Source organism: Dermochelys coriacea, chromosome 23 (assembly GCF_009764565.3).
Source record: "Dermochelys coriacea isolate rDerCor1 chromosome 23, rDerCor1.pri.v4, whole genome shotgun sequence".
In the NCBI taxonomy this organism is placed as follows: Eukaryota; Metazoa; Chordata; order Testudines; family Dermochelyidae; genus Dermochelys; species Dermochelys coriacea.
Window position 1 is genome coordinate 5,945,963 of NC_050090.1, and position 68,905 is coordinate 6,014,867.

At 59.3% G+C, this 68,905-nt stretch overlaps 2 protein-coding genes across 5 annotated transcripts; one reads left to right on the forward strand and one right to left on the reverse strand.

Moving 5' to 3' along the window:
* Positions 1–11,456: 11,456 nt before the first annotated feature.
* On the reverse strand, positions 11,457–18,999 carry PPM1N (protein phosphatase, Mg2+/Mn2+ dependent 1N (putative)). The gene is made up of 5 exons (XM_043501603.1): positions 15,463–18,999; positions 14,678–14,795; positions 14,275–14,386; positions 13,996–14,056; positions 11,457–12,924 (listed from the first exon to the last, which is right to left on the reverse strand). Exons 1-5 carry the CDS (start codon positions 16,366–16,368, stop codon positions 12,895–12,897), a joined length of 1,227 nt encoding a protein of 408 aa, XP_043357538.1. The 5' UTR covers positions 16,369–18,999; the 3' UTR covers positions 11,457–12,894.
* Positions 19,000–19,501: 502 nt separating this feature from the next.
* Positions 19,502–42,368, forward strand: RTN2 (reticulon 2). Of its 4 annotated transcripts, none has more exons than XM_043501493.1 (11): positions 19,502–19,698; positions 24,114–24,158; positions 26,318–26,806; positions 27,378–27,617; positions 30,344–30,400; positions 35,127–35,334; positions 36,312–36,450; positions 39,587–39,656; positions 39,823–39,869; positions 40,650–40,708; positions 41,489–42,235. In XM_043501493.1, exons 1-11 carry the CDS (start codon positions 19,668–19,670, stop codon positions 41,529–41,531), a joined length of 1,428 nt encoding a protein of 475 aa, XP_043357428.1. In that variant the 5' UTR covers positions 19,502–19,667; the 3' UTR covers positions 41,532–42,235. The 4 variants fall into 4 exon arrangements, with proteins under 4 accessions (XP_043357428.1, XP_043357427.1, XP_038237712.1 ...); XM_043501492.1 differs by lacking the exon at positions 30,344–30,400 and adding an exon at positions 29,166–29,261 and having other exon boundaries at positions 19,503–19,698; positions 27,381–27,617; positions 41,489–42,368; XM_038381784.2 differs by lacking the exon at positions 30,344–30,400 and having other exon boundaries at positions 19,503–19,698; positions 41,489–42,238.
* The last annotated feature ends 26,537 nt before the right edge of the window (positions 42,369–68,905 follow it).

Below are 68,905 nucleotides of genomic sequence, written 5' to 3' on the forward strand. Positions count from 1 at the left end.
TGAGCATGGTTGTTATAGTGATGTTATAGTAATTGTTACAGTAATGTTATAGTAATGGTATAGGTTATAATTTCATATATATATAGTTATGAGGCTGAAAATGTATCCTCATGGCCTAAAGCGAGCCCAGGCAAAACTCTCCAAGAGCAGAGGAGAAGTTCACACCTCATCAGGGCATGGATGGGACAAACCCAGCCCAGCCTCACAGGAACAATGGACAATGGCTTAGGCAGCAACAAAAGAATCTGTTAGATCCTCGAGGGAGTCACCCCCTTCCTTTGGGCAGTTTGGGACTGCGATGAGGTAATACTCACCTGACTCTGGGGGGGGGGGGGAGCAAAGCCAAGAAGAAAGAAAGGGCATGATAAAAGGGAGAGACATTTTGCCATGCTATCTCTTCCACCTACATCTACAGACACCATCACCACCACCAAGTGACGGAAGCGCTGATCAAAGGGGAGAGCCTGACTGAAGAGCAACCAGCCAGCCTGTGGTGAGAAGCATCTAAGTTTTTAAGGACATTGAAAGTGTTAAGATCAGCTTAGAATGCGTTTTGTTTTTATTTCATTTGACCAAATCTGACTTGTTATGCTTTCATAGATTCATAGATATTAAGGTCAGAAGGGATCATTATGATCATCTAGTCTGACCTCCTACACAACGCAGGCTACAGAATCTCACCCACCCACTCCTGCAATAAACCTCTCACCTATGTCCGAGCTATTGAAGTCCTTAAATCATGGTTTAAAGACGACAAGGTGCAGAGAATCCTCCAGCAAGTGACTCATGCCCCGTGCTACAGAGGAAGGCAAAAAAAACCCAGGGCCTCTTCCAATCTGCCCTGGAGGAAAATTCCTTCCTGACCCCAAATATGGCAATCAGCTGAACCCTGAGCATGTGGGCAAGATTCACCAGCCAGATACCCAGGAAAGAATTCTCTGCAGTAACTCAGATCCCACCCCATCTAACATCCCATCACAGGCCATTGGGCCTATTTACCATGAATAAAGATCAATTAATTGCCAAAAACGCTTTGATTCATAATCACTTAAAATCTACCTTCATAGTTAATAAATCCGTCTGTTTATTCTACCTGAAGCAGTGTGTTTGGTTTGCAGTGGGTCAGAGGCTCCCCTTGGGAGAACAGGCCTGGTACGTATCAATTTCTTTGCTAAACTGATGAACTTATATAAACTTCCAGCGGGCATAACTGGACCCGCAAGACAGAGGTTCCCAGGGTTGCGTCTGGGACCGGAGATATTGGCTAGTGTCATTCGGTTTCAAGTAGCTGGGAACAGCTCACATGCCAGAGGCTGTGTGTGAACAGCCCAGGAGCTGGGGTTCTCACAGCAGAGCAGGGTCAGGCTGGCTCCCAGAGTCAAAGACTGGAGTGACCTAGCAGATCACCAGGTCCAGATAACACCAGAAGGGAACGTCACAGCGGTGCAGCGAGCAGGGTGTATGTGTGGCTTGTTACTCCAAGTGAGTTCCCCTTTAAGCACTGATATTTTGACTTTAAGTGAATCTTAAGTACAGTGGCTAAGAGCAGTCAGGAGGAGGTCACTGGTTTGTTATTTTCTGTTTGTTTATTTCGGGAAGGGAAAGTAGGAAGAGAAAAGCAGGAAAATGACAACAAGTGAGGAAGCTACAAACCTAGAGCTGGCCAGATTGGAGGTAGAAGAGAAGGCAAAGGACCGGGAGTATCAAATGTGGCAGGCAGAAGCGAGGCTCAAAGAAGAAGAAACTGCACCCAAAAGGGCCATGGAAGAAAATGAGAGAGAGAGCGGGAAGAGAGAGAGAGAGAGAGAGAGTGAAAACCCCAACTGGACCAGCTAGAGAAGCAGAACCAGAACCCCCCGACCCCGACAACTCCCATCACTCCAAAAATCCACAAATGGGAACTCTTATGCCCCGCATAGAGTGAGGACGATGATATTGCTGAATGGGGGGCAGAGATTTGATGGGAGGGCCAGAGTCCAAGGGAACGTTGATGGGGGGAAAGTGGGTTGATAGGGGCCAGGCTTCTGGGGAACGTTGATGGGGGGTAGGGGGTTGATGGGGGACTGGGGTTCTGGGGAATGTTGATTGGGGGGCCAGGAATTGATGGGACAGGGTTCATGGGGATGTTGATTGGGGGGCAAGAGTTGATGGGGGGCTGGGGTTTATGGGAAAATTGATTGGGGAGCAGATGTTTGATGGGATTGGGGTTCAGGGTAACAATGTTTGGGGGGTTAGGAGTTGATGGGGCCCAGGGTTCAGGGGCACGTTGATTGGGGGGCAAGGAGTTGATAAGAGGCCGGGGCTCTGGGAATGTTGACTGGAGGGCAGGGAGTTGATGGGGGGCCAGGGTTTATGGGGACGTTGATTGGGGGGGTAGGGAGTTGATGGGAGGCCAGGGCTCAGGGGGACATTCATTGTGGGGCAGGGAGTTGATGGGGGGCAAGGTTCAGGGGGACATTGATTGAGGCACCCGAGCCCCTCCTGTGATGCCCCCCTCCCTGTGGCCCCCAGACTCTGCTGGCTCCGGGCCTGGCCTCCCTCAGCCCCCCCTAACCTGGCTGGTCCCTCCTGCTGATTTCTAACACGGGGGCAGTAGAGAGCAGCCATGGGCCGACCCCTGCCTACTGTCCCAGGCCCTTCTCCCCACCAGCTGCACCTGAGTCCCCTGCTCACCCTGGCTCTCTGGGGCATGAGGAACAGCCTCCACCCTTCATCTACCTTTTGGGGGCCCCCACCCTGATTCTCACCCTTCCTAGAAGGCAGCTCCTAGGGTCCCCCAGGCCCCACGACCACTTGGCCCCACAGCTGTGACTGGGGCTTCCTCCCCCCCACCCCCGAATCCAAGAGGGTCCTGCCACTTTGGGCTGGGGCATTAGGTGGGATGTCTGCATCCTCGCTGCTTCCCAATTCCTTAGTGGAGTCAGTGCTGGGACATTGGTTACCCTGACCACCCACCCTCTGCTCTGGGGCCATGTGGGTCACTGGCTGACCCCCCCCCCCGCAGGCCCCACACTCACCCCCCAGCTCCCCACAACCCTCACCACCCAAATCAGGGGAGATGGGGGTGTGGAAGGCTGGGGGGAGGGATAGCTCAGTGGTTTGAGGGTTGGCCTGCTAAACCCAGGGTCGTGAGTTCAATCCTTGAGGGGGCCATTTAGGGATCTGGGGCAAAAATTGGGGGTTGTTCCTGCTTTGAGCAGGGGGTTGGACTAGATACCTCCTGGGGTCCCTTCCAACCCTGATCTTCAATGACTCTATGACTCCTCACAGCAGGGGGGGCAGGGCAGATGGGTGAAGAGGATGGTGCCCAGCAGGAGGTGGATGAAGGTCCCTATTGGTTCCCCACCCCCCACCCCCGAGACGGAGTTCTGTCCTGCAAAAGCCAGCCTGACCTTCCCCCTCATTCCTGCTCTGCTTGTGGGGTCCTGCGGCACCTGGCCCAGGGGCACCTGCTCCAGCCACACTCTGGCCTGGGTCAGAGGGGGCTGAATCCAGCACCCCCAGGCCCCAGCACAGGGCTTGGCCTAGGGATGTGGCCAGCAGAGTGCCCCTCCCCAGACACGGCTCTGCCGATGCCCTTTACTCTCGACCCGCAGCCCCCTGCCAACCCAGCCCTGGGCTCCCCTTCTCCAGCTCTGCCGGTGCCCCTCACTCCCGACCCGCAGCCCCCTGCCAGCTCAGCCCTGGGCTCCCCTCCTCCAGCTCTGCCGGTGCCCCTCACTCCCGACCCGCAGCCCCCTGCCAGCTCAGCCCTGGGCTCCCCTTCTCCAGTCTGTCGGTGCCCCTCACTCCCGACCCGCAGCCCCCTGCCAGCTCAGCCCTGGGCTCCCCTTCTCCAGTCTGTCGGTGCCCCTCACTCCCGACCCACAGCCCCCTGCCAGCTCAGCCCTGGGTTCCCCTCCTCCAGCTCTGCCGGTGCCCCTCACTCCCGACCTGCAGCCCCCTGCCAGCTCAGCCCTGGGCTCCCCTCCTCCAGCTCTGCCGGTGCCCCTGTGACAAAGTGGATTTTTCCTCCTTATTATGTTGTATGGGAGCCTATGTGAATCTTACTGTTTTGCATGAATACTGTGGGTGCCTCAGTTTCCCTGTGTGCTGCACCAAGGCCACGGTGGTGGGAATAAGTGTGGGTGACTTTTGCTAAGACCCTGGGGGCCAGGCGAAGAGGCTCCAGCTGGGGCTGGCTGTTATGGCGCCACAGCGGCCTCTGGTGGGCAAAGGCGGTTTCCCCATGCGCTGCGTGTGTCATGAGGTGGTGGCGGAGGGTTTGCTGTTGCAGGGGACCAGGTGTGACCTCGCCTGGCAGCTGGGACCCCGGACAAACGGCCTGGAGACTGGGGATCCCAGCAACAGGTGACTGGGAGGCCCAGTCCAGACTTGCTTGGGAGCCAGCCGGTTCTGGCCCGTAGGAGGACAAAGGGCTGAGGAGAGAGGACCCCGGTGACCGACCAGCCAGTTCCAGCCAGAAAGGAACAAAGGACAGAAGAGAGAGGGCCCCAGAGACCTGTTTACCTGGGACGGAGGACAAAGGACAGGGGAGGAGCTGTTGGGGGAGATCATATAGGGTGGTCGGCTGGAGGAGGGGGCTGCCAGACTGGGGAGAGACCAGCCAGAGACCCCTGGATGCTGGACAGACCTGGTGCTGAGGGAGGCCCTGAAAGTTTCCTGTGCTGGGTTCAGATGCTCAATAAACCCTCCTGTTTTACGCTGGCTGAGAGTCTCTCCGGTCTAGAGATCAGGGGGGCATTATTCCCTCTGGGCGTGGAAGCCCCAGGGGTCCAGAGCAAGTGGACTCCCTGAGGGGGCCCACGGCGAGAGACAGGCTTGCTAAGGCTCAGAGAGGTGCAGCTCCAGAAGCCGGAGGGGCTTAACCCCCGAGGGAGAGTGGACCCCCGAGAAGGGCTGTCACACTGAAGGGGTTTCCCCCCAGGGACCGCACGAATCTGAGAGAGCATGAGACAGCCAGTTCATCAAAGGAAAGTGGCCATGCACCCACCTTTGTAATCTGAGCTGAGATTCCCCAAGCACTTCAACCGAAAGCACACTGTTCTAGGTAAAATATAAAACAGCTTTATTAACTCCAGAAAAACAGATTTTAAATGATTATAGGTAGCAAGTGAGAGATCCAAGTTGGTTACGTAAGAAAAAACTAATTTGCAGTGTAAATTCTACAGACTAAGCAAGATTTGAGTTAAGCAGTGTCTTGCCCTCATAGATGTTAAAGGCAGCTCACAGGTCTCAATACACAGGCTGGGTTCCCTGCCAGCCTGGGACCAATCTCCCCAGTTCAAAGCCTCTGTCTTCCAGGTGTTGAGATGGGGGAGGAGAGAGGCCAAGTGGTGATGTCATCAATCCTAACACCAGCTCTGGGTCTCCACCAGTTGATGATCCACGGGCTCCCAGCACCTTCACAAAACTGTCTCTCCAACGGACACCCCGAAGCTGGTCCAATTCCTAGAGTTGAACATGCCTTGAATATCGCTGCAGATATAGGTTCCCTGTCCTGGTGCTGAATCACACCCTTTGGGGAAGGCCCTTTGATGCAGTGCCGAGCCGGAGTACGCGCCCCAGGTGTGCACCCCAAAACTTTAGAATGGGCAGAACATATCGACCCTCCTTTTTTCCTGTTACTTTGTCTCTGGCCCCCTGGCTCAAATGGACCCCAATTTGCCCCACTAACCCTCCCCTTGGCCCTGGTGCGGCCCAGCAATTTGCAAAACTGTCTGCATTAGCGTGTGATGTTAGAGCACCATGAAGCATGGGTTCATACCCTAAGGGCTGGTGCAGTGAGGGCCAGCCCACAATTTCTCTGCTCAGGTACCCCAGGGAGCTCAAGGTCAGTTGGTTCACCGGGACACCTCCCCCCTCCACCCACACTTCCAGAGTCGCTACTCCTGAGGAAGTGATCCCCATCCCGGCCGCGTGACCGACAGCCCCGGTGCCTAGACGTGACCTGGCGTTTGGCAGTGAAAACGCAGGTTGGCCCCATGGGATGCCATTGTTTACTACCCCGGCTACTGTGGCATCTGCAGCTTTCCCCAGCCACACGTTGATATTTTCCTCCTGATCATTGATAAAGACACTGGCATGCGTCAGGCTGACACCCAATCCCCTAGTAGACGTGCCCCACAGGGGACAATTCCCCCTTTCCAGTGTCTTTTTGAGTGCTAGCCAACATATAATCTGGGCTCTGTGGATCCCGGAGAGTGGAAATTTTCCATCATACGGAGTCAAGTGCCTGACACAGGCTGACCCTCTTCTGCCAACACAGTCACTTTTAGCTACAACATTTATAAGCTCATCAAAAAGCCATAGAAGTGTTTGCCAAGCCCTATGTCCCATGTGCTCCGTGTTAATTACACTGACGCCCTTCAGTGCAGTACTGATCGTTTCCTGGATCAGCTTTCGCAGGATTTTGCCCAGGATCAATGTCCCGCTAACCGGCCCATTAGGCAAATCATCCCAGTTATAACTGTGGCATTTCCCCAGATCATTGGACCTTCCCCAAAAGGTCAAAGATCTGTTAGAAAACCCCACTAATGGTTCTGAGACCTCCTCAGCCAATTCTTTCAATACTCTTGCGTGCCAAATTATCTGGTCCTGCCAATTGAAATAGATGTTTGACTTCAGTTCCCGATGGAATAGGATGGTCTCCTCATCACTGTAAGATAGGGAAGCCCCATCCTGATTCGTCCCAAACCACAAAATATGTACAAAACACATCTGTTTTTCTGTGTCAGGGCTGAGAATGTCAGTCCCCAGGACCCCTTCGGTTCTAGGTCTAAGCTGCCGGATGGAGCAGAAATCCACCCACTCCCTGCCCCCAGACAGGCAAAGTCCCAGAGCCCCCACCCCAGCCCCCATGGCATGTCCCCATCTCTCTCCAGTCTTGTAGCCATCCCACAGACCCCTGGTGCCCCAAGTCCCCTGTCTATTGCACTGTGGGGAGCTTTGGGCTGGGTGATAGACACCCCCCATGGCTGGGAACTCTGGGTTGGTGCGTCAGGAGCCATGGAGCCAGTGCCCAAGTCCAAACAGGTCCTGTACCCCATGCCCCAGCACCAGCTGCGTGGCCCAGCTGCCCAGACCTTCCCCTCTCACAGGGCAGGGAAAGGACCCACCACCCTGGGCTGCTGCCAGCTGGCCTGGACCCTCCTAGGAGACAACGCTGGCCCCTGGCAAAGGGAAGGGTACGTGGGATGGCTGAGCCAGGTGAGCTCAGCCCTGTGGCCCCAGGGCTCCACCCCATGGCCTCCTGAGGCCATGAGGTGGGTGGGTGGGTGACCCAGCATATGCTCCGGAGCACAGGCCTATATGTTAGAACTCCCCCATCACACAGCCCCCCTACCATGCACACATGCCCAGCCCCCCCATGCACACGCTGGCCCCCATGGCCCCATACACACACAGGTCCAATCCCTCCCATGCACGTGCGGCCCCCCACAGCCCCATACACACACCATCCCCCCCATGCACGCGCTGCCCCCCACGGCCCCATACACACACACACACACACACACACGTCCAGCCCCCCCATGCACGTGCTGCCCCCCACAGCTCTCCACTCACACCCAGCCCCCCCACATGCACGCGCTGCCCCCTACGGCCCCCATACACACACACAGCCCCCCTGTGCAGGCACTGTCCCGCATGGCTCCCATACACACACACAGCGCCCCCCATGCACATGCTGCCCCCTATAACCCCATACACACACACACCCAGGCCCCCCCATACATGCGCTGCCACCCACGGCCCCCATACACACATACACACACACAGCCCCCCCATGAATGTGCTGGCCCCCATGGTCCCCATACACACACACACACACACCCAGTCCCCAGCATGCACACCCTACTTCCATGCTACCCCCCGCACACTCATCCAACCCTCCCATGCACACCCTACCCCCATTACCCCGTACACATGCATATCCAATCTCCACGTGTACACTCTGCCCCCCACCACAGGCCTCCCCACACAGACACCCAATCATGCCCCCCCACATGCTCAGACATGCTCCCCCACAGGCACCCGCCCCCAGTGATACTGACGTCCCTCAGTGGGTCATACCACACCTCGCGCTCGGCTGTCCTGAGTGTTACTCAAAGGGCAGCAGGTAACATAGCACTGGGAACCTCACCACATACCGATGCTTGGGGCAGGGGGAGGTATAGGATTTATGTGTGTGTTGGGGGGTGTCACGGAGTCCCCGGGTGATGCTCTGGAACTGCTCCCTACGAAGCCAGGCAGGACTCTGGGGGGAGTCTCCTTTGTGGGAGCAGCCTGTCTGCAGGACGCACAGCTCACCCGGCTTCCACCTTCCTGGGTCTGACCTCGGAGCATCCAGCATCCTCTGCCCCTCCGTGCGCTTCCCACAGCGAGTCCGCACAGGCGGGGTCTTGGGGAAGCTAGAGGGTCCTGCCCCCCAACTCCGCAGTCAGATGTGACTCTCAGCCAGCCAGTAAAACAGAAGGTTTATTAGATGACAGGAACATGGTCTAACACAGAGCTTGTAGGTGCAGAGAACAGGACCCCTCAGCCGGGTCCATTTTGGGGGTCAGTGAGCCAGATAACCAAGTCTGCACTTCACTCCAGTCAGCCCCAAACCAGCTCCCCCTCCAGCCCCTCCTCCTCTGGGCTTTGTCCCTTTCCCAGGCCAGGAGGGCACCTGATTCCTTTGTTCTCCAACCCTTTAGCTCTCACCTTGCAGGGGGGAAGGGCCCAGGCCATCAGTCGTCAGGAAACAGAGTGTCGGCCCTTCTCTGTGTCCAGACCCCTGCACACACCTGCCCCCTGGGGCTCTGCAAGGATCATACACCCTTATCCCACCATCTAGATACTTAAGAACTGCCTAGGGGAAACTGAGGCACCCCCACACTATTCAGAGGAAACATAAAGAACAGTCCCGCTTCGTCACAATGTGTGTGTATGTGTGTGTGCAGGGTCTGTCTGTAGGTGTGTATGGTGTGTGCATGTATATGGTGTGTGTGGGGTGTATATGTATGTGTTTGGGGTGTGTACATGTGTATGTTTAGCATGCGTGTGTACAGGGTGCATGTGTATTGTCTGTGTGTGTACAAGTGTGTGTGTGTATGGGATGTGTACGTGTGTGTGTGTACAGTGTGTGTGTGTGTGTAGAGTGTGTGCCCAGGGTGTATGTATACAGTGTGTGTGTGTGTGTACGGGGGGTGCATGTACAGTCTGTGTACAAAGGGTTATATATATGGGCTACAATCACATACTTCAAATGTGTTCGGCAACCAATGTGTGAGCCCAGGCTGCCCGAGGCCCAGGACCCTGAATTTGCTTCTCTGACCTACCCGCTCGTCAAGCAGAGCTGCCAAAGGCCTATTCTACCGCTGAGGGAAATCTGAGCCACTGCGTGTGCGCAGAATTCATGTCCCCAGCAGATTTCTTTGCTTCCCCACAGAATAATGACTTTCTAATGGGGAGGCAAAGGGAATCCATAAGAGCGGTCATGTGACCCTCCCCAGCAGTATGTTTTGGGGGCCCAGGGCAGCCGGCAGAGAGGTAAATCACTGTGGGGGCAGAGGGCAGGACTGGGGAACACCTGGCAGGTGGTTCTTACCCTGTGCCAGGCTCAGCTGATAGTCCTGGCTGGACTGGGGAGGATGGGACTTCCTCTTCCCCTGCACAGCATCTGGGGCCGGGTCAGACCCACCCCCAGATTTCTCCCCCGGCTGCAGGAAGCTCTGCAAACATTCCCCCCTTCCTTCCTGTGCCCATCGCTCGTCAGCTGCAGGGGGAGGGATCCCTGTACAGGAAGCTGCTCCTGCATCTGCCCAACTCCTGTGCATCTAGACCCCCTCATGCCCAGACCCTCCTGCCAAGCCTCACCCCCCCTGCTCTCAGAAGCCCCCCTGACGAGCCCCACTCCCTCTACGCCTGGATGACCCCAACAAGCCACCCGTACCCGGATTCCCAACTTTACTGAGCCCCAACCAGCTACACCTGGATCCTCGCCCCACTGAGCCCCACTCCCCCAGCATCTGGACCCCCCCACTAAGCCTCCCACACCCAGACCCACTTGCCAAGCTCTATCCCCCCACACTAAGCCCCTCCACACTGCGATCCTGCCAGGCTGAGCCTGCCTGCTCACACCTGGTGCACCTGGCACAGAGGGGCAGGGCCCTGGAGTGTTTCTGGGGCAGGCCCGGTCCTTGCTCTGTGCCAGGGTTGGGTACAGCAGAGTGATTTCTCACCTCTGTGCAGCCAATGCCCTGTGCTCCCCAATGCCACGCTGGAGCTGCCATATTTGACAAATAAAATTTTCAGAATCTTGCAGCATTTTAAAATATCGTGCGCGGAATTTTTATTTTTGTGGTGCAGAAGGCCCTCAGGAGTACCATTTACACAGCAGGTAACCAGAGGTCTCGAGCCGGGGAGGAGCCAGCCCGACATCGACCCAGCCAGAGAGAACAGCTTGGTCTGCATTTTCCTTTCCAAAGAATCCACTGCAAAGGGTCACTGGGGTATAAAGCCAGGTATAAAGCTACAGACTAGGGACCGAATGGCTCGGCAGCAGTTCTGCGGAAAAGGACTTAGGGGTGACAGTGGACGAGAAGCTGGATATGAGTCAGCAGTGTGCCCTTGTTGCCAAGAAGGCCAATGGCATTTTGGGATGTATAAGTAGGGGCATAGCGAGCAGATCGAGGGACGTGATCGTTCCCCTCTATTCGACACTGGTGAGGCCTCATCTGGAGTACTGTGTCCAGTTTTGGGCCCCACACTACAGGAAGGATATGGATAAATTGGAAAGAGTACAACGAAGGGCAACGAAAATGATTAGGGGTCTAGAGCACATGACTTATGAGGAGAGGCTGAGGGAGCTGGGATTGTTTAGTCTGCAGAAGAGAAGAATGAGGGGGGATTTGATAGCTGCTTTCAACTACCTGAAAGGGGGTTTCAAAGAGGATGGCTCTAGACTGTTCTCAATGGTAGCAGATGACAGAACGAGGAGTAATGGTCTCAAGTTGCAATGGGGGAGGTTTAGATTGGATATTAGGAAAAAACTTTTTCACTAAGAGGGTGGTGAAACACTGGAATGCGTTACCTAGGGAGGTGGTAGAATCTCCTTCCTTAGAGGTTTTTAAGGTCAGGCTTGACAAAGCCCTAGCTGGGATGATTTAACTGGGACTTGGTCCTGCTTTGAGCAGGGGGTTGGACTAGATGACCTTCTGGGGTCCCTTCCAACCCTGATATTCTATGATTCTATGATTCTATGACTGACCCTCGAGCGACCAGCCATTGCAGCAGCTGGCTGCGTGCGGAGTTACTGGGCTATAAAGCAGAGGGCAGCGTTACCGGGCCGTCGAGCAGAGGGCGATCCTATCTGGGGGGGTGGCATTACTAGGCTGTCGAGCTGGGGGCGATCCTGGCTGGGGGTGGCTTTAGTGGGCCGTCGAGCTGGGGGCGATCCTGGCCACGGGCAGTGTTACCGGGCCGTCAAGCTGGGGGCAATCCTGGCTGGGGGGGGCAGTGTTACCGGGCCATCGAGCTGGGGGCAATCCTGGCTGCGGGCGGCATTAGTGGGCCGTCGAGCTGGGGGCGATCCTGGCTGGGAGGCAGCGTTACCGGGCCATCGAGCTGGGGGCGATCCTGGCTGCGGGCCGCGTTAGTGGGCCGTCGAGCTGGGGGCGATCCTGGCTGGGGGGGGGTGGCATTACCAGGCTGTCAAGCGCACCAAGTGTGGTCGGTTCCGAAAGCCGGGGCAGCTGGTGCGGAATATCCCTGTGCCAGGGCTGTATTCCCGCTGCACGGGGAGTTATGGACACTCACCGACTCTCTGCTTGGACGGCTGTGGCCGAGCCCCGGGAGGACCGGGCAGGAGGGACGGGCATGACTGCCGACCTGTCCCCAGTGAGCCTGAGCAGTGTGGCATCAAGGGAAGCCCCCGTCTCCATATGATTCAGCGGTGGGATGGGAAGACCACAGCCAGGAAGAGGAGGCCTCTTGGGCTCTCCAAACAGAGACAATCCAGTCTGGGGTGCCAGGTGGGGGGCACAAAGCCGCTGGAGCCGTCCATCATGGTGGGGGGGGGCAGATTCGAGGGACCAGAGCCCCTGAAACCACAGAACTTTGGGGCTCCTCAGCCAAAGCGGGCTGGAGTCTCGAGGAGCCGAGTACGGGGGAGAAACCGGTTCACGCTTCGCTCCTCGGGCTGGGGATCCCGGGGGGCCGGGACTTTCTGCTGGGCTTTTCCTGTACACCAGGGCTGGGCTGGGCTTGAGCTCAGAGCGTGTGTCAAGCCCCCATTACAGCGATGAGCTGTAGGTGCAGCGACCGGATTCACTCCCGGGAGCGTCTGGGTGAGGGCTGGGCATGGCCAGGAGCGGGTTTGGGGGAGATTCGGGACAGGGGGACACTGGGGTCACTGCAAACAGTGACGGGACGGCGGAAGCCAGCAGGTGACGTGTCTATTGCTCCACCTGTGAGCGGCCCCTTTGGGGGCACCAGACGGGGAGAGTTCTCTAGCTGCCCTGAAGGGAGGCTGCGGCAGGATCCGAGCGCCTGTCAACGAGCATCGGTCTTTGCTGTGGTGGAGGAGTCCTTTGCTCTCAGCCCTGCCCCTGCGTTTGAGCCCCGGGCAGCCCCCTAACCTCCAACGCCCCTCCCTGTGCCACGCACTCCCGTGCGGTGATGGGGGGACACACGCAGGCCCCGGCAGCATCCGTCCCCTTGTGCTGTGGCCTTTCCTCTGGCACCAGAGCAGAGCCAGGCAGGGAGCCCTGGGCTTGGCAGAGCCATCGGGGGTGGGGAAGGTCAGGGGGTCTGTCAGAGCCATCTGCGGAGGGGGGCACGTAGAGCTGTCAGGGAAAGGGGTGGTCCAGTATCCTCTTCCCATGGGCGCCTCTGCCCCAAGAGATCTGCTTAGCAGGGGGCACTGCTCTCACAGGATCCCTGCAATGGAGCAGACAGCAACAGGGATGTCACATGGGCCCAGGCCCGGGTCGGGGCTACGGGTCGGGGTTTACAGGGGATGCTGGGAGTGCGGGCGGGCGGGGAGAACAGGATGGGGGACAAGGTAGCTGGGGTGGGGTGGGGAGGGGAGGGGCTGGGTTGGAGGCTGTGTGGTGGAGAGAGAAGGGGATCATGGGGTGAGGGGAAGGGGGCTTGGCTGGGGGCCATGGGCTGGGAGCCCTGGGGCAGAGAGGGCAGGGAGCTGGGCTGGGGACCTAGGGAGGAGGGAGCAGAAACTGGGAGATGTAGGGCGGAGGGAGCAGGGGCTGGGGGCCACAGGGTGAAGGAGGCAGGGGCTGAGGGCCGTGGGGTGGAGAAGGCAGGGCTGGGGGCCATGGGGCAGAGGGAGCAGGGGCTGGGGGCCGTGGGGTGCAGGAGGTAGGGGCTGGGGGCTGCATGTTGGAGGAGGCAGGGCTGGGGGCCGCAGGGCTGAAGAGGCAGGACTGGGAGCCATGGGGCAGAGGAGGTAGGGGCTGGGGGAGGTAGGAGCTTGGGGTGCGGAGCGGAGGAGGTAGGGGCTGGGGGAGGTAGGGGCTGGAGGGCGGAGAAGATAGGGGCTGGGGGCTACAGGGCAGAGGAGGTAGGGGCTGGGGGCTGCAGGGTGGAGGAGGCAGGGCTGGGGGCCATGGGGTGGAGGGAGCGGGGTCTGGGGGCCACGGGGCGCAGGAGGTAGGGGCTGGGGGAGGTAGGGGGCCATGGGGCGGAGGAGGTAGGGGCTGGGGGAGGTAGAGGCTGGGGGCCATGTGGCGGAGGGAGTGGGAGTTGGGGGCTGCGGGGCAGAGGAGGTAGGGACTGAGGGAGGTAGGGTGCAGGAGGCAAGGCTGGGAGCTGTGCGGCAGAGGGAGTGGGGGCTGGGCGCTGTGGGGTGGAGGAGATGGGGCTGGGGGAGGTAGGGGCTGGGGGAGGTAGGGGCTGGGGGCCATGGGGCGGAGGGAGCGGGGGCTGGGCTGGGGACCATTGGGCAGAGGGATTGGGGGCTGAGGTGTGGGCCGTGGGTTGCTCAGTCCTTACTGACATCTGGGCCTCATAGCTCCGACGCAGGCGCTCGTAGGCCTCCATGATCACGGCTCTTCTGCAAGGGGAAGCAGGGGTCAGTCCTGAGGCAGTGCCTGGCCCCTCACTACCCCATCCCCTCGGGGTCCCCTAAGGGCCGGGGGTTCTCACCCCCTCCCCTCCCATGGAGCCACATGGGACTGTGAGCCAGACCCCAGCCTGGGGCAGAGGCACTGTGTGCCGGGGGCTCCATGTAGTGGGGGGTGCTCGCTGTGTGTGAGGGGGGTCTGTACTCACTTGCTGGCCAGACCCCCGCCGGGGGGCAGGCTGGGGTTCACCTCGGACGCCAGGCACCGGAAGACAGCCATGAGGCTGGCAGCCCCATGCTCCTGCAGCTCCCCATACAGCTCTGTGGGGAGAGGGGCTGGCTCATGACTGGCTCTGCCCAGGTACTCAAAGCCCCGTTCTGCCCCTGCACTGCACCTGGTTACCCCCTCCCCGCTGCCCCTGTCCCCCCCCATTCTCACCCCATCTGCCCCTGCCCTCCCTCTACTCCCCTCCCTGCTGCCCCTGCTCCCCCCCATGGCCTGAGGGGCAGTAGCTGGCACAGGCAGGCGTGGGCGCTGCCTGCTCTGGGTCCCTTGGTCTAGCTGCCCTGTAGCCAAGGGCCTGGTGCTGCCCAGGGCTCAACCTCACCCACCTGCCACCCGGCTCTCCAGGTGGGCGTCCAGCTCCCGCTCCTTCTGCAGGGCGGCCTGGGAGGTGCTGGGGGCCCCCCGGAAGCACACCACCATGCAGGTCATGTTGTCGCGGCTTCCCTGGGCAGGGGAGAACCAACCGGGTCAGGGGGCAGCGAGTGTGGGGACAGGCGGCTGTAGGGGGCCCTGATGGGTCATTAGAATGGTGGGAGCCCAAGGGGACATTATGCCTGGATACGGCCCAGCATGGGGCCCGGGGCCCATACAACAGCCAGACAAGGAGAGCAGCCGGATCTGTACCTCCCCAGCCCAGCGCAGGAAATCCATCGAACCAGACAGAGTTGGGGGGGGGTCCCTCATCTCCCCCCAACCCCTCTGCCCCAAATATCTGGCCAGGCAGAGATAACAGAACCGCTGTCCGCTGGAGGGGAAAGGCCCTGTGTCCCATTCCCTGCCCCCTGAGCCAACCAGTCCCTGCCCTGGGGTCATATGGGAGCCAGCACCCCCTACAGGAGACAGGCCCCATGTCTCATTCCCTCCCCCTGCCTCCTTGCACCAGCCAGTCCCTGCCCTGGGGCCAGAGGGGAGCTGGCACCACCTAGAGGAGACAGGCCCTGTGCTCATTCCTCACCCCCCTGAGCCAGCCAGTCCCTGCCCTGGGGCCAGATGGGAACCGGTGCCCCCTAGGAGAAAGGTCCCACGTCCCGTTCCCTGCCCCACCCCACCCTGCAGCTGGAAACCAGCGACCGCTAGAGGCCAGTGGCCCTGCCCCCCATCCCTGCCTCACCTTGTAGAGCCCGGCATCCAGGACCTCCTCGCACACGGCCTGCGGGTCCCTGCCGAGCTGCAGGCGGGAGCGGACGAAGGCGCAGAGCCCCTCGGTGTCGAAGGCGTCCCAGACGCCATCGCAGGCCAGCACCAAGAACTCGTCCTCGCCAGGGCAGCGCGCCAGCTCATACACCTCAGGCTCGGGTGACACCAGCTGCTCCGTCTGGCCCCGCCAGGCCACGGCCTTGTAGTCAAAGTCACCCAGGGCGCGGGAGACGGCGAGGGAGCCGTTGACCCGCTGCAGCAGGACGGTGCCGCCGGCGTTCTCGATGCGCTCCCGCTCCCGTGGCCGGCTGGGCTTGTGGTCCTCCGTGTAGAAGGTGAGGCGGCCGGCCCGGCATAGCAGGGCCCGCGAGTCGCCCAGGTTGATGAAGTAGAGGTGGCGCGGCGAGACCAGCACGGCCACGGCGGTGGAGCCGGCGTGCTCCCACCCCTCGGCACGGGCCAGCGCCTGCATGCGGCTGTCGATGTGCAGGAAGCCCTCCCGCACCGCCTCCTTCACCGCCTCTGGTGACTCCACGTCCCCCGTGAAGGCCTCACCCACCACCAGCTCCCCCAGCAGGTGGCGGGCGCAGAACTGCGCCACCGTGCCGCCCGCGTGCCCGTCGTACACGGCAAAGAAGGCCCAGGTGGCCAGGCTGCCCGGCAGCTGGGGTTGAGCCGTGTGCGCGTCCTCCATGTGGGCCCGCCAGCCCTGCATGGCGCCCAGCCCGTAGCGCAGCCCGCCCCCCTCGCCCTGCTCCAGCAGCTTCTCCGTCCGCGGCGCCTCCAGGAAGGAGCCGGGCCCCTCGCCACGCTCCGCCTTGAAGAGACGCGAGACCATCCGCTCTGCCTGTGACACCAGCAGCCGCACAAAGGACGCCATCCTGTGCCCTGGGTACTCACCCTATTCCCAAGCCTGGTGCCCCCAACCAAGTGCCCTGGGGAATTGCCCGGTCACCACTTGGCACCAGCCCTCTGATCTCCGGCAGGTTTCAGTTGCTCAGTCCCAGGGCCTGCACCCTGCACCTGCCGACTCCCCGGGGCCTTCCTGGCGCCCCCATGGTGCTGTGCGGTTGACTCGCCCCCTGGCAGCCCCAGGGACACGTGCACTGTAGGGGCTGTGGCGGCTGTGTCCTCCCTGGCACCATAATTCCTCATCCTGCAGCTAAATATGGAATGTTAAATCTCCTAATCCCTGCCAGGCCATGGCCCAGCAGGCAGCTTGGGCCATGCGAGGCTGGGGTGTGGGTAGCGAGACCCAGGGCCAGCCCCACCCTAGCCACTGTGGGTATTCTGCAGAGTGCAGCCAGACTGGCAAGCGGTGCCATCACGAAAGTGTGCATTTGGGGCCCATTGGCCAAGCTGTCTGGGGGCTGTTCCTTTCTGGGCAGGGGTAGCAGCATGGCTCAGCTGGGGGTGGGGGGGAGCAGCAGGGCCCAGCTGGGGAGGGAGGAGCAGAAGGGCCCAGCTGGCATATGCTGCTTTTCTCCCAGGTTGAATTCAAGGCTTCTCCCCACACAGCTTCACACAGAAACTTGATTTGTTTTCACTTCCTGTCCCAAATTGCTGGGCAGTGTTGCTGGGCAACTGTATTTCTATATCCTACCTCCCTCCAGAGGTGGCTGCATCTCACCACCAGCCAACGGATCCCTGTATAAACAGCCCCATGCGCCACCCCAGAGGTGGCTGCAGGGCATGCTGGGGGTATCCGTGGGGAGAGGCGCTAGAGAAGCGTTGGGTCATTACTAATGTAGTGACTCTGTTATGCCCAGAAGGGAGCGGTGCTGTTCCCTGGTGGTCCCAAGGTGTGTGTGTGGGGGGGGCAGCACAGGGTCTGTGCCCCCTGCTCAGCCCGGTGAGGGGCAGCGCTGAGTCCCGGGCTGGGCTGCACCTGTGACGGACACTCAGCTCTGGCCTCACCCTCAACCCACCATGGGAAAATGATGCCCGGGGTCCCACCATCTCCATGGAGATGCCCCATCCCCACAGGCCCTACTGTCACGGACTCACAGGTCATGTCCACTCTTGGCCCTGTGCGGTCTATGGGGGGTGCCCCTTTCAGTGCGACAGCCTTTCTCGGGGGTCCACTCTCGGGGGTTAAGCCCCTCTGGCTCCTGGAGCCGCACTTCTCTGAGCCTTAGCACACCTGTCTCTCGCCGTGGACCCTCTCAGGGAGTCCACTCGCTCTGGATCCCTGGGGCCTCCACCCCTGAAGGGGATGATGCCCCCCTGTTCTCTAGACTGGAGAGACTCTCAGCCAGCATAACACAGGAGGGTTTATTGAGCATCTGAACCCAGCACAGGAAACTCTCAGGGCCTCAGGCCTGGCCTCCCTCAGCACAGCGCATCCCAGTCTCCCCTGAATCCAGGTGGGCTCTGCCTGCTCTCTCCCTCCAGCCTTGAGCTCCCCTGCTTCCCAGCTGGGCATCCGATATCATCAGCCCCAGCCCCGGCCTCTGTCCATTATCTTCTCTCCAGGTGAACAGGGTCACCTGATCCTTCTGTCCTCTCTCTGCAGCCCATTGTCCTCCCACTGGCCAGAACCGGCTGCGACTCCTGAACTGGGCCTCCGGGTCACCAGGTCACCGGTTGCTGGGGTCTCCATTCTCCAGGCCAGTGGTTGGGGTCCCAAGTTCCCTCGCTGGCCCTCTGTACCAACAAACTCCCTCTCCTATTACCTCGTTAAACCCGTAGCACCTAGGGAAACTGAGTCCCACCCACTCTGCATGCAAACCATAGGAAAGCCAAGAAAATTCCCCATAGGCAACAAGGAAAAACAAGAAACTCCCTCACTTGGTCACAGTTGCTGGGTGACTGTATTTATACATCCTACCTCCCCCCAAAGGTGGCTGCATTTCAGCACCAGCCAATGGATCCCTGTATAAACAGCCCCACGCCCCACCCAAGAGGTGGCTGCATGGCATGCTGGGAATATCCGTAGGGAGAGGTGCTAGAGAAGTGTTGGGTCATTACTAATGTGGTGACTCTGTTAGGCCCAGAAGGGGGCGGTGCTGTCCCCTTGTGGTCCCCAGGCTGTACACCCCCAGGTAGGAGGTGGGGCAGCGCAGGGTAGGGTGACCAGATGTCCTGATTTTATAGGGACAGTCCTGAATTTTGGGTCTTTTTCTTATATAGGCTTCTATTACCCCCCACCCCGTCCCGATTTTTCACATTTGCTGTCTGGTCACCCTAGCGCAGGGTCTGTGCCACCCCACTCAGCCTGGCAAGGAGTCCCGGGCTGGACTGCACATGTGGCGGGGGCTCAACTCTGGCCCCGCCCTCAACCCACCAGGGGGAAGTGATGCCCGGGGTCCCACCATCTCCATGGAGATGCCTCGTCCCCACAGGCCCTACCACCTGCACCCCGGGTGGTGAGCCAGGCACTCCGGCCCCCATGCCCAGGAGCTGCAGGTCTGGGTGCTTGGGGTGGCATAAGAGTGAGTGAGGAGGGGCTCAGAGTGCCAGGGGGGCATGGCATGGGGTGGGGGGCAGCGGTTTGGGATGACCACGTGGAGGAGGGACTCCTACCCTAGCCAAGCATGGCCCCCACGACTACCCCCCACCACCACTCCCATCCCATCACGCCATTATCGCCTCTTTCCCCAGAGCGCTCTGAGACACGTCCTACTCCCGCCCTTCCCTCTGCACCCACCCCAGGACCTACCCCCACCCCTCCCTCTGCACCCACCCCAGGTCCTACCCCCACCCCTCCCTCTGCACCCACCCCAGGACCTACCCCCACCTCTCCCTCTCCACCCCTCCAGGACCTATCCCCACCCCTCCCTCTGCACCCACCCCAGGACCTACGCCCACCTCTCCCTCTCCACCCCTACAGGACCTACCGCTCCCCTCCCTCTCCATCCCCATCAGGATCTGCCCCCCACGTTCTCTCCCTTCCCCTTCGCCTTTGTCTCCGTCCCCCTTTGTCTGCGTCTCTCCCCCCCCCACACATACTCCCCGCCCCTCTCCTTTGTGAGCCGCCGCCTTCCCTCCTCCGCAGCCCCCCCCCCCCGCAATCGCTCGCGGGCCGGCGCGGAGGGGGCAGCGAGCTGCAGAGCCGCGGCTTCCCCACCCGGCCGGCCGGCGGCAGCAGCATGGGGCCGGGGAGATGAGAGCCGGGGGGCGCCGGGGGGCAGCGCCGCCGCAGCGCACTGCGAGCCCCATGAAGGGAACTGCGGGGCGATGGGGCAGGTCCTGGGGTTCGCCCACTGCAGTACGTAGCGGGCGGGGCGGGGCGCGGGGATCGGGCCCGGCCGGGGGGGGGACCAGGATCAGGCCGGGGGATCGGGCCCGGGCGGGGGGCGACCAGGGGCAGGCTGGGGGATCGGGCCTGGGCGGGGCGGGGGGAGGGGAGGATCGGGACTGGGCGGAGGAGCAGGGGCAGGCTGGGCGATGGGGCCAGGGCCGGGAGGGTGGATCGGGACTGGGCGGGGGGGACCAGGGTCAGGCTGGGGGATCGGGCCCGGGCGGGCGGGAGGATTGGGCCCGGGCGCGGCGGGATCGGGTCCGGTGCCTCCGTGCGCCCCCCGCCTGGCCTAGCGGCTCCAGCTGCGGTGCTCGCGGGGTCCCCGGACGGAGCCGGGCCGCTGGGGACCCGCCGCGGGGGAATCTCTCTCCGGCTCCGCGGGAAGCTGCTCTGCGCCCCGGGGCCTGGCCGTGGCCCGGGCGCTGCGGCAGGCAGCTTCCCGGGGGCTGCAGGGCCCCTGGGCGGGGCGCGGCGCGGGCTCCGGGCCGGTTCAGCACCTGGGCTGGGCGGAGAGCGGCAGCCGAGGGCCTGGGGCGGGTGTCAGGCCCCTGCCGCAGCTGGTGCCCCCAGGGGCGCTGCTCCATCCCATCCCCAGGCTGGGGCCGCTCCCCGCCGGTGCTCTGTGGGGGTGGGAGGATAGTGCTGAAATCCGATGGCGGGGCCGGTGGGTGACCCAGCCACCCCCCACTCCGGCCTAGGACGCAGGGCGGGGGGCGGTCGGGGCTCCGCGGGAGCTGGGGGGAGTCCCAGGCCTGAGGTTGCTAAGGATCAAGCCGCAGGGTACAAGAGGTGCTGGCAGGAATGATTATCGTTTATTAGGTGTATTAGGGTACCATCCATGAGCCCCAGCCATGGGGCAGGCCCCCATTGTATCAGGTGCTGTACATTTGTATTGCTATTGGGTGTGTTACTGTAGCAACTGGGAACTCCAGCCATGAGGCAAGCCCCCATTGTGTTAAGTGCTGTACATTTCTATTGCTATTAGGTGTATTACGGTAGTGCCTAGGGACACCCCCCACCCCAAGCCATGGGGAAGGCCTCATTGTGCCAGGTGCTGTACATTTTACAGCTATTAGGTGTGTTATGGTAGGGCCTATGACCTGCAGCAATGGGGCAGCCCCCACTGTGCCGGGCCCTGCACACACACAGAGCTGAACGTCCCTGTCGGGAATTTACTACTGAGACTTTCTGAAGGGAAATTCACTTTCTGCAACATTGAACATTTCTCAGGAAAATTTCAGTTTTGCTGTAAAATTTTCCTTTTCTGTCAGAAAATCTTTCTCAGCCCCGAGGCTTCTCTGCCCCTGGGTGGCCGAGCGTCATGTGCTCAGTTCTGGGCAGCTCCCTAGATGCGCCCCGGGGAGCCGACTTCATTCCTGCTTCAGGAACATGCAGGAGGGGTTTGGTCCCAGTCACGGTTTAAAAACAAAGTTCCAAAAACTCTTTAAGTATGGGGTAAAAGAGGAATTTCATTTCCCTGCCATTATTCATGGGGACTCGATCAGGCGGCGAGGTCAGGGCTAACTCCATTCCTGCAGTTTGCACTAGGGGGCGCTGTGCTACAGGGCACAGGCAGGGCTGACCCATTCCCGCAGTCACACTAGGGGGCACTGTGCTGTGGGGCACATTTGCAGGCAGGGCTGACCCCAGGCACCAGCGTTATTGACTGTTCCCCAAGCGAGAGGCTGGCCAGTGCCCTGAGATTGGGGCTCAGCCCTTTGGGGAGGAGCCGGGGGAACTGGAAGGTGAATGAGTCAGGACCTTAACATCAGTGATTCAAAGGACAACAATCTCCCACCAGCAGCACAGCGCCCCCTGCTGAGCCCTGCCCCTGACCGCAGGGCTGAGCCCTGCCTCGATTGCACAGCGCCCCCTGCTGAGCCCTGCCCCTGACCACAGGGCTGAGCCCTGCCTCGATCGCACGGCACCCCCTGCTGAGCCCTTTCTCGATCGCACAGCGCCCCCTGCTGAGCCCTGCCCCTGACCACAGGGCTGAGCCCTGCCTCGATCGCACGGCACCCCCTGCTGAGCCCTGCCTCGATTGCACAGCGCCCCCTGCTGAGCCCTGACCTCACGGCACCCCCTGCTGAGCCCTGCCCCTGACCGCAGGGCTGAGCCCTGCCTCGATCGCACAGCGCCCCCTGCTGAGCCCTGCCCATGACCACAGGGCTGAGCCCTGCCTCGATCGCACGGCACCCCCTGCTGAGCCCTGCCTCGATCGCACAGCGCCCCCTGCTGAGCACTGCCCCGACCACCGGGCTGAGCCCTGCCTCGATCGCACAGCACCCCTGCTGAGCCCTGCCTCGATCGCACAGCGCCCCCTGCTGAGCCCTGACCTCACGGCACCCCCTGCTGAGCCCTGCCTCGATCGCACAGCGCCCCCTGCTGAGCCCTGACCTCACGGCACCCCCTGCTGAGCCCTGCCTCGATCGCACAGCGCCCCCCCCGTCCCCGCTGAGCCCTGCCCCTGGCTGCACGGTGCCCCCCTCCTGAGCCCTGCCCTGACCGCACAGCACCTCCTCCCGAACCCTGCAGCACGGTGCCCCTCCCTTCACCCCGGCCCTTTCCTCTCAGCAGCTGGGCTTTGCCTTAAGCCCCCCGTCCTGACCAGACCTGCCAGGAAACCGGACAGTTTGGGGCACGAGGAGGCTCCTTCACCTGTCAGGGCCCTGGCACCGGCCCAGCTCCTGCATTAACCTCCTGGCCTCCACATGGCGGGGCTCTGAGCAACCCTGGGGAGGGGATGATGTCAGTTCCCGGAACAGACTGTGGTGGGAGGTGGCAGCACCAGCCCGACCATCTGTGGGGAGAGACCTGCCTCAGCCAGTGGGGCTCGCACAATGGTGCCCCTGTTGGGCAGCCTGAAATAGGCCTCCTGGGTCTGGCTAGGGCAGGGGTGGGCAAACTATGGCCCCGGGGGCTGGATCCGGCCTATCAGGGCTTTGGATCTGACCCGCGGGATTGCCAGCCCTGTGGCGCAGCGGGGGTAAGGCAGGTTCCCTGCCTGCCCTGGCCCCATGCTGCTGCTGGAAGCAGCCGGCACCATGTCTCTGCGGCCCCTGGGGGACAAGGGGGCAGAGAGCTCCGTGTGCGACCCTTGCCTCCAGGCACTGCCCCCCACAGCTCCCATTGGCCAGGAACGGGGAACTTGTGGCCAATGGGTACCCACAGAGGAGGGCAGTGCGCAGAGCCCTCTGCCCCCCGCTCACCCAGGGGCCACAGGGACATGGTGCCGGCCGCTTCCTGGAGCGGCGCAGGGCCACGGCAGGCAGGGAGCCTGCCTTAGCCCCGCTGCGTGCTGCTGCCAGCCTGGATCCACTCCAGGTAAGTGGTGCCAGCCAAAGCCTGCACTCTGAACTCCTCCTGCATTCCGCACCCCAACTCCCTGCCCTGAGCCCCCTGCTGGCACACCAACCCCCTGCCGCACCCTGAACCCCTCCTGCACCCTGTACCCCAACCCCCTGCCCTGAGCCCCCTTGTAACCCTCGCATCCCTCCTGCACCCCAACTCCCTGCCCTGAGCCCCCTGCCACACCCCTCCTGAACCTGCACCCCAACTCCCTGCCTTGAGACCCTTCCTGCATACTGCACCCCCTCCCACACCCCACACTCCTTCCCACACCCTAACTCCCTGCCCCAGCCCTACATTCTTGGCCCTGCATGCAATTTCCCCATCCAGATGTGGCCCTCCGACCAAGAAGTTTGCCCCAAGGGGCTGCCCCAAGAGTCAGTGTCCCAGAAAGGGGGTTGCAGGGTAGAGCCACCCCAAGGACCCCAGCTCAGATCAACCTGTCTCTGAATCTCCCCAGCAAACTGCCCCTGCACGTACTGGGGGGCAGTTAGAGTGAGGGGGTGGGGCAAGGAAGGGGAACAGAGTGGGAGACAGCATGTGGGGGAAGGATGCAGCTCGGGTGCTGGAGAGATGCCCTGGGTCTTTGCACACAGGTACTTATATCCAGCAGCTGAAGGGGGCATCCTCCCCTGGGGTTAGTGAGGTCGCTGGTCAGCAGGGCCGGGAATAGGAGAGAGTTTGTTGCAATGGATGTTCTAGTCGGCACCTGCCCACAGCCTGGGCATCGGGTGAGGCGGTGGGTTAGATTGCGCTGCTTGGAACTGCTCAGGGTTTGGTCTGGTAGTAAATGATGCAAAACGGTTGAGCCCCCAGGAATGCTCAGTGCCCGGCAGGGAGTGGGTTGAGGTGCTCAGTAGGGGGTGCGCTCCCCTGGCAGTCAGTGCTGGCCCCGATGCGCCAGTGTGGCACTAGAAGGCGCTGTGCTGCAGGGAGTGGGGTGGAGGGGTTGGGGGCTCAGGGGTGTGCGGACTCATTGCTGGTCTGGGGCTCTGGAGTGGACTGACCCCCATGCCTCCCTCTGTCTCTTGCAGAAGAATCTCCTTCTACTGTCTCCACCACACCTGACTCCACAGATGGTGAGTCTCTGCCCCCCCAAGCCCTGTCCCCAGAGCTCCCAGCACAGGGGGCGGAACCCCTCACAGTCCCATCCCTGATGGGGTTTGGATCCCCCACAGCCTGGAGGATGGGGGACAGATTCCCTCCCAGCCTGGTCGCCCATGAGGGTTGGGAGGTTGGATCCCCCATGACCCAGTCCCCATTGGAAGGTTGACGGTGTGTGGGGGGCAGATCCTCTCACAGCCCAGTCCTTGGCAGGGTTTGGAGTATTGGATCCCTCACGGTCCGGTCCCCATTGGCGTGTTGAGGGGGGGCAGATCCCCTCACAGCCCCGGTCCCTGGTGGGGTTTGGAGGGTTGGATACTCCATGGCCTGGTCCCCATCGGGATGAGGGGGTGTCACAGACTCACAGGTCGTGCCCATTCCTGGCCCTGTATGATCCCTGGGGGGAACTCCCTTCAGTGTGACAGCCCTTTTCGGGGTTCCACTTTGTCTGGGGGGGTTAAGCCCCTCCGCTTCCTGGAACTGCACCTCTCTGAGCCTTAGCACGCCTGTCTCTCAGCGTGGGCCCCCTCAGGGAGTCCACTCGCTCTGTACCCCTGGGACCCCCAAGCCCAGAGGGAATAATGCCCCCCTGATCTCTAGAGCGGAGCAACTCTCAGCCAGCGTAAAACAGGAGGGTTTATTGAGCGTCTGAACCCAGCACAGGAAACTCTCAGACCCCTCAGGCCTGGCCTCTCATAGCCCAGCACATCTAAGTCCCTCCTGCATCCAGGTGGGCTCTGCCTGCTCCCTCTCTCCAGTCCTGAGGCCCCCCCGCCTCCCTTTCCAGCTGGGCATCCGATATCACCTGCCTTCAAGCCCCACCTCTGTCCATTCTCTTCTATCCAGGTAAACAGGGTTGCTTGGGCCTCCTCTCCTCTCAGCCGTCCTTTGTTCCCCACTGGCTGGAACTGGCTGGTCAGGACACCGGGGTCCTCTCTCCGCAGCCCATTGTCCTCCCACTGGCCAGACCCGGCTGTGACTCCCGAGCTGGGTCCCCTGGTCACCAGTCACTGGGGTCTCCATTCTCCAGGCCATTGACCGGGGTCCCAAGTTCCCTCGCAAGTCCTCTGTCCCAACAAACTCCCTCTCCCCATGTCCCGGAGTACCCGGGCGATGCTCTGGAACTGCTCCCTACGAAGCCAGGCAGGACTCTGGGGGGAGTCTCCTTTGTGGGAGCAGCCTGTCTGCAGGACACACAGCTCACCCGGCTTCCCCCTTCTTGGGTCTTACCTCGGAGCATCCAGCATCCTCTGCCCCTCCGTGCACTTCCCACAGCGAGTCCGCCCAGGCAGGGTCCTGGGGAAGCCAGAGGGTCCTGCCCCCCAACTCCACAGTCAGACGTGACTCTCAGCCAGTCAGTAAAACAGAAGGTTTATTAGATGACAGGAACATGGTCTAACACAGAGCTTGTAGGTGCAGAGAACAGGACCCCTCAGCTGGGTCCATTTTGGGGGGCAGTGAGCCAGACAACCCCGTCTGCACTTCACTCCACTTCCCCAGCCAGCCCCAAACCGACTCCCCCTCCAGCCCCTCCTCCTCTGGGCTTTGTCCCTTTCCGGGCCAGGAGGGCACCCGATTCCTTTGTTCTCCAACCCTTTAGCTCTCACATTGCAGGGGGGAAGGCCCCAGCCATCAGTTGCCAGCAAACAGGGTGTTGGCCCTTCTCTGTATCCAGACCCCTGCACACACCTGCCCTCTAGGGCTCTGCAATGATCATACACCCTTATCCCACCACCTAGATACTTAAGAACTGCCTAGGGGAAACTGAGGCACCCACCACACTATTCAGAGGAAAATTTAAGAACAGTCCCACTTCGTCACACCCCATCACCTCGTTAAACCATTAACACCCAGGGAAACTGAGTCCCACCCTCTTCTGCATGCAAACCATTGGAAAAAAACAAGAAAAAAAAACAAGAAAACCCCCCACTTCATCACAGGGGGGCAGAGCCCCTCACAGCCTGGTCCCTGGTGGGGTTTGGGGGGTTGGATCCGTCCCAGTCTGGTCTTCATCAGGGAGTTGCGGGGAGGAGGGGCAGATTCCCCACAGTCCAGTCCCTGGCGGGGGTCTGAGGTTCATTTTCCCTCCTTGCCTGGCCTCTCTGCCCCAGTAACCCCCGCGCCTCCCCGGCAGGCGGCAACGACGAGTCGGATTTCCCGGAGCTGCAGACGGCGCGGGAGTTCTCCGAGGACGAGGATGAGGAGACGTCCCTGGACTGGGGGACCCCGAGGGAGCTGACCTTCTCCTACATCACCTTCGCAGGTGGCCCCGACGCCATCCCCCCCAGCGAGCCTAGCCCCCGGGGGCGGCGGGACTCCCTGGCCCGCCGGATGAGGGGCCCCCTGCCCCGCCCCGAGACCTCCGAGACCTTGGTGCCCACACTGGGCGACAGCCTGGAGAACATCCCCAGCCTGTGCCAGTCACCCGAGGGCGAGCAGGGGCTGCTGGCCGGGCAGTGCCAGGGGCTGGAACCCTTCTCGGCCTGGGATGCCCCGCTGAGCTACGCGGATGAGCCCAGCTCCCTGGGGTGGGAAGAGCCACAAGTTGTGCCAGGTGGGAGTGAGCCCTGCCCCCGTCCTTTTGGGGCAGCAGAGCACCCGGGAGCCCTCACCGCACACTCAGGTAGGAACCATGGGAGAGGGGCTCTGTTGTGGGGGGGGGAAGGGAGGTGGTTGGGGGGATGGAGGAGGGGTTCTGTTGGGGGGAAAGGAAGGGAGGTGGTGGATGGGGGGATGGAGGGGCTCTGTTGTGGGGGGGGAAGGGAGGTGGTTGGGGGGATGGAGGAGGGGCTCTGTTGGGGGAAGGGAAGGGAGGTGGTTGGGGGGATGGAGGAGGGCTCTATTTGGGGAAGGGAAGGGAGGTGGCAGATGGGGGGATGGAGGGAGGGGCTCTGTTGGGGAAAGGGAAGGGAGGTGGTTGGGGGGATGGAGGAGGGGCTCTGTTGGGGGGAAGGGAAGGGAGGTGGTGGATGGGGGGATGGAGGGGCTCTGTTGTGGGGGGGAAGGGAGGTGGTTGGGGGGATGGAGGAGGGGCTCTGTTGGGGGAAGGGAAGGGAGGTGGTGGATGGGGGGATGGAGGGACTCTGTTGGGGGGCTGGGGCAGGCTGTGTTGCTGGAGGGGGACCACAGCCGGGCTCGTGAGGTGTCAGGCGGGCGATGACCTTGGCAATGACCCCTCACTCCCCTGTCTGTAGCAGAGGCTGCTCCAGAGACGGCGCCAGGGGACCGCCCGGGACCCAACGCCCTAATGCCATGTCCTGCAGGGGGCACCTCTGGGCTCGCTTACGCCGAGGGCAGCCAGCACCCACCACAGACCTGGGCGGAGGAGCTGGAGCCACAGGAGGAGGGGGAGCCGGGAGATATGGAGCCAATCACAGAACAGCAGCTGGATGGGCTGGACCAGTCCGGGAGCACCCTGGGAGTATACATGATAGGTGAGCAGCCAATGAAGATGCAGAAGCTGGGAGCCGGGTGGGGGGCAAGGGACACGTGAATAACAGGGCTGTGGCCGGGCTCTGCCCTGGGGAATCTTGCAGCACTGGAGTCCCAGGCAGGGCACTGCTCTGGGGAAGCTCACCGCACTGTTGTTCTGGATGGGGCATTGCCGTGGGGAAGCTCGCAGCACTGGAGTCCCCAGCTGGGTGCTGGCAGGGCTGCCTCAGCCCCCGCCCCCAAGAGCTCCTCCCAGCTTCTGGGCTGGTGCCAGAGCAGGATCCCAGGGCTGGCGAGTCAGCGGGTAAACATAGCCCCGGTGCTGACAGCAGCACGTCCCAGAACAGTAGAGGAGGGACTGGGGCTGGCACATGCCTCCCAGAGAATGCCACAGCTGGAACTGGGACGCCCCAGCCTCCTGCAGGGCCAGGCTGGGCAGGGGCTCAGGGGCTGGTTTTACAGGGAGCCTTGCCCGGTGCTGTAATGCAGCCACCTCTGGGGTGGGGCGCAGGGGCCAGTTATACAGGGATCCCTCGCCCAGCGCTGTAATGCAGCCACCTCTGGGGTGGGGCGCAGGGGCTGATTATACAGGGATCCCTCACCCAGAGCTGTAATGCAGCCACGTCTGGGGTGGGGCGCAGGGGCTGATTATACAGGGATCCCTCGCCCAGAGCTGTAATGCAGCCACGTCTGGGGTGGGGCGCAGGGGCTGGTTATACAGTGATCCCTCACCCAGAGCTGTAATGCAGCCACGTCTGGGGTGGGGCGCAGGGGCTGATTATACAGGGATCCCTCGCCCAGAGCTGTAATGCAGCCACGTCTGGGGTGAGGCGCAGGGGCTGGTTATACAGGGACCCTCACCCAGTGCTTTAATGCAGCCACCTCTGGGGTGGGGCGCAGGGGCTGGTTATACAGGGATCCCTCGCCCAGTGCTGTAATGCAGCCACCTCTGGGACAGTGTGCAGGGGCTGCTACATAGGTGTGCAGCACTGAAGAACAGGGTGTATCCAAGTGACCCTGCAGGGGAAGGGGGGTTCCCGTTAGCAGAATCCATCACAGCGGGAGTCAGCCCAGCATTCTGTGGTTCACACTGATTTGTCCACAGAAGAGCACAGAATAGAACCCAGGAGTCCTGATTTCCCCCGTCTCACCCCTAGACCCCACTCCTTTCCCAGAGCTGGGGACAGAACCCAAGAGCCCTGGCTCCAGCGCTTTCTTCTCTAACCACCAGACCCCACTCTCCTCCCACAGCTGGGGACAGAACCGAGGAGTCCTGGCTCCCAGCCCTCCCGCTCTGATCACTGCACCCCACTCCCCTATAGATCCAGGGGCAGAACCCAGGAGTCCTGGCTCCTAGTCCTGTGCTTTAGGCACTGGACCGTCCTGCCCCCTGGCTATCACCTGCCCCCCCACCGCTGCCCATCGACACCGTCCCTCCTATCCTTGGTGCGGCTGAGCCCCTGTGCAGGACCGAAAGGGGGATGGGGTGATGGGAGACGGCAGCTGGCATTCGCTGGCTATAAATAGCCCCCGGGCTCCCCCCCGTGCAGCCCTGCAGCCCCTAGCCCCCACCCGGAGACGGTGTGCCGAGGCGACGGGACCCTTGCACCGCGCTGCAGGGAAAGGACTCACAATGGGTAGTGCAGGTTAGAGATGCCCCATCGGGGCGGGGGGGGGGATCACAGGGCTGAGGACGGCTGAGGGCATTGGGGGGCTGGGCTCAGACAGGGATTGGGGCTGGGTCATTCTTGGGGGCCAGGGAGTGGCTGGGGGGACGTTGCGGGCAGGGCTGGGCTGGGAGAGCGGGGCAGATGGAGGCTCTGTGGGGGCTGGGATCAGAGCTGGGGGTCATAGTGATTGCTGCGGGGGGGCCAATCCTCAGGGCTGTCACTGCCCCTCCCCAGTCCATGCCTGTGAGCAACGTGCCCCCCGCCTGGCATTTGGGCCCGTCAGTTACTAGGTGGGGGAGGGGAAGCGGCACCATCCTGACAGCTGCAGGCCGGCAGCTAAACTTAGCCACGAGTCGCCCACAAAGGGGTGACCTCCCCCAACCCCCTGGGAAGCAAGGCCCCCCCACTACCATGTAAAGGGGCAGGGCTGGGGGTGGCACTTAGCCGGATGGGTGATGGGGGTGGGAACAGGGTGTCCCCAGCTCCTGGGCATCTCGTGTTACAGAGAGGGGCATCTGCCTGGGGAAGAACAAGGGCACTGGGAACATGCATGGAGTGGGCACTGATGTAGTGTGGGCACTGGCACAGGAGGGGAGTGGGCACTGGTGGGGGCAGTATGTGGGACGCCCTGAGGGGTGGAAGCTGGCACGTGCAGCCTTTCAGGGAGCGAGGCATTACCCTGGTACACGCAGGGCCAGCGGCCGGGGCGCTCTCATGCCTTGGAGATTGTGTGGGGCGCGGCTGAGCATGAGGAGGCCCTGCGGGGGTCTGGGCACTGGCTATGCAGGAGCACTGAGATGGCCCTTCTGGGGCATTGGCACTGTGGAGTGCTGAGCTGTGGGCACTGCAGGGGGCACTGAGGTGTCGGCACTGCAGGGGCACTGGCTCTGCAGGGGGTGCTGAGATGTGGGCACTGCAGGGGCACTGGCTCTGTTGGAGTGGGAGTGGGGGAGTCTCCTGTATCTGGCCCCAAGGGGTCCTGGTTTCAGAGCTGGGGTGAGATGCCTGGCCCAGTGCTAGGGGTTTTCCTTTCACCCTCTCCTCTGGTTGTCACACAGACAGCAAGCAGCAAAAGACCAGAAGTCTGAGCCGCAGACAATGTGATGTTTATTGGGGTTAGTTTCCAAGCAAGCATATTCCGAAGCTCCTCAAACCACTTGGGCTTATCTCTATATACGCCGATAGAGTCTGTTCCCCAGTGTCCTCTTCCCGGCTCCCACGCCGCAGAGCGTTCACCCCGCGCCCCCCTTCCCGGCTCCCACGCCGCAGAACGTTCACCCCGCGCCCCCCTTCCCGGCTCCCACGCCGCAGAGCGTTCACCCCGCGCCCCCCTTCCCGGCTCCCACGCCGCAGAACGTTCACCCCGCGTCCCCCTTCCCGGCTCCCACGCCGCAGAGCGTTCACCCCGTGCCCCCCTTCCCGGCTCCCACGCCGCAGAACGTTTACCCCGCGCCCCCCTTCCCGGCTCCCACGCCGCAGAGCGTTCACCCCGCGCCCCCCTTCCCGGCTCCCACGCCGCAGAGCGTTCACCCCGCGCCCCCCTTCCCGGCTCCCACGCCGCAGAGTGTTCACCCCGCGCCCCCCTTCCCGGCTCCCACGCCGCAGAGCGTTCACCCCGCGCCCCCCTTCCCGGCTCCCACGCCGCAGAGTGTTCACCCCGCGCCCTCCTTCCCGGCTCCCACGCCGCAGTGCGTTCACCCCGCACCCTCCTTCCCGGCTCCCACGCCGCAGTGCATTCACCCCGTGCCCCCCTTACCGGCTCCCACGCCGCCGAGTGTTCACCCCGCGCCCCCCTTCCCGGCTCCCACGCCGCAGAGCGTTCACCCCGCGCCCCCCTTCCCGGCTCCCACGCCGCAGAGTGTTCACCCCGCGCCCTCCTTCCCGGCTCCCACGCCGCAGTGCGTTCACCCCGCGCCCCCCTTCCCGGCTCCCACGCCACAGAACGTTCACCCCGCGCCCCCCTTCCCGGCTCCCACGCCACAGAACGTTCACCCGGCGCCCCCCTTCCCGGCTCCCACGCCGCAGAGTGTTCACCCCGCGCCCTCCTTCCCGGCTCCCACGCCGCAGTGCGTTCACCCCATGCCCCCCTTACCGGCTCCCACGCCGCAGAGCGTTCACCCCGCGCCCCCCTTCCCGGCTCCCACGCCGCAGAGCATTCACCCCACGCCCTCCTTCCCGGCTCCCACGCCACAGAGTGTTCACCCCGCGCCCTCCTTCCCGGCTCCCACGCCTCAGTGCGTTCTCCCCGCGCCCTCCTTCCCGGCTCCCACGCCGCAGAGCGTTCACCCCGTGCCCCCCTTACCGGCTCCCACACCGCAGAACATTTACCCCGCGCCCCCCTTCCCGGCTCCCACGCCGCAGAGTGTTCACCCCGCGCCCCCCTTCCCGGCTCCCACGCTGCAGAGCATTCACCCCGCGCTCCCCTTCTCGGCTCCCACGCCGCAGAGCGTTCAGCCGCGCCCCCCTTCCCGGCTCCCACGCCACAGAACGTTCACCCCGCGCCCCCCTTCCCGGCTCCCACGCCGCAGAGTGTTCACCCTGCGCCCTCCTTCCCGGCTCCCGCACCGCAGTGCATTCACCCCGCGCCCTCCTTCCCGGCTCCCACGCCACAGAGCGTTCACCCCGCACCCTCCTTCCCGGCTCCCACGCCGCAGAACATTTACCCCGTGCCCCCCTTCCCGGCTCCCACGCCGCAGAGTGTTCACCCTGCGCCCTCCTTCCCGGCTCCCGCACCGCAGTGCATTCACCCCGCGCCCTCCTTCCCGGCTCCCACGCCACAGAGCGTTCACCCCGCGCCCTCCTTCCCGGCTCCCACGCCGCAGAACATTTACCCCGCGCCCCCCTTCCCGGCTCCCACGCCGCAGAGTGTTCACCCCGCGCCCCCCTTCCCGGCTCCCACGCTGCAGAGCATTCACCCCGCGCTCCCCTTCTCGGCTCCCACGCCGCAGAACGTTCAGCCGCGCCCCCCTTCCCGGCTCCCACTCCACAGAACGTTCACCCCGCGCCCCCCTTCCCGGCTCCCACGCCGCAGAGTGTTCACCCTGCGCCCTCCTTCCCGGCTCCCGCACCGCAGTGCATTCACCCCGCGCCCTCCTTCCCGGCTCCCACGCCACAGAGCGTTCACCCCGCGCCCTCCTTCCCGGCTCCCACGCCGCAGAGCGTTCACCCCGCGTCCCCCTTCCCGGCTCCCACGCCGCAGAGCGTTCACCCCGTGCCCCCCTTCCCGGCTCCCACGCCGCAGAACGTTTACCCCGCGCCCCCCTTCCCGGCTCCCACGCCGCAGAGTGTTCACCCCACGCCCCCCTTCCCGGCTCCCACGCCGCAGAGCATTCACCCCGCGCCCTCCTTCCCGGCTCCCACGCCGCAGAGTGTTCACCCCGCGCCCCCCTTCCCGGCTCCCACGCCGCAGAGCGTTCACCCTGCGCCCCCCTTCCCGGCTCCCACGCTGCAAAACGTTTACCCCGCGCCCCCCTTCCCGGCTCCCGCGCCGCAGAGCGTTCACCCCGCGCCCCCCTTCCCGGCTCCCACGCCGCAGAGCGTTCACCCCGCGCCCCCCTTCCCGGCTCCCACGCCGCAGAGCGTTCACCCCGTGCCCCCCTTCCCGGCTCCCATGCCACAGAGCCTTCCCTGTGTCCCTGTTTCCATTCCCCCCCCACTTAACAAACATGATTCCAATTTCCCTTCCACTCCCTTTTTGACCCGTTTATATAGTAATATTCTCAACTATTCCTTAACCAATCATTTTACTGAAATTTAACGAACCAATCCTAAAATATTGTAACGTAATTCTCTAACCAATTATATCCCACTACCCTCATTAACTTACACCTAGCAAACTTAATGATACAACAGACAGAAACAATTAGGGAACCAGACAGATTAACAATAGAAAAGTGCTGGCCATAAAGATAAAACAATACAGAAATGAGGGTTTTACAACCACTGATAAGTGATTGCTTGCCAGACGGGATGCTGTCAAACTAAGTTTTCTTTAACCATCTTAAGATCTTTTTCTTTACCTGGTGGTGATGGGCACTATCAGGACGGGATCTGGTTTGGGATGTGACTGTTCGTGTCCCAGCTTCTGGCTGCCCCTGCCGCTTAGCCAAAAGCCTTAGCCTAAGAATAAGGCCTCAGACTATCCTCGTGAGATAAGACCCGTACACGGGCGGACTGTGATTTTGATCCTTTGTTTTAAACCTCGATAACTAACTAAGTGATAAAAACACACCTAAGTTCTATGTTTGAAGGGAGTCTCCCGTCTCTGGCCCTTGGGGAGGGGGGTCCTGGTTTCAGAGCTGCTGGGGGATGCCCAGTTTCAGACCCCCCGTGCGACGGGAGCCCAGAGCAGATGGCGCCTTGACTCCCCATGCCCCCTTATTCCTTTTCCCCAAGCGTATCCTATAGCCTGGCCCGTGGGGAGGACTGGAACAACCCAGTCAGGGCTGGGCATTGGACCCGGGCTAAGCAGCAGCTACCAGGGTCTGTCACCCCCTCCCCCCAGTCTGTGCCCGCAGCCCTTCCTCACTCAGAGTGCCTGCCCCAGGGCTGTGCCCACCAGAGCAGAGCCCAGACCCCTATGGGGCCTCGGCCCATCCCCAGATCCCTGACCCTTTGGCTGTGCCCGGTGGAGCGCCCGAGGCCCCAGGCCTGCTGCAGGGCCCGGCCCCAAGGATGCCATCGCACCTCCTCCGGCCCCAGGACACCCCCCAGGCCCCGCCAGAGACCCAGACACAGCCCCCCGGACTCAGCCCTGCTGCTGCGGGTCCTCCCCCCAGCATCCCTGCAGGGACCAGGTGTGGCTGAGGGTTCCCCCCAGCAAACGTCCAGGCCTGGGTCTGATTGGCTGGGCCCTGCTGGCAGATCATGCCCTGGCCTGGCGCTGCAATATCCAGGGGGTGGGGGACTGATGGCACAGGCTGGAGGGTCTGTGCCCAGGAGCTGGGCACTCACTGCATGGGGCTCTTCGTTGTTCTGACCCAGCATGAGATGCAGTGTTGGGCCAGGGCCTGAGCCAGGGACCCAAGCTTGGGAAGGGGGAGTCAAGAGGGGGGACTGAGCCGGGTGTCCCCAGGTCAGGGAGGGAGGGTTCCCTGAGGGGCCAGGCGGGGGGGGTTCCGAGGGACTGAGCGGGACATTCCCAAGTGGGCAGGGGCTCCCCGAGGGGCCAAGTGGGGGTTGGGGGTCCCGAGGGACTGAACGGGATGTCTCCAAATGGGCAGGGGGTCCCTGAGGGCCCAGGCGGGGGGTGGGGGTCCTGAGGGACTGAGCAGGATGTTCCCAAGTGGGCAGGGAGTCCCCGAGGGGCCAGGCAGGGGGTGAGGGTCCTGAGGGACTGAGTGGGATGTCTCCAAATGGGCAGGGGGTCCCTGAGGAGCCAGTTGGGGTGTGGGGGTCCTGAGGGACTGAGTGGGATGTCCCCAAGTGGGCAGGGGGTCCCTGAGGGGCCAGACGGAGGGAGGGGATCCTGAGGGATGGAGCCAGAGTCCCCAAGTGGAGGGGGCTCCTGAGGGGCCAGGAGGGGGGAGGGGGTCCCGAGGGACTGAACGAGACGTCCCCAGGTGGGTAGGGGGTCCCTGAGGGGCCAGGCGGGGGGTGGGGTCCCCGGGGACTGAACGGGATGTCTTCAAATGGGAAGGGGGTCCCTGAGGGTCCAGACAGGGGGTGGGGGTCCTGAGGGACTAAGCAGGACATCCCCAGGTGGGCCGGGGGTCCCTGAGGGGCCAGGCGGAGGGAGGGGTCCTGAGGGACGGGGACAGGGTCCCCAGGGGAAGCCCCAGGCCGTGGACACATCTGGCTCCAGGGCCCCCCGTCACGCCCCGCTAACGCTCTCCCCCTCAGTGGCGGACCTGGTGTACTGGCGGGACACCCGCACCTCGGCGCTCGTCTTCACCGGCATCATGGTGACTCTGCTGAGCCTGCTCCACTTCAGCATCGTCAGCGTGGGCTCCTACGGCGCCCTGGCCGTGCTGGGCATCACCATCACGCTGCGGCTGGGCCGCAAGGGGCTGCAGGCCCTGCACCGCTCCGACGGCGCCAACCCCTTCCAGTGAGTGTGAGCCCCCCCGGGGTCCCCGCCAGGGAGTGTGACCTCCCCCGGACCTTCTGCCAGGGAGTGCAACCCCCCTGGAGCCCCACCAGGGACTGTGACCCCCCCCCCGGGGTCCCCGCCAGGGAGTGTGACCCCCCCCCCCGGACCTTCTGCCAGGGAGTGCAACCCCCCTGGAGCCCCACCAGGGACTGTGACCCCCCCCCCCGGGTCCCCGCCAGGGAGTGCAACCCCCCCGGAGCCCCACCAGGGACTGTGACCCCCCCCGACCCTCTGCCAGGGAGTGTGACCCCCCGCCCTCAGGCCCTTCCAGGGAGTGTGACCCCCCCCCGGACCTTCTGCCAGGAAGTGCGACACTCCCCCCCGGGGCCCTGCCAGAGAGTGTGACCCCTCCTGGGGTCCCCGCCAGGGAGTGCAACCCCTCCGGAGCCCCACCAGGGAGTGTGACCCCCCGACCCTCTGCCAGGGAGTGTGACCTCCCCCTCAGGCCCTGCCAGGGAGTGCGACCCCCCCCAGACTCCAACCACACACCCTACACACTTTCAGTGAGTACCCCCATCCCGACACCCTCCTGGTCCCCCAGCACACCACTGGCCTGCCCCCCGATCCTCTCCCCTTCCACTGAATGATCCCCCCACAACCCCGCACCCTCCCAGCCAGAGATTAACCCTCAGAGCCTCCCCTCTCTGGTGGGTCTAACCCCCGCCCCCAGACTCCCACTTTAGTGGGTATCCCTAACACCCCCTCTGCATGAGTACCCCCTCCCCTTTCCAGTGAATTCCTCCCTCAGCAGCCACCTGACTATGCCAGTCCTGGCCTCTCCCAGTAGGGGGCACAGTGGGGAGCGTGGCGGGGCGCTGGCTGTGTGGGGTGCTTCCAGCTACGCCATCCCTGGCCTCTCCCAGGGGATGCTGTGGGGTGGGTGCTTAGCTGGGATCCCTCCCACTCGCTAACCCCCCACTCCCCCATGTGCGCAGGGCTCAGCTGGACGCTGACCTGCCGCTGTCCCAGGAGCAGCTGGAGCGCCTCACCGTGCGGCTCAGCCGGGACATCCTGGCGGCCGCACACACCCTGCGACGCCTCTTCCTGGTGGAGGATTTGGTGGACTCGATCAAGGTGGGTGCTGCCCCCCCTGCAGGGTCACCCCAGCTCTCTGTCCCTGCTGGTGTAGGGGGGATTGGGCCCCCTGTGAGCATCCTGGAGTGGGGGTGGGAGAAGGGTTGACCTCTGTTTACCCCTCCCTCCCAGGGGGCTTGGGGCACAGCGGGAGAAGGTTTTTTGCCTTCTCCCCTTGGATTTATCTAGCCCCCCATTATATGCTCTCCTTGGCCATTAGGGAGTCATGGATGGGAGGCTGGTACCTACCTCTGGGTCTGGCAGGAGGGAGCAGGAACTGGTGTGGGGTAGTCAGCAATGTGGGACTCCTTTCCATGGGGGTGGGGGTCAGTGATTAACAAGGGGTGGTGAGGAGCAGGTGAAGGGCTCTCCGTGCCTGCTGGAGGGGGATGCCCACTCTGCAGAGTTTTGGGGGTCCCGGGAGAGCCAGAGCCTGAGGCTGGGGACATGTGGGTCCCGTGTGGCCAGTCGAGAGGTGGCCAGGTGATGGCCACGCCAGGTGGGTGGGACCGGTGGGGAGGCAGCCAGGTGATGGCCACGCCAGTCAGGCGAGGGAGGTGGCCCGGTGATGGCCAGGCCACTTGGCTGGGACTGGTGCAGGGCGGGTGCCAGGCCAGGGCACTGGGAAGACACAGGCACAGCCCGAGCCCCAGGGGGCCACACGCTCACAGCCGGCCTTGAAGCACCAGAACTGACCCCCACAGCTTCGCACGCAGGGATCAGGCCTCCAGCTGCCCTCCCCATGCCCCTGCCTGAGCTGGAAGGCACTGGGGCTGCTCCCGCTCCGGCACTCAGGCCCAGCGCAGAGCCAGCTGGGGCCGGTCTTTTCCCACTCCTCCCCAGGCTCTGACCCTGCCTGCGTGACAGATTTCAGTTATCAATTTGCCTGAGGCAACAGGTGATTAGGCTGAGGCCACAGGATTGTTAGGGGAGGAGATGATGGAGTACACCAAGCGTTTAAGTTTAAAGTTTATTGATAAAATAATAAAATAACAGTGGAGAGAGCTGGGGGGTTCCCCACGTCACTCAGAGGAAGGAAAAAAGCGTTAGTGCCCCAAGCCCTAACCCACTTTCATACCCACACCCGTACTACCGGAGGCTGGCCACGCCTGGGTGTAATGTAAGAAGAAGGGGAGGGGTGGACAGGTTGTTTAGAGTCTGCTGTTGATCTCCGATTTGCCTCAGCTCCTGGGAGGGTTTTTAAGACCCTGGGGTTTTTTAGAGGCTTTTTTTTTCTGGACCTTTGGTTTTTAAGCTCTGTGTGCCAGCTTAAACCGGCCTTTTGAGGCTTTCTTGGTTTCCCCAAAACACATTGGCTTCAGGGGCGTGAGACTATTATGTTCCCATTTGCTGACCTTTGCATTTTCACTAGTTTTGCACCTCCTTTTTAGGTCTGTTTGGTTCAGTTGTTGTTTTTTTTTACAGGCTTTTGGCTGTTTAGCAGCAGGGAGCTTGTTTGTGTGTGCATTGGCCTTGAGCGGCAGTTTTGCCCCTTATTTTCAAGCCTAACTGAATCATTAAGTTAACCCGTTCCTTTCTTTCTTCCTCCCTCTTTGGCCTTTTGCAACCTGTAAAGGAATTTTCCTCTCCACACTTACATCTTTAGCCCTTCCCAAAATGCTTTGTGATGCCTGCAACAGCATTAGCAACATACAGTGCTGATCTGCCTCCCCAGGGGACCCCCTGAGGGAGGGGGCCATTGGGTTGTGACACCTGGTACCCTGCAGCAGGCTGTGCTGTGTTCTGGATCCCCGTGCTGGCCTGTCTGCGCACAGCCCTCCCCTGCCCCTGCTGTCGGGCAGCGATCCTCGCACGCCTGCAGCACCTGGGGCCCTGGAACTCTGAGAGTTGAATTTAGGGTTGCCAACTTTCTAATCTCACAAAATCGAACACCCTTGCCCCACCCCCTGCCTGGAGGCCCCACCTTTTCTCCAAGGCCACACCCCCTTCCCACTCCATCCCCCCTCCCTCCATCGCTTGCTCTTACTTTCACTGGGCTGGGACAGGGAGTTGAGGCTGGGGTATGGGCTCCGGCTGGGGTGCAGGCTTTGGGGTGGGGCCGGGAATGAGGGGTTTGGGGCATTTAGGAGGGGGCTCTGGGCTGGGTCCAGGAGTTGGGGTTGGAAAGAGGTGAGGGCTCTGACTAGGGGTGCGGGCTGGGGGGTTGGGCTGAGGATGAGGGGTTTGGGGTGCAAGAGGGGGCTTCGGGTTTGGGTGGGAGCTCAGGGCTGGGGTAGGGGGTTGGGGCTCGGGGGTGGGGCACAGGCTTACCTCGGGCAGATCCTGGTCAGCGGCACAGTGGGGCTAAGGCAGGCTCCCTGCTTGTCCTCTCTTTGCGCGGTGCCCCAGAACCGGCCAGCATGTCCGGCTTCTAGGCAGGGGGGCCAGGAGACTCCGCGTGCTGCTATCGCCCGCAGGTACCGCCCCAAACCCCAGCACCCATTGGCCATGGTTCTTGGCCAATGGGAGTGCAGAGCCGGTGCTCGGGGCAGGGGCAGTGTGCGGAGCTCCATGGCATCCCTGCCTAAGAGTCGAACCTGCTGGCCGCTTCTGGGGCGCAGCACGGTGCTGGGACAGGTAGAGCTAGCCTGCCTTAGCCCTGCAGTAACGTCACCTGGACTTTTAATGGCTGGTCGGCAGTGCTGACCGGAGCCGCCAGGGTCCCTTTTCGACCCGGTGTTCCGGGCGAAAACCGGACACCTGGCAACCCTAGTTGGACTCCTGCTACTAGCATCCCTGGCAGGGAGCGGACACGGGGACCAGGTGGGGCTGCCGGCTTGGACGGATGCGCCCAGGACAGAGTGGGTCGCAGCTGGACGCTGGTCTCTGTGGGTCTCAGCCGTCAGGCCAAGAGCCATGGCCATGAACCTATAAGACTGGCAGGGAACTGCTCCCTCTCCCCAGCTCTGCCGTGCACCTGCCAGCTTCCCTGGGCAGGGAGCCCTGGCTGCTCAGCGCCCCCTGCTGGAGGCTGGGAGCAGGGACCCGCGTGAGTCTCTGCTGAGCAGACCAGCCCGGCTCCTTCCCCCCTCGTGGGGCTGCTGCCCCCTGGGGGGCTGGGGCAGGCTGCAGCCCCTGGGCGGGCAGGGGGAAGGGGGGCCAGGCCCACTCTCACCGTGCTCTCTCCTGCTTGCAGTTCGCCTTCCTGTTCTACGTCCTCACCTACGTGGGAGCCGTGTTCAACGGGCTGACGCTGCTCATCCTGGGTAAGGGCGGGCGGGGGTGAAGGGGGGGTCGGGGAGGGGGTGTGTGTGGGGCAGGACCACAGTGTAGGCAGCAGGTGGCTAGTGCTGGCTGTGGGGGTCTCCCCCAGCAGGGACGCTGGGAGCGGCAGGGGGTGTGTGTTTCTGACCTGCCCCTTTCTGCCCCCAGGTGTGATAAGTGCATTTACTTTCCCCCTGCTCTACCGACAGCACCAGGTGAGTGGCCGGGGGGTGGCTCAGGGACACGTGCACCATCAGGAGGGGCTAGCCTGGCCAGCACACCCTCGCTCACGGGCTGCTGCTGGCAGTTCTGCAGCCCCAGGAGCCATCTGGCTCTGCACCCGCCCCAGGGCAGGAGAGACACGACACCCCCTAGAGGGAAAGGCCCCATGTCCCACTCCCCACCCCCTAAGCTAGGGAGTCCCCCGTCCTAGGGCCGGCTGGGATCCAGCGCCCCCTAGATGGGAAAGACCCCATGTCCCATTCCCTGCCCCCCTGAGCTAGGCAGTCCCTGCCCTGGGGCCGGATGGGATCCAGCCCCCCGTAGAGGGGAAAGACCCCATGTCCCATTCCCTGCCCCCCTGAACCAGCTATTCCCCGGCCCTGGGGCTGGATGAGAGATGGCACCCCCTAGAGGGGAAAGGCCCCATGTCCCATTCCCTGCCCCCCTGAGCCAGCTATTCTCCGGCCCTGGGGCTGGATGGGAGATGGCACCCCCTAGAGGGGAAAGCCCCATGTCCCGTTCATAGAATCATAGAATATCAGGGTTGGAAGAGACCTCGGGAGGTTTGAGTCCAACCCCCTGCTCAAAGCAGGACCAACCCCAACATTCCCTGGAGCTCTCACCTTTGTTCAGGGATCCCCGGAGGCATCGGGGGGACCCCAGGCAGTGACTTCCGGCTCTCCAAGGGCCCCATAGTTCTGTGATGGTCTCTGGTGAGGGCTGTTGCCCAGACCCCCCCCCCCCCCGTTTACCTCTCACTTCATCTGTTCCAGGCACAGATCGACCAGTACGTTGGGCTGGTGAGGAACCACCTGAGTAACCTCAGAGCCAAGTAAGGGCCCCCTGCACCCTCGTGTCTAGGGTGACCAGACAGCAAGTGTGAAAAATCGGGGTGGGGGTGGGGGGTAATAGGAGCCTATATAAGAAAAACACCCCAAAATCGGGACTGTCCCTATAAAATTGGGACATCTGGTCACCCTACCCGTATCTGCCATGGTGGGAGGGGACGAGCTCCTGGCTCTGCCAGGAACCACACAGGGGCCACAGCTCATCGTCTCCTGGGCAGCTGTAGTGACACCACAACACAGCCCAGAGATGATACCCCCTGCAGTGCGGTGCCCCCCCGCCGAGCCCCCAGCCCTGCTCCCCACAGCACAGTGCCCCCTGCTGAGCTCCGTGCAGCACAGTGTCACCTGCCGAGTCCCCAGCCCCTGACCCTTGCACTATGGCACTCCTTGCTGAGCTCCCTGCCCCACTGCTGGGGTATTGGGGCCAGCAATGAAGGCAGGGGGAGAGGGCCTGCAACACGGTGTCCCCACGGTATTTCCCTGCAGGGCTGCTGGGTTGAACGCCCTGCAGTGACTCTTTTGCCCGTCCAGCCCTGCCCAGCCCAGGTGTCCGGTGGGATGTGAGCATGCTCCACTCTAGGGGCTGGCCCAGGTGGCTGAGTGCCAGGGGGTCAGACCTGGGGAGACAGGGCTGGAGCATGGGTAACCCAGTGACTTTGTGCCCGCCCTGCCACGCGTGGGTGCCGAGGAGGCAGGGGAGGGGCTCCAGCCCAGGCCAGAGGGTATTAAACCGCCGTGGTGATGTTTCTCTTTCTCCCCTTTAGGATTCAGGCCAAGCTCCCAAGTGCCAAAGCGAAGCCAGAATGAGCAACTGCCCGACTCACAGCAATGACGCCCCTGCCCCCCACCCCCACCCCGCTGCTCCCCCCGGACCCTTCCCTCGCTGGTGACACCTCCTGCCTCAGGGAAAGGGGCCGAGGCCCCTCTCCTGGTCGGGAACCCACCTACACTTCAGCCCCTGCACTGCCCCCCTGGCCCTGTGTGTTGTGGGGCTGGGGCAGGAGGCAGCTCCCTGGACATTCAGGGCTCCGGAGGTGGTGGGGGTGACTGAGAGGGGCCCCTGCGATTCGGCTACCATCCTGGGCTGTAGCACAGGGTGCAGCCTGCCCTAACAAGAGGCCCCTGCATGCCACCCTCTGCCTTGGGCCGAGTGGCACGGCTTGCTGGGCCCTGCCTGCTTCCTGCCTCCAAGCCGTAGCCCCAGCATGAGCCCGGCAGGGCCTGGCCCTGCGGGGTGGGGGTGGGGAAGGGGCAGGCCCCTGGCTCCTCAAGGCTGGAGGGGTCTGGTTTCCCGGGCTCGGACCTAAGTGAATTCAGGGTCTGTGATTGGTTGGGAGCCCAGGGGCTGGCAGCCTGTTGTGTCTGAGCCCCCCCAGCTCCTCCCCACACTGTTTTTAGTCTGGTGGCCCCTTCTTGGACTTGGCCTGGGGCCACCCCTGGCACCGTGGGGCAGGCGCAGCCCTGGCGCCCGCAAAGCTCCACTCAGATTTACACTTTAATAAAAACGCTGGTGGAAAAATCCGCCGGGCTGGGTCCTTCACTGCGGCCACAACTGGGCGCGGGGAGGGGGGAATGGCTCCCAGCCACCAGCAGGGGGAGCTCCCGAGGCTGGGAGAGTAGGTGGAGGGGGTCACAGCAGGGGCCAACGCCAGGCTCCCTCTCCCCCCCCAACCCCCGTAATCACTGCCCACTCAGCCCCTGAGCAATCGGGGAAGGGAGGGGGAGGCTCAGCTTGGGCACTGGTGCAGGAGCAAGACACGGGGGGAGAAGGGGGCTGCGTGGAGCCCATCCCACACTATCTGGGCAGCGGCTGCCCCTGGGGTGCCCCCCTAGACGTGATCCCTTAACCCAGCACAGAGCTGGGTTCCCCTGGCACCAGCAGCTGGAAATAAGAAATTGCCCCCCGCCAGGCCAACTGCGAGGGGAGCGGGGAACTGGCAGGAGGGGAGATGGGGGCCAGCAGGACCAGCAGGGCTGGGTGGTCATAGCCCAGGGTCTACACCATGGTCTGTATCTCAGGTGCCTCCTGCACTGGCACCATCAACCCCAAGACAGCTAGCACCCTGAGCTAGGAACGTGGCACCCCAGAGCTCCCCCCGCTCCCAGCAGGACCCCAGGCCAAAGGCCATCTCCAGACATTGCTCAGTCCCTCCTCGGACTCTGGACCACTATCCCCATGGCCGGCAGGGGAGCCTGGGCCCACCCGCCACCCCGGGTTCCAGCCCAGGGCCCCTACAACGAGCAGGCCAGGTCTGCTCAGGCCCCATCCCTGTTGCTGTTTCCCTGGACTGCCTCCTACCAGCCTCTCCATCTTCTCTTACCTGGTCCTGAGTCCCAGGGGCTCCCTCACCCCACCGAGCCTCTTGCCAACTCCTTGCTCCAGGGCAGCCTCGCAGGGCTTGGTCTCCCCCTGCACTCCCTCCTCCTGAGGATCTCCCTTGTCCCAGGCAGTGACTGCAGCCCCCTCCTCGCACCTTCCTGACTGGCTAATGCCGGCCCAGTCCTGCCCAGCTCGGCTCCATCTCCATTAACTTGGGCCTTCCCACACCCAGGAGAGGCCAGGCCCTTGTTAACTCTCTCAGGGCTGGTGTGGGGTGCACACCCACCCCACACCCTGCCCGCAGGACTAACCCCCACCACCTCGTGCCCACAGGGCAACTCACTTCTCCTCCAGGTTACCTGCCACAAGCTGCACTTGCTCCTTTTCTTCCCTCATGTCCGGTCCATTCACAAGGCCTCTGCTACGGTGACTAGTGTCACCTGAATCCTCTGTGCTTGCTCCACTGCCCCCCAAGCCTGTCCCAGCCGGGGCGGTGTGCCCACCGGAGCCGGTCCTGTGTCTGGGCCAGACCCAATTGCAGCCTGTTCTTCTGTCTCGAGCACCCTTGTTTTTTAGCCCTCTGTGTCCTCCGAGCGACTGCGGGGTGAATTGCGAGGTCCATGGGCGTCGCTGCCACTTCCACATTGCCTGCCTCCTGCCTGGTCCTGCGGGAGGCCACCCCTCCTGGCCCCTTGGGGTCCATGCTGCAATGGGGTGCTAAACTGTACTGTATGGTTTGGCCACCAGGTGGCGCAGCGCACCCAGACCTTATTTCAGCGAACCTGGCCATATCTGGCAGAGCATTAAAGGGTCTTACAGCTGGGGTCTGTCTTTGAGGGACGCCCTGTAGCCCGTCCGTATCTGCACAGGAGCCTGCACTGGGGGGTCTCTGGGAATCACACCCTGTAGCACGTCCGTAACCCCACAGGGGCCTGCCCCACTAGTTGCAGCCCTGCAGTCTTTCAGTTGCCCACTCCCTGTTTCCTGTGAAGGCAGCATCTTTTGACCTGGCTTCTTGGCATCCAAAACACACCCTTAGCCTTGCCCTGCCAGCAGGCCGTTCTTCGACGTTTTCACCCAGTTGCTCACCCCCACCCCACCAGGGCTGGCATGCTCCTCGTGGTTCATATAAGGGCCTGCCACAGACCAAACATACCCTAGGCTGTGCTTTTGGGCTCCTGGACCCTGCTGCTGTTCCCTTCCTGGATGCCCATGGCCTGTAGCGGTTTCCCTCCACAGGATCCCCATCAGCCACTGATGTTGCACCTCCAAGAGCAGCAGGTGTCTCCGCAGGTCTGCCTGCCCCTGCCTGTGTCTGTGCTGGTTTTCCCAGGGTTGTGCCTGGACTTGCTCCGGCTGCTCCTCAGAGCTGACCAGGGGACTCAAGTAATTAAGCCAGCCCCTCCGTTCGCAGCTTGGGAGTTCAGCCCTTCCTCCCATGAAGGCTTCCATATACGGTGGCTCCATATTCTAACTGATGACACCTATTCTTCCCTTGTTTCATGATGAACCTTTGCCCGCATTCCCCACCTATTGTCATGGGGTTGATACCCACAGCTAAAGAGTCTCTTTGTGTCCAGATCAGAGAATGGGGCTCTTGCTGCAGCGGTTTCCCCCTCACTGTTTGCTCTGCAATAGCCTTACTCCCAGACACTTGGCCCTCCGGCCAGCACAACATGTAGTCCACCCCTTCTGGGGATACAGAGTGCAGCAGGACCCTGTCCAAAAGCCATCTCCATATGGTGCTCAGCCCCTCCTCGGGCTCTGGGCCACTATCCCCATGGTCGGCAGGGGAGCCTGGGTCTGCCCGCTACCCCAGGTTCCAGCCCAGGGACCCTACAGTAAGCAGCCCAGGTCTGCTCAGTCCTAGGGTTACCAGGTGTCTGGTTTTTGACTGGAAAGTCTGGTCAAAAGGAGATGCATGAAGTGTCCGTCAGTTATGCTGACCGGACACCAAATGTCTGGTTCCCGCAGTAACTGCCATTGGCCTCCGCCACTGGGAGGGTGGGAAAAGCAGCTGCTGCTGGATGAGGAGGGATCCTGACAGTGCCTGGCTTTTAAGGAGCAGGGTCGGTAGTTGGGTTTGCCTCTCGTGAGGGCCCGTCCTGCCTTCTCAGCCTCCCGGGACCTTGGCTCTCTCCCCGCCATGCCCCAATTGGGCAGGCAGTAGGCTCTGTGTCAGCTCCTCCCAACCCAGCTCTGCAGGCAGCAGGTGAGTCCTGCTGTGTTACCCACACAAAATTCTCTGTTACTCGCACATTCTAGGGGCACCCACTTTTACCCAGTTCCTAGGGCTCAAAATGTAACCCTCTTAATTTAGGCACCACCCTTACCCAGTTCCTAAGGCTCAGGGCGTAACCTTACTCTTTGCGGGTTTATGGGATCTTTTACCAGTGAAAGAGCCTTACACAGTAATATCCTTATCCTCTATTTATTAACAATCACCAAAAACAGACTGCACATGCTGCACATACAGTGCTCAACACTCCCAATAAGGCACATGAACTTTTCTTGATGGCCAGTCAGGATCAGGTCATCTGGAGGACTCCCACTTTGCATGGTGTGGCTGGTAGGGTATTGAGGTCTGGGAACTCTGTTCTTGGGGCTTCAGAGTAGCAGCCGTGTTAGTCTGTATTCGCAAAAAGAAAAGGAGTACTTGTGGCACCTTAAAGACTAACAAATATATTAGAGCATAAGCTTTCGTGAGCTACAGCTCACTTCATCGGATGCATTCAATTTGTTAGTCTTTAAGGTGCCACAAGTACTCCTTTTCTTGTTCTTGGGGCTGTGTCCAGGAGTTGGTTCCCAAAGAACTTCCTTTTGGACCCCAGTTTATATAGTGAAATTTGAGTCCTGCTTAGCTATACCTTAACCAATCATTTTACTAAAATATTGCTAAACAATTTTCTAACCAATCCTAACATAATATGAAACAATTCTTCAACCAATCATACCCCACCACCTTAATTGATTTATATCTAGCAAAATTAGTTATGTAACAGACAGAAACAATCAAAAAACCAAACAGAGACCATACTGATAAACAATAGAGAAGGAAGACCATAAAGACAAAACAATAAAGAAAAGAAGATTTCACAACACGACTTGTTGATACATGATTTCTTAACAGACAGAATGCCAAAAAAACAAAGTCTTCTTTAACCACCTTAAGATTTGTTTCTTTATCTGGAGATGATAGGTACTATTAGGACAGGATCACCTTCTTAACAGCCCAATATTACTGTGACAGGGTTCTCCCTGGGGTGCCATCTGGAACTGGAGTACCACTGAGCCCCCTGATCCATCAACCTGGGCTCCTTCTCACACTGTACTGCTGTGACAAGCTGCAAAGCCCTCCAGCCTGCACTTTCACCAGCATTCACACACACAGCTGCAGTTACATGCAGACTCTGACAAGCCCCTGCATAAAAAGGCTACAGCCAAGGCAACCCCCAGCTTCCCAGGCACGCACCACCTCTGGAGTATAAACCCAAAATTATACTATCTTGCACTGCACAGGGAACTGTATAGCGTAAGCTCATAAAGTTCACCCCTTCCCCCAATGTGGAGAGGAATATGCAACAGCCTTTGCTTCTTGGGCTACGATTCCCACACACTTCAAGTCATTGGTTTAGATAAAGCAAAAACAAGTTTATTAACTACAAAAGATATATTTTAAGTGATTATAAGGAACACCGTGAGTTTGTCACAGAGGTCATGGATTTCATGACTTTCTGTGACCTCCGTGACTTTTGCAGCAGCCAGCGTACCTGGCTCAGGGGCAGCTCAGGCAGCCCCTGCATCTGTCGCACTGGCCGCTGCTGGGACAGCCTTAGGCCACCACCACCCCCACCACCACCCAGCAGCAGAGTTTGGGTGTAGGAGGGGGCACGGGGTTGGAGCACAGGACGGGGTGAGGCAGGTTCTGGGCAGTGCTTACTTGGGACGCTCCCTGGAAGCGGCAACATCCCTCTTGCTCAGCACCTAGGTGGAGGCAGTTCCTAGCCAATGGGAGCTGCAAAGCCAGCGCTCTGGGCTGGCCACACCTACACCTATGCCTCCTCTACTACTGTTGGGGAGGGGGAGGCATGGAGCCAGGTAGGGAGCCTGCCGTCCCCACCAAACCCCACCCCACAGCACCAGCGGGGGTCCCAGGCCATGTGCCACTGCCTGCCTCCTCCCTAGCACCAGTAGGAGTACTGAGCCCACCCGCCCATGTGCCACTGCCACCCATCAGCCCCAGTCCCCGGGCTGCCCTCTCCCAACACCCATGGTGCCCCCGGGCAGCTCCCCGAAAGTTTTAGCCAGGGGTATATAGGAAAAGTCATGGATGGGTCACAGGCCACGAATTTTTGTTTAGTGCCTGTGACCTATCTGTGACTTTTACTAAAAATGCCTGTGACTAAAATGAAGCCTTAATTATAAGTGATAGCAAACAAATCAAAGCAGATTACCTAGCAAATAAACCAAAAATGCAAACTATGCTTAATATACTTGCGACAGGGTGGACTAGGCCCTGAGGCTCCCTGCTGGAGGCCTTGTGGCCCTGCCACACCCTGCCCCAGAAAAGGGCAGTATTGAGGTCCTCCAAGCTGCCTAGAGTGGCTGTGTGGGAAGCAGCCAGTCAGGGTCCAGCAGGTCAGTATAAGAAGAGCTTCAGGGCCAGAGCAAGTTCAGTTTCTTGCTAGAGCTGGAGGAGAGTGGCTGGTGCTCTAGTCTGGCTGCTGGGACTCTACCAGGACAAGGCCCTGAGGTAAGGGTGAAGACTGTGGGGAAATGGTCCAGGGATTTATAGCAGCAACACAGTTTATTTAAAGGGATGTTATGGATAGCTGCTATCTATAAGGTCCTTGGGCTGGGACCTGGAGTAGAGGGTGGGCCTGGGTCCCCCACCAACCACTGGGAAAGTGGCCTGGACTTTGAGGCACCCAAGAAGGGGAGCTGACCTGTAGTGGCCTAGCTGAGGTCTGAAAGGCCCTGAGAGGGTGAAGACACTGTCTCCAGGGAAGGAGTTATAGGGCACTGTTCTAGTCCAGAGCAGGGAGAAACTGAGAGTCTCCTGTTGGACTTGTACCCTGAAAAGGGTTTGCATTGCTTTTATCTCAAACTGTGTACAACTTGGCCGGAAGGCTGAGTCACTGAAGACCCACCACAAACAGAAAACATGGACTTGGCCAGGGGGTGCTTGCAAGAGGTGAGTGTGACCCTGTTACAATAATAAATAGGATATGAATTTGCAGATCCTCACCCTAACTGACAGTACAGACAGACTTGTAGCTGTGCCTCAAGGAACTACAATTGCTTTGCAGCTTGGAATCTCCAGGTGTTTCATACACAGGCTGGAAATTCCTTTAGCCTGGGTCCAGCATTTCCCCCAGTTCAGTCTTTGTTCCTCAAGCATTCCCCAGAGTCCTCTTGTGTGGGGAGTGAAGAACTCCAGATGATGTCACTCCCTGCCTGCCATAGCTTTTGCATATGGCAGAAACCCTTTGTTCCAAAGCTTGGTTCCCAAACCAGTCAGTGGAATAGTACTGACATCCCAAGATGGAGTCCAGCATCATGTGGCCTGATCGCATGTCCTTGTAGTGTCATAGCAGCCATCACTTGCAGGCTGTTTGGAGTGTTCTCAGGAAGGCTCATCACCAGGTGAGGGATGAGATTCTCCTAAGGCCTGCAAAAAGAAAAGGAGTACTTGTGGCACTCGATGCATCCGATGAAGTGAGCTGTAGCTCACGAAAGCTTATGCTCAAATAAATTTGTTAGTCTAAGGTGCCACAAGTACTCCTTTTCTTTTTGCAAATACAGACTAACACGGCTGCTACTCTGAATCCTAAGGTCTGTTCTTCCTAATGGCCTATCGCCATGAATAGGCCCTTCCCCACCCATTATTTAGACTGAAAGCATCTTGTTACCCTGGGTTATGCCCACTAGACTACATTTGAAATACAGATACATAGTCAATATTCATCACTTCAGATACAAAAATGATACATGCATACAAATAGGATAATCAAATTCAGCAAATTATAACCTCTCCAATGACACTTTACATGACTTGACTTGTACAAAATGCATCATAATCCTGTCATAATATCTCATGGAGAATGAGGTGCAATGTCACAATTACATTGTTTTAATGTAATTTGCTGCTTTCCTAATAGGGCTGCAGACAAAGGTCTCGGACTGTACAATATGGCTGCAGGAAAAGGTTTTATCCTTATGGTGGGAGAGGGAGGACCAAGTGACGGGGGAGCGAGCGACAGGAGGGGGAGGCCTGTACCAGCCAGTTTTGAAAAATTACAAAGTTGGCAACCTTGCTCAGTCCCTGTCCCTGGTGCTGTTTCTCTGGGTTCCTTCCTGCCCAGCCTCTCCGTCTTCTTGCCTGGTTCTAGGTTTACCTCAGGAGATGCTCTGCTCCCCGGGGCTCTCTTGCCAGCTCCTTGTTCCAGAGCAGGCTCTTAAGGCTTAGGCCCGGTCTACACTATAGAATTAGGGTGATGTGCTTACATCAACCCAACTCCATAAGCATCTACACTCCAGTGCTGCTCCTGGCCATGTAAGCATAGGCGCTGACTTCTCCTGGAGCCTGTGGGTGCTTGACCCACCCCCCCTTTGCCCCTGCCCTGACTCCACCCCTGCCCTGCCCCCATTCCAACCCCTTCCCCAATGTCTCCACCCCCTCCATGCCCCTATTCTGACTCCTTCCCTATATCCCTGGCCCTGCCTCCTCCCCTCAGCGTGCCATGTTCCCACTCCCTCCCAGAGCTTGCTACAGCTGTGGCTGGGAGGGAGGAGTGGAGACAAGGCGCGCGCTCAGGGGAGGAGGTGGAGGTGGAGGGGGGTGAGGTGGGGTGGGGAGCTGGGCTGCTGGTGGGTGCAGAGCACCCATTAATTTTCCCCCCTGGGTGCTCCAGCCCCGGAGCACCTATGGAGTCAGCGCCTATGCATGTAAGTCACCCACCACACTGCCCAAGAACTCCACCTTGGCAAGGTCAGGTTTCCAAAACCTTGGATCATTTTTTGTTGTGCTTCTCTGGACTCTCTCCCATTTTCTTCCAATGTGGTGGCACAGCATCCAGCCAAGGCCCTGCAGGGCTGAACAGAGCAGGTAACTACCTCCCTGTCTTGATGCACCCTAGAGTGATATTCGCCTCTTTCCCAACAGCATCACGTTGTTGACTCCTAGTCAGTTCAGCTCCATTATAACCCCCTTTCCTGCGGTACCACTGCCTAGCCAGTTATTCCCCATTTTGTAGTTGTGTATTTGAGTGTTCCTTCCAACGTGTAGTACTTTGCACTTGTCTTTACTGAATTACATCTGATTTTATTTCAGACCATTTCTCCAATATCTCAAGGTCGCTTTGAATTTGAATCCTGGCCACTGACTTGCTTGCAACCCTCCCAGCTTGGTGTCGTCAGCAGCATTTATAAGCATACTCTCCATTCCCTCCTCCAAGTTACTAATGAAAATATTGAATAGTACGGGATGCAGGACGCCTAGAGACGCCTTCCCGGTCTGACACCACACAATTGACGACAACTCTTTGAGTAAGGTCTTCCAAACTGTGGTGTACCCACCTTATAGTAACTTCATCTAGGCCACTTGGCCCTACTTTGCCCTTGTCAAGGTTCCTTTTCCACCCTAAACTCTAGGGTACAGATGTGGGGACCACATGAAAGACCCCCTAAGCATATTCTTACCAGCTTAGGTTAAAAACTTCCCCAAGGTACAAACTTTGCCTTGTCCTTGAACAGTATGCTGCCACCACCAAGCATTTTAAACAAAACAGGGAAAGAGACCACTTGGAGACCTCTTCTACCCAACCCCTACACCCCCTTTCCTAGGGAAGGCTTGATGATGATCTTCACCAATTGGTACAAGTGAACACAGACTCAAACCCTTGGATCTTAGGAACAACGAAAAAATCAATCAGGTTCTTAAAAGAAGAATCTGAATTAAAGAAAAGGTAAAAGAATCACCTCTGTAAAATCAGGATGGTAAATACCTCACAGGTTAATCAGATTAAAAACATAGCAAATCCCTCTAGGCAAAACCTTAAATTACAAAAAGACACAAACAGGAATATACATTCCCTCCAGCACAGATTATTTTACCAGCCATTAAACAAAAGAAAATCTCATGCATTTTCTAGTTAGATTACTTACTAATTTAACAGGAGTTGGAAGGCTGCATTTCTGATCTTTCTGGCAAAAACATCACTCAGACAGAGCCCTTTGTTTCCCCCTTTGCCCCCCCAGATTAAAAAGTATTTTGTCCCCTCATTGATCATTTTGGGTCAGGTGCCAGCAAGGTTACCTTAGCTTCTTAACCCTTTACAGGTGAAAGGATTTTGCCTGTGGCCAGGAGGGATTTTATAGCACTGTATACAGAAAGGTGGTTACCCTTCCCTTTATATTTATGACAGCCCTAGAGAATGTTGTGAGGCTTTTGATACAATCCCACTAAAATAGTCTCTGCTTCCCCCAGCCACTAGGCTGGTTACCCTGTCAAAGAAGGAAATTAGGTTGGTTCAGCATGATTCATAGGCACCAATGTTTTAGTTTTTTCCCTCCCCCCCCCCCCCCCGGGCTGCTCCACCCCGAGGCTCTGCTCCCACCATTCTGCTGCTCTCCACCCTCCCTGAGCAGCCAAACAGCTGTTTGGTGGCACCCATCGACTGTTTGGTGGCACCCCTGATTAGCTGATATGGAGTGCTACTAAACAGCTGTGGGTGCTGAGTCCCCACTATTTTTTCCATGAGTGGTCCAGCCACAGAGCACCCCTGGAGTCTGCACCTATGGCATGATTTGCTTTTGACCAATCCATGTTGACAGTAACTTATCACTGAATTATTCTCAACTTGTTCCAGGTATTAAACCCTGTTCACACAGGATCAGTTAGGTTGCCTGGTCTAGAATTCCTGGGGTCTGTCTTCCCCTTTGGAAGATAAGTAGGATGTGTGTTCTCTTCTCCAGTCATCTTGGACCTGACCCACCCTCCAGGAGCCCTCCAAGAGAATTGCTAATGGTTCAGAGCTGGCTACGGCCAGTCCCTTAAATAGTCCAGGGTGAATTTCATCCGGTTAAGGGATCTGGGGTGCAGTGGGTTCAAGGGGCTCAGGGATCTGGGGTGCAGTGTGTCACTTCCCAGCAGAGCCATGACCCCAGTGGACAGATGGGGCTGGAGGCACAGAGATGGGGTTGCTCACGAGGCCGTGTCAGAGCAAGCAACTGAGCCCAGGTCTCCCAAGGCTGGTGACCAAATGTAGAGGGGGCATCTATGTCCATGAGGGGCCGATTCTGAGGTCCAGGGCTGGGCTTAGCTTGGACGTTGGGTCCAGCTGGGGGTTGGGAGATGCTCCCTCTCTGCAGCCAATGGAGCATCTCTGCCACCCACGTCAGGCGTCCTTTTCCACTGTGCCCTGGCTGCCCCCTCATCCACCTGCCTGGCTCCATCAGGGCCTGAGTGGAGTCTGGGGTGGCAGGATTGGGCAGTGCCCCATTCGAAGGTGCAGCCAAGCCCTCTAGACAGGTGCTGAGGTGTGGGCAGGCCAGTCTTTGCACTGGGAGCAGGGGAACCTCATCCTTTCCTTGCATTGGGAGGCGGGGGGTCTGTACTGCTGCTAATTTAACACCTGCCCAAGACCAAACGGAGCCCCATGAGGGCAGTGCTTCTGCCCCACTTTTCAGGGGATGGCAGAGGCTCCCCCACCTTGGGTGCCCGGCTGTCCTATTTGTTGCCCATGTGATGCCCAGTTCTTGTGATCCAGGTGCTAGGGCTTGGGGGCTCAGTGACCAGGCTGAGCCCCCACTTCCGTGGGGGTGGGGTGGTGGGCTGTTCTGGGTGAGTGGGAGCTCTCTGCACTCCTGAGATCCACCATTAGGTGGCGACCCCACACCAGCCAATTCCCAACACCTCTGTCACCGTGAGCAAAGTGTCGCCTCCTGTGGGAGGGTCCTGGGGGTATTGCCTCCCATGGGAGGGTCCTGGGGGTGGGGGCTGTCAGTTCCTCCTCCACTGGCCCCTTTCCTCCAAGTGCCTCTTAGCAGAGCTAATCAAAGGGCAGTGGGGTCTTGTGGTTAGAGCAAGGGGCTGGGAGCCAGACCTCCTGGGTTCTAGCCCCAGCTCTGTGGGGCGGGGGGGGGGGCTAGTGGTTAGAGCAGGGAAGTCTGGGAATCAGGATTCCGGGGCTCTAGCCCCAGCTGTGACACTGACAAGGCTTTTCCCTTGCTTCAGTTCCCTCCCCTATAGCGTGGGAGCCATGGCACGGCACAAGCTGGAGGCTGCGGGCTGTTGGGTCCTGCGCCCCACTGAAATGGGTTGGGGGTTTGATTTTTCCATGCTGGGTTGTTTTAAAAGTGTGAGGGCACATGCATCACTGCTGCCCCCTGCTGGAGGGGCTGGCACTGCTGTCGCTGTGTGCAATAAGCTCCTAAGCAAAACACCCTTCTGAAACGCTTAAACCCTGTTTAGCTTTTTGTCCAAAGCTAGTTGCCAACTGTGACCAGAATTTGTCAATCGGTTTGAGGCTATGAAACCTGCATTTTTCAGCAAATTTATTAGGTGCCCAAAAAAGTATAGCCTGCTCCCCCAGCTCTCACGGAGGGCCCACGAGACCCTCTAGCCTGGCCTCGGGCATAACGCAGGGCATCATATCTCACCTGGTCCCTCTGTACTGGGCCTAATCACTCAGGCTTGGCTGAAGCATCTTCTCCAAAGGAGCCAGATTGGCCTGGGACCACCTGGAGATGAAGCCTCCACCCTGGGCTAATCCCCCTCCCTGGTGAACAGCTGCAGCCCCCAGCCCTGGGCTCTTGTCCTGCGTCGCCTGGATCCAAGAGCCCTTCAGGCCCTGGGGTGAGCAACTGGTTGCAAAACCACGCTCCGGGGATCACTGTCAGCCAGGGACGCAGTGCGAGTGGGCCCCACAGGGCTCTGGCGAGGTGCGGGGCTCCCTGAGAGGGTGAGGGCAGAGTGGGGAGTGTGCATAACATGTCGCAGGCAGCACCGTGCTGGGAGGGGCCTGAAGCACCATGGAGAACCTCAGGACACTTCAAAATGATCCTGAGACATTGGAGAATTGGTCGCAGAGGGCTGGGGAGGGGGCAGAGAGCTGGAGGCAGAGGAGGGGAGGGGGACATATGGGGAGGGGACGGAGGGCTGAGGAGTGGGAGACTTGGTGGGGCAGAGGGCAAGGGAGGGGGAGATGAGGGGGCAGGGGAGACATGGGGAGGCGGCAGAGGGCTGGGAAGGGAGCCTGCCTGGGGAGGGGGCAGAGAGCTGGAGGCAGGGGAGGGGGACATATGGGAAGGGGACAGAGAAGAGGGCTGCAGAGGGAGAGACATGGGGGCCAGAGGGCTGGGGAGGGGGAGATGAGGGGACAGAGGCTGGGCAGGGGAGATGTGGGGAGGGGGCAGAGAGCTGGAGGGGGAAATATGGGGAGGGGACTGAGCGGAGGGGCAGAGGGCTGGGAAGGGGGAGATGTGGGGGGCAGAGGGCAAGGGAGGGAGAGACAGGGAGGGGGCAGAGGGCAGGGGAGGGGGAAGAGGGCTGCAGGGAGGGGGCTGGGGGAGAGGGCAGAGGGACAGAGGCATGGGAGGGGGACACATGGGGAGGGGCAGAGGACTGCAGAGGGGTAGACATGGGGAGGGGGCAGAGAGCTGGAGGCAAGGGAGGGGGACACATGGGGAGGGAGATGGGGGGACAGAGGCTGGGCTGGGGAGGGGACAGAAGGCTGGAGGTGGGGAGGGGACACATGGGGAGGGGCAGAGGGCTGGGGAGGGGGAGACATGGGGGGCTGGGGAGGGGGAGATGAGGGGACAGAGGTTGGGCTGGGGAGGGGACAGAGGGCTGGGGAGGGGGACACATGGCGAGGGGCAGAGGGCTGGAGGTAGGGCAGGAGAGGGGACACATGGGGAGGGGCAGAGAGCTGGGGGGAAGAGGGCTGGGGAGAAGGAGATGAGGGGACAGAGGCTGGGCTGGGGAGGGGACAGAGGGCGGGGGAGGGGGACACATGGTGAGGGGCAGAGGGCTGGAGGTGGGGAGGGGACACATGGGGAGGGGCAGAGGATGGGGGAGGGGGAGACATCGGGGCAGAGGGCTGGGGAGAGGGAGATGGGGGGACAGAGGCTGGGCTGGGGGGGGGGACAGAGGGTGGGAGGTGGGGAGGGGACACATGGGGAGGGGCAGAGGGCTGGGGAGGGGGAGATGAGGGGACAGAGGCTGGGCTGGGGAGTGGACAGAGGGCTGGAGGCAGGGTGGGGAGGGGCAGAGGGCTGGAGGGAGGGAGGGGAGGGGACACATGGGGAGGGGCGGAGGGCTGAAGGTGGGGAGGGGACACATGGGGAGGGGCGGAGGGCTGGGGAGGGGGACACATGGCGAGGGGCAGCGGGCTGGAGGTAGGGAGGGGAGGGGACACATGGGGAGGGGCAGAGGGCTGGGGAGGGGGAGATGAGGGGACAGAGGCTGGGCTGGGGAGGGGCAGAGGGCTGGGGAGGGGGAGACATGGGGGCAGAGGGCTGGGCTGGAGGTAGGGCGGGGAGGGGACACATGGGGAGGGGCAGAGGGCTGGGGAGGGGGACACATGGGGAGGGGCGGAGGGCTGAAGGTGGGGAGGGGACACATGGGGAGGGGCGGAGGGCTGGGGAGGGGGAGATGAGGGGACAGAGGCTGGGCTGGGGAGGGGACAGAGGGCTGGAGGCAGGCTGGGGAGGGGCAGAGGGCTGGGGAGGGGGAGACATGGGGGCAGAGGGCTGGGCTGGAGGTAGGGCGGGGAGGGGACACATGGGGAGGGGCAGAGGGCTGGGGAGGGGGACACATGGGGAGGGGCGGAGGGCTGAAGGTGGGGAGGGGACACATGGGGAGGGGCGGAGGGCTGGGGAGGGGGAGATGAGGGGACAGAGGCTGGGCTGGGGAGGGGACAGAGGGCTGGAGGCAGGCTGGGGAGGGGCAGAGGGCTGGGGAGGGGGAGACATGGGGGCAGAGGGCTGGGCTGGAGGTAGGGCGGGGAGGGGACACGTGGCGGAGGGCTGGGGGGGGAGACGGGGGGGCAGGGGGCTGGGCTGGAGGCAGGGCGGGGGAGGGTCAGAAGGCGGGGGCAGGGCAGGGGTCTGGCAGGCGCAGGGTTCCGCGGCGGGGGGCGGCCGGGCCCGGAATAGCTGCGCTGACGAGGCTCGGGCCCGGCGCGCAGCGGCCCCCCCGCTATTCCTGGCGCAGCCCGGCTAAAAATAGCAGCGAGCCAGAGGCCGGGCGATGACGGCAGCGGCGCAGGGGCTGAATCAGCGGCTGGAGGGGCCGGGGCTCGATCCTCCGCCCAGTGCCCGGGCCCAGCAGCAGCGGGAGCCTCCAGGCTGCCAGCGGTAGGGCAGGTGTCTGTGACTGACAGTCTAAGGGACAAGGCGGGGGAGGGAAGATCGGGGAGAGAGACCAGCTTTCACCTATTTCCTTCCAGGCCCACCCTGTTTTGGTGTTTTGGGTCACCGGCGGGCCAAGAAAGTTGGTAAATTTGCTTCCTTTCTGATTCGGATCACATCTGGGATACCAAAAAGTCTCCGGAGCCATCCCCCGAGTTCTGGCCCGCTCTGCTCCTGAATAATGACTTGCACACACCACCGGCCGCAGCACCCCTCTGTGCCTGGGGCGGCTTTCTTGGCTACTGGATGGGAAGGGGTGGCCCGTGGCAATGCCAGCCAGGACCAGGCACAGCACAGGGGCACCCAGAGGGCCTCTCTGTCCAGATTTCTGTAGCACCCAGGAGGCTGGTATGTGGAGTTGGAGCGTTGCCCCAGAGGGTGCTGGGAAATCCCAGTCCCCCACCTGCATGCTGCCTGGTTTTCAGGGCTGGCCCAGCAGGAGTGAGCGATGCTCTAGGGAAGCTGGGCCCATAGCTCTCAAAACACATCAGCACTAACCTCCAGCTGTACAGGGTGGCAGTGTGGGGTAATGGCTAGAGCACCAGACTCAAACCCAGAGATTGATTCCTAGCTTGTGGGGGGAAGTCACTTCCGCTCTCCGAGCTTCAGCTTCCCAGTCTGCAGAATGGGAACAATGCTCCTAGGACAAAGGGGGAATTTTCTGTAATGTTTTTATGGATCCCATGTGTGCCTCAGTTTCCCACGATGCTTTGCACTGCTCCTCAGTGCGGGCTGAAGGGTTAAGTCTGTTTTGGGCTCGCACAGGCATGGGGGTAATCTGGCAGTCTGGGGTGCAATGGCTGGGTCATTAAGGAGCTGGCTGAAACCTGCTGAAAGCAGCCCCATATCAGCACACAAGAACATTCACACCCAGCCACGGGGAGGAAGGGGGTCCCTCCACACCTCAGAGTGGAGGCTGAGCTCACGGTGCCAAGCAGACGGGCTGGAGCCGAGGCTCAGGGGCTGTAGGGCTTGCCCTGGAGGAAGAGTGGGACCCCTTGGGACTCTGCCACGCTGGCTGGATCCTCCAAGGGCCTGTCGACTGGCACAACCCCCTTGGCAGATCCTGACCTCATGGCTAAAGAGATGAGTAGCCGAGAGCCGACCTGGGCATCGTGCTGGGGGAGCTGCCTCAGGCGGCCGGCAGGTGCAGCCAGGGAGAGGGGGCTGCCAGGCCCCACAGCACGGTGGGAAAGCAGGTGTGGAGGGTTCAGTTTATTGGGCTCCAGGGAACATTTTGGGGCAGGGGCAGTCCATGGGGAGGGGGATGGACTCCCTGGAAGCAAAGTAGAGCCAAGCTGCTGGCATGGGTCGGGCACATTCGATCGAAGAGCTGGGGGTGGGCGGCCGGAGTGGCAGCACCTGAATGGGGCAGCGGCGGTGGCTAACGAGGGCAGTAACATAGCCAGCCATCTCCAAGTGCCCAGTAATGGGTAGGGAGCAAAGCCCGGCTGGCCTAGAGCAGGGAGGGGTGGAGGCCACACAAGAGAGCCACTGAGAAAGCTGTTTGGGGCAGGGATGGTTCTCTTCTCTTCAGGGCCTAGTGCACAGCGGGGGCCTGGGCCATGGCTCTCTGCTGCTGTCTAGACACAGGGGTCGCATGCTTCATTGCTATGGCCGAGATGTACACCCAACTGGACCCCTCACCCCCCACTAGGGCCATCCCTCCAGCTGGGCCCCTCACTTCAGGGCTAGCAGGGGCTTCAGCTCAGCCTACATAAGCAAGGAAGCAGGTGCCTCTCTAGTGCCAGGACAGGTATTGTATTAAGGAGTCAAATAAAATTGGATCAATACTAAACCTGGCCAAGAATCAAAGCGATAAATGTCTGGGTCCTCATAGGAGAAGCTCGCAGCCAAACTGCGGTGGACGAGACGCCTGGCAATGCACGAAGCTTGGTGCTACAGGCATTATGGAAATGCGGTGGCAAGACAAAACCCAGTGGGTGCTGGGATACATGGGGACAAACAATCCAGGAGAGACGAAGTTGGATGAAGAGCTGGAGGAGCCGAGCTCTGTCTAACGGAGCCATAGAAGCGAGAGAGAGAAATTCTGAGCACAGAGGATCATGCCCTGATCAAACAGCCCAGCAGGACCAAGTGGAGAGGATGATTCCTTGGCTGCGGTTTGGAACAGCCTGTTGGCTGAGCTTGCGAAGACCTTGCGCTCACCACCATGGCATCTCTCTGTCTGCTTGTCTTTAACATGAGAACTCTTCAAATTCACAGCCCAGCAATTCCAAAATCACAGGGAATGTTCTAGTCCAGAACTGCCCCAATCAAGAAGAAGCCAGGTGTGAAGGGCTCTGTGTGTCCCCCATTTCCCTCTTTTGGTTTTTCCAATTTCCCCTCAGATCAACAACTTTCTGCCCACTGATGCCTTGAACAGGTGGCTCCAGCCTCCTTTTGAAAACGTCCAGGAGCTTCCACAACCTCCCTAGGCATCTGTTCCATTGTCCTACTGTTCTTAAAGCTTGGAAATTTTTAATCTAGATCTGCTGTGCTGTAGTTTGAACCCACTGCCTCTTGTCCTGCCCTCTGTGGCAAGAGAGAACAACTTATCTCCATCTTTTTTATGGCAGCCTTTCAAGTATTTGAAAACCACTATCATGTCCCCCCTTAATCTCCTCTTTTCCAGACTAAACATACCCAGTTCCTTCAGCCTTTGCTCATATGATTTGCATTCCATCCCTCTGATCATCTTTGTCACTTGCCTTCTATATCCTTTCTATACATTGGTGACCAAAACTGGACACAGTAATCCACCAGTACACCCCCAGCTCTTCGGCCTAACTAGTGGCGAGTGGAGCAGCACTATCACCTTGCAGGCTCTGCCTCTGTTAATGCAACCCAAAATTGCATTTGCTTTTTTTGCAACAGCATCACATTGCTAACTCACATTGAGGTTGTGATCTACCACAACTCCCAGATCCTTCTGAGCAGTGCTGCTGCCAAGATGGTTATCCCCCATTCTGTATTTGTGCATTTGGGTTTTTTCCCTAAGGGTGGCACCTTACAATTGTCTTTGTTGAATTGCATTGTGTTGTCTATAGCCCAGTTCTCCAATTTATCAAGATCCTTTTGAATTCTAGTTCTATCCTCCAAAGTGTTTGCAACGTCCCCCCTACCACCAGCTTTGTGTCATCTGCAGACTTGATCAGGGTGCTCTCTAGTCCTACATCCAGGTCTTTAATAAAGATGTTAAATAACATCAGACCCAGAACAGATCCCTGTGGAACCCCGCTCGAGACTTCCCTCCAATCCGACATCATTCCATTAATAGTTACTCCTTATTTGTGGTTGTTTAACCAGTTATTTATCCACTCAATAGTAGTTCTCCTGAGCCCCCATTTCTCCAGCTTATTTATCAGAATGTCATGTGGGACTGTGTCAAAAGCTGAAGTCCAGGTATATTATATCCCCTGGATCTCCCCCATTCACCAAACCAGATACCCTGTCAAAGAGTGGTTTCAGAGTAGCAGCTGAAAGCTTATGCTCAAATAAATTTGTTAGTCTCTAAGGTGCCAAAAGTACTCCTTTTCTTTTTCCTGTCAAAGAAGGAAATCAAGCTGGTTTGGCATGATTTGTTCTTGGTAAATCCAGGATGGCTGCTAGTGATCACCCCTTCATCCTCCAGCATTTGATACCATCCCATAAGGCATCCACACCAAAAGAGAGCCAGAAAGGCAAGGAGTTAAATCATTCTGGCTAAATGGTTCAAGAAGCTGTTGGAGCCAAATAAACATCCTTTGACATTTGAAAAACCAACCCAAGTGAAACCTACAAATGGGAGCATCCATTACAGGAGGCAATGAGTCAGAAGGGCCAAAGCGGAGTTCAAAGAGCAAATAGCTAAAGGTGCAAAAACAAACAAGAGATTTTCCAAGTCTACGGCAAGCTGGAAGCCTGTGAAAGAATCAGGCGTCAGCTGGATCATGGGGGTCAAAGGCAGCAATTAAGGAAGAAAACAAGTCTGCTGAGAAGCTAAATTATTTCTTTGCATCTGTCTTCACCACGGAATATGCTGGTGTGGGGAGCGATTCCTGCCCAGGCCCACTTTCTCCTGGTAAGAAAGAGGAGGTGTTCTCAGAGAAAGAAGTAGCAGGCCCAGCTGGTCCAGCCAAGGGTTTAGAAGGAGCTTGAGTAAGAAGCGGCTGAGCTTCTAACAAAAATAATCAATTTCTCACTAAACACAGCCACCACTCCAGAGGGTAGCAAATCTTGTGCCTAAACTTATAAAAAGCATCTAAGGGGAATGTGGGGCATTATGGCCCCACGAGCATCACATCTGGGCCTGGCAAATGGGTTGGATTGGTAATTAAAAGCCGAATAATACTCTGGAAGGTCATGGTCTAACAGGGTCTAACCAGCATGGGTTGAGCAAAGGAAAATCGTGTCTCATTACTTTCTTGAGATTCTTTGAACAGTTCAGTTAAGCTGTGGATAAAGGAGCCTAGGTGACCTAGAATCATAGGACTGGAAGGGACCTTGTTGATAGGTCATCTAGTCCAGTCCCCTGCACTGAGGCACGATTAAGTATTATCTAGACCATCTGAGACAGGTGTTTGTCTGGCCTGTTTTTAAAATCCTCCAGTGATGGAGATTCCACAACCTCCCTGGGCGATTTATTCCAGTGCTTAACCACCCTGACTGGAAGTTTTTTCTAATATCCAACCTAAATCTCCCTTGCTGCAATTTAAGGCCATTGTTTCTTGTCCTAGCCTCAGAGGTTAAGAAGAACAATTCATAATCCCTAGCAACCTTTTAGGTACTTGAAGACTGTTATCATGTCCCTGTCAGTCTTCTCTTCTCCAAACAAACCCCATTTCTTCACTCTTTCCTCATAGGTCATGTTTTCTAGGCCTTTAATAATTGTTGTTGCTCTTCTCTGGACTTTCTCCAGTTTGTTCACATATTTCCTGAAGTGTGGGTGCCCAGAACTGGATACAGTCCTCCAGCTGTGACCTTACTGGTGCTGAGTAGAATGGAAGGATTGCGTCTCGTGTCTTGCTTACAACACTCCTGCTAACACAGCCCAGAATGATGTTTGCTTTTTTGGCAACAGTGTTACACTGTTGGTTCATTTTTAGTTTGTGATCCAGTCTAACCCCCCAGATCCCTTTCCGCAGTACTTCTTCCTAGGCAGTCATTTCCCATTTTCTATGTATGCAATTGATTGTTCCTTCCCAAGTGTGATACTTTACATATGTCCTTATTGAATTTGTCCGTATCCAGGGCGGGGTGAGTGGGGCAGCCACCCAGGACACAAAGCCCCAGGGATGGAAAAAGGGGGCAGAAAATGATACACCCACAAAACCCTGGTAGGGGGTGCAAATAGGCTTGCTCACCCGGCTGCTAAAATGTCTAGTTATGGCTCTGTGTCATCCTATTTCAGACCATTTCTCCAGTTTGTCAAGATCATTCTAATCCTGTCCTCCAAAGCACTTGCAACCCCTCCCAGCTTTGTATCATCCACCGCTTTATACGTGTATGCTCAATGCCATTATCCAAATAATCTATGAAGACATTGACTAGAACCAGCCCCAAGACAGATTCCTGCAGGACCCCACTCGATATGCCCTTGCAGCTTGACTGTGAACCATTGAGAACTACTCTGAGTAGTAGAGTGTAGCTCACGAAAGCTTATGCTCAAATACATTTGTTAGTCGCTAAGGTGCCACAAGTACTCCTTTTCTTTTTTACTCTGAGTACAGTTTTCTAGCCAGCTGGGCACCTAACTCATAGCAGGTTCACTACGGCTGTATTTTTCTAGGTTGGTTATGAGACGGTCATGCGAGACAGTATCAAAAGCTTTACTGAAGTTGAGATATGAATCATAGAATATTAGGGTTGGAAGAGACCTCAGGAGGTCATCTAGTCCAACCCCCTGATCAAAGCTGGACCAACACCAACTAAATCATCCCAGCCAGGGCTTTGTCAAGCCGGGCCTTAAAAACCTCTAAGGATAGAGATTCCACCACCTCCATAGGTAACCCTATATACCCAATATACCACATCTACCGCTCCTTCTCTATCCACAAGGCTTGTTACCCTGTCCAAGAAGAATTTAAGGTTGGTTTGACATGATTTGTTCTTGACAAATCCATGTTGACTGTTACATATCCCTTTATTTTCTCCTAGGTGTTTACAAATGGATTGTTTGATTATTTCCTCCATTATCAGGTACCGGAGTTAAGCTGACTGGTCTCTCGGTCACTGCGTTGTCGTTATTCCCCTTTTTGTAGACAGGTGCTATATTTGCCGAGACTTTCAAAAGGTTTTTGACAAGGTCCTGCACAAGAGGATACTAAGAAGTGAAGGCCCAGATCTGCAAAAGTATTTTTGCTCCTAAGTTCCACTAAAATCAAGCCTACGTTGTCATGGGCGAGAGGCAAAGTAAAAACTGGCCCACGGAGAGGAATCTAAGAGGTGATCAACCGGTGAATGTTCATAATGGCAAGAGGCTGTGCAAGAGGTTCCTAGGTGTTTAATGAATTTAGCGAGGATCTGAAGAGGGGAGGTGAACCAAGTTATTCAGTGGAGCCTGTGGGGAGTTTGCAGTTGGAATAATTTCCCCACACAAAAGGCCATTTGGGCAAAAATCTAAATTTCCCGCAGGAAAATGTCTGTGTTGCTGAAAAATGTCAGTTTTCTGTTGAGAAAATCAACCTGAGAGAGAGTAGAAAGCGAGACTGACTAATGCTTTCCAGGAGGGCTCCTGCCTCCCCAGTGGCTCTGGGCCCGGAGCACCCAGGTTCTCTGTCTCTCTGGTGCTGGGCGGAAAGGCTCTTGTCAGTGTCACTTTCCCAGGCAGGCGGCCAGGAAGCTGAAAAATTTCATTTGGGTTCTCCCTTCCGAATCCCCTCCCATCCTTCCAGCCCATGAACAATAACACCCCCTTACTGATGTGGACTGGAAGAGAATTAATGAAACCAATCTCCTTCTCAGAGCTCTTGGCATCCTGCCTTAGAGAGTAAAACAGGGAACTCTCGGAGAGTCTGGGCCATTCTGGCTAATGGATTACACTTTCACTACCCCATTTGGGGTAATTCTGACTCAGAGATTGGCAACCGACCAATCCTACAGCAGGGGACGTCAGGCAGAGGCATTGTAGCCTCTCTCCATTCCAGGTCCTACCAGGGTGGATAAAAATCAATGTTTTTTTTAATTTAAATTGGATTTTTTGATAAAATGCTTTTTGAGGAAAAAAAAAATCTATCTAAAGATAGTTTTAATTAAGATACATTATAGCCCAAAGATGTCTCATCATGGAATAGGGATTATAAATTCTAATTCTATAGTATGAGACAATATAGTCATGTAATGTTTAAGAAAAGTTTTGTAAAGGAGTTCCAATAGTTCATGGATTAGGGACCCAATCTTATGGGGTTCCAGGGGCTTCTGTATAGATTATTTATGTTAATCTTTCTATCTACCCAATGGGACTCAGTGCTCCGTCTAGAAGATACCATCAGAGATGCTTAGTTTTGCAGTTCTCAGACTGTGGATTTGTGTCTCCAGAGATAACATGCTTGTTAACAGCAAAAATGTTTTAAAATAAATAAAATAAATAAATAATATATAGAGGTGAGAAATAACAGACCTCAACTCTATTGTCCCTCTGCAAATTTGTGTACACAGAGTCAATCCCTCACCTCTTTCTAAAAGTGCAAAGTTTCAGAAAGTTCAATGACTAGAAGATTGTTGGGGGCAGAAGAGAAGACTGACAGGGACATGATAACAGTAATAAATAAACCAGAGGAAGGAACATCGGTGTCCATTTTCTTGGCCGTCCCTGATCTCCAGTGCCACGCTCAACTCCCGCTGTGGTAAACAAGGAGGGAACTGCTGGGTTGCATGAACCTACAAGGGGGATAGGACACTGGCCCTAAATACGGCCCCATTTTCCACAGGGTGGTAGCTAGTGGTAGCTGTATTTCACCTGAGGGTAACAAAAGTAGAGAGAACACAGCTACTACGGGTGTCTGGAAGCCACCCGACCCCACGTGCCACTAGCCTGTTGACTGCAGGGTGCGTGCCACAGTTATCACCGCCTGGAATGGGGAAGTGTCCTACCCCAGGGGACGAAATAAGGTGGCCCTGCCTGGAAATCTTTGGGACAGGATTATGGGTACCTGTAGGGAAGTTTCATGGAGATCTCTCAGGAGGATTCAAGGGACATTACTTGAATGAGATAAGCATGAGATAAATGATAAGCAGAGAGCAACTCCGCCTCTCTTGGTTGTACTGCTACCTCTTCCAGCACAAATAGATCAAGGAAAGGCCCAAATCTGTGTCCCACTCATTTGGGGGCACCATCCCTGACATGGGAAATGCAGTCCCCCACTTACCCTCTGCACTGGGCTCACCCGTGCTTGGCTGCCAGGACTGCGGTGCAGTCCAAAGCCGGTCTCCCCCAAGGATGGCACGCAGCTCTCTGTGAACGCAGCAGGTCTTCAGCTCGGCACCCAATCAAATGTTGGCCTCGCTGGCCATCTGGTGTGCCTGCCGCAGCTCCTTGGCTTTTCTGCGGCACTGCTGCTGGTCCCCGTGGTGCCTCTTCTGCATCCCCCGAGCAATCTGCCCATAGAGATTGACGTTTCCATGGCTGGTTCAGAGCTAGGCCTGCACAGACCCCCAGGTCCAGGATATCCAGTATCTCTGGTCTGCTCCAGGCTGAAGCGTGTCCGGCTCATGTAGCTGGCATGGCCAGCTGGGCAGTTGCACACAACAATGGAGAGCGGCTCGGTGTGATCACCAAGCTGGGCAAGCAGGAAAAGACATTTCAAAAATTCATGGGGGAAGGGAGGCATGGCTCCCGGTCTACCTGATCCCTGGGCAAAGGAGCTCACAACTGTGACCAGAGCATTGTGGGACAGCTGCTGGAGGACATAATGTAAGCAGGGGAATGGCCCCGCTATTGTGGGGAACTTTCCTGGCTTATACACTACCCCGGTGAAGTGGGCAAGTGAAAGGATCTGAGTCCTCGCTCCCACTTCCTTTACCCAGAGGCCTGCCTGACCTCAAGGGCTCCCCTTTCACCCTCCTGTGTGGCAGAGACCTTGTAACCCCAACAAGGCTGGGCCCAGGATTCCTGGGGGGCTTGACCCCCAACCCTGCTGTGGTCACTTAGGGCAGGGGCTAGGGTATCCGCACTCGGGGGTGCTCTCTCTGCACTGGATGCTTCCCTGACCCACTGATCATTACATACGCTTCAAGGCAAATACAATTTATTAAACAGCAACTAATTAAAAAAAATAAGGAAAAACTGGGAAAGGTGAAAGGAAAACCCGTCACCCCGCTCCGTGGCATGGGGACGTCACAGCCAGCGTCTCTGGGATGTCAGGGAAGTTCCCAGGCTGTTCCTCACAAGTCCAAGGCCCCTTCTCAGGCCCTGGCCGTGCTGCAGGGATGCTGCGGGTCGGACACTTGCTCTGGCGGTGGCCACAGGCTCTCAGGCTCTAAGTGGCAGGACCCATGTTCCCAGCGTCGTCCCCACTCCGTCGGGGTCACGATCCCCCTCCAAGTCTGGCCTGCAGGGCCTCTCGGCTGTGATGGGGGGGCATTTCCCTGTGCTGGGCCCACTGCCCAGGGTCCCCCTCGCTGTCCCCAGATACTCACTGCACCCAGATCCGGACTGCTCCAGCCCCAACCCCAGCTCCAGCCCCCAGCTCCACTCTGCCTCAGCACAGCTGCTCCCTGGGCTGCTTCTCTGGCCTCGGTTGCTGCACCTCTCCTCCCAGCGCAGGTCTGCTCTCTGGGCTGCTTCTGTGACTCTGCTCCCAGCTTGGCTCAGGCCCCGGCTCTCTCCTTAGCTGGGCCCCACTCTGTCCTACCCAGGTAATTCCAGCCCACATGGAGGGCTGGACCCCCCTGGCCTCCTGATTAGCGTGCCCGCCTGTCATTCAGGCTGACCTGGAGCATTTGCCTCTCCCCATTGTTCCTGGGGACTGTCAGGCTCAAGGTCCTGGTTTCCCATCGACCCTTCCTCTTGGTACTGGGAGCTAGCAACCAAAACACCCCCACTGAGTTTTGTCCCCTTACAATAAGTAACGCACCTCTCCACTCAAGCTGCGCCTCCCTCAGTCCATCAACCGGGGCCCAGCACCGCTGTGGGAGGCGGTGTTACTGGATCAGCGTAATGGGGCAGGAGACAGACTGATGTGTCGATACAAGCAGAACCACGGTGACACAAAGCGGCTTCTGTCAATCTAAATCTGCAGCGCAGACCAGGCCTGACAATGTGTAAATCAAGCTGGGCTGTGTTTCTAAAGGCTCTGGTCTAGGGATTGTTCTGGGGCACTTCTCTGGCCTGTGTTACCCAGGATGGGTCCCATCTGGCCTTGGAATCTATGAAACATTTAGTGACTGATCACTTTGGCCCAGTGGCCCTGGGACAGCCTGACACCCCTGAAGTACCATGGGTAACAGAGGTGCCTCACAAACTCCCCAGACCCATGGCATCCATGGATGCTCTTTTTGATAAAAAAAGGACCCTTTGAGTCCTGAAGTTATTACTAAATCCTGGACAACGACCTCATGCACACTGTAAAGGCATCTCCGTGGTCAGGCATGGCAGCACATACTGCTCTCCGTTTATACGCTCATGTTTAATTCCACCAAAGATGTATTCATAGTGTGTGGGACTCGGCGCACATGAAAGCTCTTCCTTCGGGTACATGGTGGCGCTGTGGTAAAGCTAAAGGCGTGTGTCTGCCCACAGCCGCTGGTTAAACTTCTATGGCAAACGGCTGCTGATAGCATTAGAACAGAGGTGATGTGCCTAATCTGGGGTGTGTGCCCTAGGGGGGCACCAAAGAACATTCAAAGAGGTGTGGCTGGGGCCAGGACAGCCCCCCTGGGGGGCAGGGAGGGAGCACCACCCTGCTCCACTCCTGGCCCTAGCCCCGGCTGCTGGCCCCAGCTGTGGCCCCAGCCTTGGCCCCCTTACCCAGAGCCACAGCCCCGCTCCCAGCCCCAGATGGCGGGGAGAGGCACGGACAGGGGTAAGGGGCATGAGGTAAAAAGTTTGGGCACCACTGCACTAAAATGATTTGGGGATATCAACATCACTCTCCCCAAATCTTTCCATTTTCTGCCCAGCTCTACGATTTCCATGAGTCAGGAGCAGGGAGGGCTGTGAGGATCTGCAGAGACCTGAGCCAGCCACAGGGGCAGCGGCCACAGGGTAGCAACTGAAATTCATTGATGAAAAATGCACTTTACCCTTTCGGGGCTCAAACTGAACCAGGCCAGCTCTGGAGTGGGACCTGGCATCAGTGGAGGCAGTTCAGTGGGGACGTCTGCCCAGCGAGCAGCTGCGCTAACAAGATGTTCCAGGGGCGTAAGGAATGGGGTGGAGAAAAAACACAGAGAACTTTCTGACACCTCCAGATAAATCGATGGTGCAACCCCATCTGGGCTATGTGTGTGTGTGTGTGTGTAACCCTGGGCCCATCTCAGAGTGGGGGTCAGAGACGGGCGACAGCATTGATCAAAGCCTGGCTAACCTCCTGGATGTAGATGGGAAAGATTGGGGTTGCTATTGCAGAGAGGGGATGAGAGGGGACATGCCAATTGTCTATGAAATAACGACCAGTCTGGAAAAGGGAGATCAGGAGCTTCTGTGCCTCATACACAACAAGAAGGGGACAGTCCAGGGAATTAAAAGATGGGGGATTCAAATCTGATAAAAGGAAATACCTTGTCACGGAATGTGGGATTAGCCTGTGGAACTCACGGCCACATGCAATTGCTGAGTCAGAGAATGGAGGCAGATTAAAATAGGACTGGATATTTATACAGCTAACAAGACTATCCATAATTATCACAGCTAATATGCACCCTGCTCAGGGGCTGAAGCTGATCTCTAACTATTACAGACCAGGGTGAGAGACCTGATGTAGGGGGCAGCTGCTTCTCCCCGTCTGCCCAGCACTTTGGGGGTCTCACACCTTCCTCTGAAGCAGCAGGTGCTGCCTCTGTCAGAGATGGGATACCGAGCGAGATGGGCGCGGCTCTGGTCCTGACCAGCAGTTCCTAATTCACCTGGCTAAAGGCCCCACGGACTTGTGGGAGGTGTCCAGGCAGATGCTGTCCAGGCAGTTCAGCTGGGGCCACCACCTCTCTGGGCTTGTCCAGCTAAGAATGGGGTGTGTTTATATAACCTGGGGGATGGGGGGCTCAGACGTTTCTACCCCTGCTGTACAGCAGGTGAGCTGCAGCCTCCCCTCCCCTGGAGCCCAGGTGGCAGCAACTGGTGGAGTTGGTGCCGGGGGGGGCCCCGGGACTTAGCTAGACTCCTGAGCGGGAGCTGCTCCCGATGCCCCTGCTCCACCCTTCCCAGTCCATCCTCAGAGGCGGGAGCGTCTGTGTTCTGATGCCGGCCACACCTGCCTTGCCTGAGGTTTGTAACACCAGCGACTTTGCCAAACTGGGGGCCTGGGGAATC

Excerpts from the sequence above, each read along its gene's own strand:
- RTN2 (XM_043501492.1), top strand. The coding sequence starts at position 19,668 with ATGGGGCAGGTCCTGGGGTTCGCCCACTGCA. Across the intron at positions 26,807-27,380 it reads AGCCCTCACCGCACACTCAG|AGGCTGCTCCAGAGACGGCG; the intron begins GTAGGAACCATG and ends TGTCTGTAGCAG. Across the intron at positions 27,618-29,165 it reads CCTGGGAGTATACATGATAG|CCCTGCAGCCCCTAGCCCCC; the intron begins GTGAGCAGCCAA and ends CCCCCCGTGCAG.
- PPM1N (XM_043501603.1), bottom strand. The coding sequence starts at position 16,368 with ATGGCGTCCTTTGTGCGGCTGCTGGTGTCACAGGCAGAGCGGATGGTC. Across the intron at positions 14,796-15,462 it reads TGGATGCCGGGCTCTACAAG|GGAAGCCGCGACAACATGAC; the intron begins GTGAGGCAGGGA and ends TCCCCTGCCCAG. Across the intron at positions 12,925-13,995 it reads GCTATGAGGCCCAGATGTCA|GGATCCTGTGAGAGCAGTGC; the intron begins GTAAGGACTGAG and ends GCTCCATTGCAG.